Consider the following 72089-nt stretch of genomic DNA (forward strand, 5'->3'; position numbering starts at 1 on the left):
ACTTGAATTACATTTATAACATGAGAAAAAAATTAAATAGATGGGAATTTAGTTCTAAAGTCTGTTAGGCAGGCTTTTTAATTTGGCAAGAACGAGGCTTATGTGGGTTACGGCTAGGGATGACCTTTTTTTTTTTCCACAAAAAGAGGCACAGACATCCCATCAGGTTGTCTTATCAGCTGGGCTGTTATCTATCTGAACACAGAGTTTCGAAGACTGGGACACAGAGTCTGTCTCTCTGAGAATTAGTTCAGTTAAACAGTAAAATCCTCAGAGAGATTCAGCCCAGAAAAATGACTGATGCTATGACTCAGAATTTATCATTGATTTATAATTTTTGAACAGTGGGGGAATTCTTCCAGGTTTCATTCAGCCTTACAAGTTTCTGTCTGCTGGCCAATGAAGGAAGAAGTACCAAAACCTTTCATGTATCATGAAGTTCAGAGAGAATTAAAGCTCAGAGACAGAGAGATTGAGAAATTTTTGCAATTAACACAAAATTCCTGGGATTAAGGAAATGACCAATTTGAAATGGGCTGATATCTGACTGAAAATCCAAGCAGACTATCAGAAGACAGAGAATCAAGGTGACCATCCCTAAGAAAGAACAGGGACAGAGATATTTCACTTATTTCTTGGGAGAAAGGATTGGATTTTTACATCAGAACCTCACTGTGTATTTTATGTTGAATGGTCCATAACTGGTCCCCAAGCAAGGGCTTACGTTCTATACAAGCTAAAACTTCCAGGAGGCCTAGTGTGCAGACTTTAAGCAGCTGTTGATGTGGGGGACCAAGGAGCCCCACAACATGGAAAATCGGCCATTTTGAGGATGACCTCCAAACTCTGGATCTTAAAATCCCTAAGTCAGAAGACAACAAAGGCCAGCTTTCGACAGTCTCCTCTCAGCCGGCCTGGGCAGTTTTCAGGATGCGGCAGAGTTGCCTCCACGCAGATGCAGGAGCGTGACCAGAGGTCCTTCAGGCTGATGCCGGGCCAGCCCTGTCTGCACCGGTTCTGCAAGTTACAGGGAAACTGGGCTGTATAACAAAGAGCAAATAGTAATAAACTATAGTAATAAGAAAGACACCAACAAAAAAAATGTAACAGCCCATGACGGCACTGTTGTGAAACCAGGATCTTTCTTCCCTTTCACTTAGAGAAGTCTGGAGTGGAAAGGAGATAAGACAGTGATGAACCATTGCAGATCAAGAGAGCATTTGGCAGTAGAGGAAAATGGGACCCCACAGGCTCTCCCGGGGCTTCTGCAGCAGTGCAGTGAGGGACTTCTTCCTTTGGCCAGCAGTCTGGGCAGAACATCACCTGTGTCTGTCCTGGAGTGAAAGAGGAGATTAGAGAAGCATGAAGATCTGGGGACAAATCTGATATTTACTGGTTTTTTTTCTCTTAGAAAGACAAGATTGTGGTGTGACTTGGGCAAACACCCTCTCAGTCAGTGGCTTTCATATTCTCAAATGATACATTCTGTTGACAAGCATAAACTATATAATAAAATAACTCCTTGGTGAATTGGTAGACATCTTAGCTTGGTGTATCTAACTGAACACTTCTGTGAACTTCCTAATGTCCACTTTCAATTAAGGGTGTTGGGAATATAAAGCAGTATCACCTAGGAAAGCAGTTTAACAAGATACAACTCATGAATTTTACAGGTACTTTTACTCTTTGTCCAGTTATCCCATTTTTGGAAATACCCTAAAGAAATAATAATTAATGCAAAGATCCATGCACAAAGATGTTTATTATCACGTTACTTATAAAAGTCAAAAAACTTCTACCAGTCTAAATGCTCAAAAGTTAGAGATTGGTTAAGTAAATTATGAAAATCTGCACTATGTATGTAATAGAACTATTAAAATGATGGTTATAAGGAATTTTTTTATGCCATTTGGAACTGTCTATAATATTATTTTAAGAGGGACAAACAAGCTAGTAAACTTTAATATGCCATTTAAGCTCTCAGCTGTATAAGACATACTATGTATAGAAATAGGAAATACATTAAAAATTATCTGAGTGATAAGATCATGTTTGATTTTTATTCCTTTTCCTGTCCCTTTTTTAGATTTTATTTTCCAAGTTTTTACATAAGCAAGTAATTAATTATAATCTAAAAAAAAAAAAAAGAAGAGTGTGTGTGTGTGTGTGCCCACATTCACATATATATTCTTTTGTGCACACATACAGACACACAACTTTTGGTACCTTGACCGGAAAGCAGCTCGCTCTTGCACAATGGCCGTCACTTGTGTTGCGAACTCAATATTCTTATTCCTTTTCCATTTCCAGCTGGAATAATAGTTGCATATCTATTTGTTCTATACCTTTTACCCCCTCTCCTCATAAACACACATACACACCCCCCATATACACAACACACATGAACACAAACACACCCACACACATGACTAAAATCTTTGTGAACAGGGACCTGAGATCACATAGGGTGAAGTGCATGAGTCCCTCCATAAAAACAGACTTGGGTTAAGGGGGGGGGGGGCGGATGGAGGGATAAATTGGGAGTTTGGACTTAGCAGATACTAACTATATATAAAATAGATAAACAACAATGTCCTACTGTATAGCACAGGGAACTATATCCAATACCTTGTAATGGCCTATAATGAAAAAGAATATGAAACAATGTATATATATGCATGTATAAATGAATCACTATGCTGTACACCAGAAATTAACACCCTGCAAACTGACTATACTTCAATTAAAAAAAAAGTCCTCTATAAATGTCTTCTCTCTCTCCCTTTCTCTTCCTTCTTCCTTTTTTAAAAATTTTCCCCCTGCCTATCACTCTTCCCTCCCTGATGCCTGAGGAAAGAATGAGAAAGACAGGCATGGGGGAGGGGAGGGCGAGGCCGGCAGGTCGCCTTGGCAGGATTAAGGGGTAGTCCTGTCAAAACCCAGCAGAGATAGGGTCTAGGCTGTGCTGGAGAAGAGCCTGGGAGGCAGAGAGCTTGGACTCGATGACACGGGCCATTTGGAGCCCCAGTAGGCTCCCCAGCAGGGAGCACCCACATTCCAGAGAAGACAGACCTAAGGAAGGCCCTGGGCCAAGGTGCAGGCCCGGCAGCCAGCCCGTCTTCAGCTCCAGGGCCTCGGGACACGCAGGGTTGGTGCAGTGGGTCTCGGGGGTTATCTCCTCTCCCCTTTCCCGATATACTGGCTTCATGTAGAGCAGGGCTCACAGACCCAGGATTCAGCTGTGGTGCAAGTGAGGCAGGCCAAGTGTGATGAGACACAGAGCGAAAGGGACGGGGCCTGCGGGAAACGTTTGCTCTCTGAAGTAGCCCTGCGTACTTCATGCCAGCACTTCTGCTCAGTGGGCAGGAGGCCAAGAGTTGTTTTCCAATTTTCCAGAGGAAGCTGAAAATCCAAAGGAGCTTGGAATTCTAGGGGTGGGGTGGATGTGTATGTGGGTGTGTGTGTAAGAAATCTCTATTTTTTTTAATGTTGGCTCAATTAAAAAACAAAACAGTAACAGTTGTAGACCAGATATATATAACATATCTGCTGGGTGGATTTAATAGGTGGGCCATTGGTTGGGGAATCTCTGAAATAAGACTGTGTAAAGCTGCCTCCCCTCTTCCATTATGGCTGCAAAGAAATATGGTTTCTCCTATAAAGAGACAAATATTTAGTTCCTACAATGTGCACAACATATCCTACAAACAATAAGGGATCCATGAGAAATACTGAGTTGTTCTCTGGCTTCTAGGAACTTAAAAAACTGTTGAGGCAATAAGCTCCACACTCAGGAAAGTCAGGTAACAGTGCTATGCAGAATTCTGGCATCAACCCAAATGGATCAAATTAAATATCCCAAAGTCACCTTACAAAGAAAGGATGGCTTTTAGATCTATATCAAAACTTGACTGTAGTAAAACCAGTGGTGTGGAAGTATCCAGAGTATTGTTCACTTTTATATTCCTAGCACTTGTCCCATAGTAAATGATGTTCAACAAATATTTCTTGAATAAAAGGGTAAAATTCATGAGTCATAGAAGGGAAAAAATAAGTCTCATAAGCTTAGAAAAATGGGGGAAAAGAGAAGCACATATTTCCACTGTTGATAACAATATCCAATGGGGAGACCTTGAATTTGGGAGCTAGAGCATTTGATCAGTAGAGTCCCCATTCCTGTTAAGGAGCAGGGGAGTGTAACCAGTTCTCATTGTAGCCCGTATTAAATAGTTCACGGTGGTGGGGGAGGGTATAGCTCAAATGGTAGAGTGCATACTTAGCATGCATGAGGTCCTAGGTTCCATCTCCAGTACTTCTTCTAAGAATAAATAAATAAGTAAACCTAATTACCTTCCCCCACCAAAAAAAATTAAATTAAAAATAAAAAATAGTTCACAGGGGTATTTTCCTTCTCTGCTGAAATGTCTAGCCAACCTCCTAGTGACTAGCTAGCTTCCCTGACTTCTTGAGGGAGGGAGAAAGGTGCCCAGGGTAGGGAACCCATGCATTCTGCCCATGTGAATGGCCTGTATCCCTTTATAATGATCATTCTGATTTACACAGGTGGGCTTGGAGGGTCTGGTTCATGGTATTCTGTCTCCCCAGGGCCAAATGCTACTCTTTAGGAACTTATCTTGGTAACTTGCAACTGATTTTTCCTGCTGGTGCCTCTAATTCATCATCCCTTTACTCCTAGAACTGGCATCATGGAATAATGGCCTAAATGAGCAAAGCAGACAGAACACACCCTTGTAGATCAAAGACAGGAGCAGTTGTCATGTTTGAGTAGTCAGGAGAAAGCTCAGAACAGCAGAGGAGCCATGGATGGGTCTTAAAAGTGAATCAGTTTTAGTAAAAAGAGACTTACCATATGATCCAGCAATCCCACTTCTGGGCACATATCCAGAGGGAACTCTAATGCAAAAAGATACATGCACCCCAATGTTCATAGCAGCACTATATACAATAGCCAAGACATAGAACCAACCTAAATGTCCATTGACAGATCACTGGATAAAGAAGTTGTGGTATATTTATTTATACAATGGAATACTACTCAGCCATAAAAAAGAATAAAAGAATGCCATTTGCAGCAACATGGATGGACCTAGAAATCATCATTTTAAGTGAAGTAAACCAGAAAGAGAAAGAAAAATACCAGATGATATCACTTATACATGGAATCTAAAAGAAAAAGGACACTAATGAACTCATCTACAAAACAAAACAGAAACAGACTTGCAGACTTAGTAAGCAATCTTATGGTTACCGGGGAAAGGGGGTGGAAGGGGATAAATTTGGGAGTTTGAGATTTACAAATGTTAGCCACTATATGTAAAAATAGATTTTAAAAAAATTTCTTTTGTATAGCACAGGGAACTATATTCAATATCTTATAATAACGTTTAATGGAAAAAATATGAAAACGAATATATGAATGTATATGCATGATAGACATACTGTTTTGTATACCAGAAATTGACACATTGTAATTGACTGTGCTTTAATTTAAAAAAAAAGAAAAAAAATGAATATGTTTTAGAAAGGTGGTGGAGGGGGTGGAGGATCAGTAACATGGCGGGTGGTGATAAAACTTACTTGCTCTATCAGAAAGTTTGCTTCAGAAGGGTATGAGAGAAAGTGAGTTGGGTCAGCCCAAAAGCCAGGCTGAAGGGTTTGAACTTTATCCAACAGACTTATGGGGCAGAAACTAAAGTTTGAGGGAAGAAATGATGGGGTGAAATTGGTGTTTTACTCAGATCTTTTGGAATGAGTAGAAAGGACTTCACTGCCTTTTCATTATTGCTCAGGAATAATGAACCAATCCTAAAGGGATTTGTGGGAGTCAAACAGGGCCTTGCCCAAGGATGTGAATTTATTGCAAGTGCCTGATGCTTGGTCTCCAGGAGCCAGGTGGACAATCAGAACACAGTGGGCCTTGGGTTCCTGGAACAAGCTCAGCCATGAAGACAACGGGAGAAACACTGCAGTGAACTCAGGCCCTGTCGTTACTAACCGCCCAACTCTGCTGGTCCTGATGAAGCGAAAGCTCTAGGCTCTCTTGTCACAGACAACATTTCCAACACAGCCATTTACAAGCCCCTGGAAACACCCTTAGACTTTGGCAATACCAGGAATTCAAAGCTGCAGCCATGTGACTCCCCAAAAATTAAAAGTAAAAGAAAACTTCCGAGGGCATCGTGATCAGCTTTATGAATTTCGAGTGAGCGAGCAGCAGGGACAAGTGCTCACAGGGCCCCTTAGATGAGCTGGGAACTTGTCACAAGTATCTGGAGCTGCAGTTTTCAACCTGAGTCAGTTCAGTCCCGGATCCCACTATTTAAATGAAAACTTATCTAGGATTCCAATACACAGAATGGATGGAAGTGTCAAGGCTCTGGCTAAAGAACACAGGGAACCCTTTCTGATGGGCCTTTGCGCCATGCACGCTCCACAGCTAGCCCAGCTCCACCCATGGGGAGCCTGAGTCACCTCTGCTTAAGCCCAGTGCTCCCTAGATCACAGCATGAAAGCAACGGGGCTGGACTGCAGAATGAACACATGGTTTAACTGTGGGCCAAGGTAATAATAGCAGTTGTAATCATTATTTTAAGTAACATTGATTTAGCACTTGTTATGTGCCAAAGATTGTCATAAGCACTTTCCATGTGTTAATTCATTGCCCCCCCCAACAACCCTTTGAGGTTAGAATCTATCATTACTCCCATTTTACAGAGGAGGAAACTGAGGTCTAAGGAAATTCATTATCTTGCCTAAGCTAGCATAGTGAGCAGTAAAGCCAGGATGTGATTCCAGAAGTCTGATTACAGAATCAGCCCTTTGAATGCTTCAGTCTCATTGGTTCTGCCTCATTACCTTGGGAAAGTTATTAAACTGAGTGTTTAGTTTTAGGGCTTCCCCACACCCATCCCTAAAAAGAGAGGAACTGTCAGAGGAGCCAGTCAAGCAAGGTTCACAGGGGCCTGGACTCGAGGTCAGATTCATTCCATCCCTCTTTGCAATACTTTAAAACAAATGACTCCCCCAACAGCATCAGGGAAATCTGACATCCCTGCTCTGTGTTTCACAGGAGGAGGGATTGCAGCATCGAAGCCATGGCTATAAATATCCGAGTTAATGAGGGAGGACTCCTGGGGACCTAAATGAATCTATTTTATGAGTTTTTCATACATCAGGTTAATGTGATTCTGACAAATAATTATATTGAAAACTGGACGGGGACTGAGAACATTGTGATTCCTTTTGAATGTTACAGCAGAGCCTTCTGGCCAATTAAAGGGTGATGACGCCAGCACTGAAATGCACAGCAAAACTAGAACAATTTGTGGCATTTAGACAAAGGCGCTCACAGCTCTGCACTCCGGCTCGGGCAATGGGATTGTCATTGTCTGATCCCTTAATGAGCGGAGCAGCTCCTTTGTATAGATTACTGTACTGTTAGGTCTGGCGTGGATGCGGGAGGACGAGGTAGAGGCAGAATGGAATACTAATATGACTTTTTCTTTCTTTTCTTCTTTTTTCTTCTTCTTCTTCTTTTTTTTTTTTACATCAACTATAAGGATGTTCACATGGAAGGACATATACATTGGGTGAGCCCTGAAAACAGGTTTTCTGTTTGAATATGTCAACCGTGATGGCAGCTTCTTGTTTGACTAGGAGGACGGCTTATTCTCTCTTGGGTTAATGACAGTGGCCCCTGAGGGCAAAGGGCTTCTTACAGAAGATGGAGAAGAAAGACACTATGTGGCTGTGACATTTGCCAACATCTAATTGGGTTTCCACGAAGTCCTGGCTCTGTGTTCCAGGCTGGGACTCCCAGGAAGACAGACCTCAGAGAAGGCATTCAAGTTCATAGGCCTTTCGTCAGCCATAGGGAGCTTCTCTCCAGCCCTACAGGCTGTTCACTGCCCAAGGGCATCATCCCACCGGGGTGCAGAGAGGCTGAAGTTCAGCCCTTGCTCTGCTCACCCTGCCTCACTGCCTGGAGAAAGGGGGCATTTTCTAATTTGGACAAAGGCACTGTATGGGTTAGCAGTGGCCCTCGGCTCACTCAGTGCGGACAAGGCCCCACTGCCTGGGCTGTTAGAGCAACATAAAGGGACAGCTTTCTTTGTCTTTCTAGTGCTCCCAGACAACCTCCATTTGCTTCTGCATTTTCCTGCCTTACCGTGCTCAGTGTCCTCTCATGTGGCGTAAAGAGAGTGAGAAAGAAAGAAACTCATAGTTCCAGAGAACACATTGGTGGTTGCCAGAGGCAGGGTTTGGTGGGGGGAGGGTGGGGGGAATGGGGGAAAGGGGTCAAAGGTACAAACTTACAGTTATAAGGTAAACAAGTCCTGTGATGTAATAACGGGCAGCATGGTGACTGTAGTTAACAATGCTGTATCGCGTATTGGAAAGTTGCTAAGTGAGTAGATTAAAATTTCTTATCACAGGAAAAGAAAAGTAGTGACTCTGTGTGTTGATGGATGTTAACCAAACTTACTGGGACGAACATTTTGCAACACACAATCAGCCCTCCTTAACTGTGGGTTCCGCATCTCTGGATTCAACCAAACATCAAAAATAGTAAAAAAAAAAGAAAAAGAAAAAGAAAAAAATCCAGAAAGTTCCAAAAAACAAAACTTGAATTTGCCACACAACTACTTACATTGTATTACAACTAGGTACAGAGCATTTACATTGCATTAGGTACTATAAGTAACCTAAAGATGGTTCAAATGGTATGTGTAGGTTCTATGCAAATACTACACCATTTTGTGTAGTATTCGTGGATTTTGGCATCCAAAGGGGTCCTGGGGAACCAGACCCCACAGACACTGAGGGACAACTGTATACATATATCAAATCATGATGTTGCACACCTAAAACTGACGCAATGTTACATGTCAAATATATCAACAAAAATTTTTTAAATTAATTTATTAGTTAATTAATTTTGAAAAAGGGGGTGAGAAGTGAGACATACAGTTATAGCTACACTAAAAACAAAATCCCATTTGGCTCTGACTCTGTTGGCACTGCTTCTTTTCACCAGTAAGAAACTTTCCTCACTAATGCCCCTTCCCCCCTGCATCTCTCTCCTATCCAGTAGCTTGTCAGCCAGGAATTGCCAGTGAGATGTTTCTTCAAATGCCTACACCAAAGCCTTCCTCCCAAGACTAGGTCAACCTGGACTTTGTACTAACTGAAACTTAGGGAAACTGTTTCAGCAAGAGAGCAACCCAGAAACTGTCTCTCATCAATCAATCGAAGCTAAAAGGGGAGACTTCAACATGGTGTTTTTCTTCATAACATCCTCTAAAGCCGTTCTGTGTTAAATTGTTTAGCAAAATTCTCATTAAGATAACTGTGCCGACCTCCATAAAAATGCATGCCAGAATATCCCCACGAGGAAAAGTCTCAGTTTTGGGGGACAGCTGCTCCTTCCTGTTATCCAAAAAGTTGCCCAAAGTGTGGGATCCTCTCCAGGACACCGAGCACTGGCCCAAGGACCCTCTGTCAGAATCCCCTCAGCCGCGGTGTGACCCACCTTCCCTTCCAGCCCCACCATGTCTGAGCAAGCAGCCTTTGGCTTGAGTTGCACATCCCCGAAAGGCCTAACTCTGAGCTGCTCAGATCTTGAACCCAGTGTTTGGAGAACATGCCTCCTTTTTTCCTTTCCCAACCTCAATAAAAGGATAATGCCATGTATTTTTGAAAGACAAGACACACAGCATAAGATCAAATCATTTTTTCTCCAGCTAAGCCTCCCGCTGGATTCCCCAGCCAACTTTCCGCAGCTCATAAACACAATTCCCATTCATCCCCCCAGCTCCAAATCCATCATTACTTGGCTGGGCACACGTGGGCAGGTGGTGCTGCACAACAGGGCTTGGACGAGCTCTTTTTTCCTTCCTGGACGGAAGAAGGAGGATTAGCACAAGATCTTTTCTATGAGTGAGTGACAGGGCAGGCAACTGGGGGGGCAGAGGAGTGGGGCAGTTTATGTGAATTTCATCCTGGAGGAAAGTATGGAGGTGATTCTGAAAACAGTTTTGCTGTCTCCATAAAGGCAAGTCTGGAATCTGCCACACCGGCCGCCATCTCAGTGCGTGGTCCACACTGACTTCACCTGATGGAGACGAGCACCTCTGGGAGGGGGAGGTGGGCGGAGGAGGAGTAATGTGAGCGAGTGGAAAGCGGGTCCCTGATCAGAAACATAAAGCCCTCACGCAAAGCTTTACTTACTTTTAGCTTCATTTCCTTTCGAATATTGGAAATTGGAAGAACTTCCATGAAGTAGCCTCAGGAAAAGGAAGACACACAAACAGATGTAGATTTTTCTGTAAAGTTTAGAGCTTAACTGTCCTCTCTTGCTTGGACCTCAGTGAGTCCTGAGAGTTGCTGGGAGCTGTAGAAGGTTCTAGGTGGGGAGGGGAAGCCAGGTTGTCATTAGAAAGTACTTCTGAATACGCGCACGCTGATTTCAGAGCAGCTGAAGCACTTCTGTAGAAGCTGTAGAAACACACACACAAAGCCACCAGGGCTTTGGGCAGCTGAGAGGTGGCTATTAAGTGGTAGTGCCTGTGGCAATGTCCCCTCCTTTGACATCTGCAGGCCCTGAGGCCCATCTGGAAGCTGGAAGAGGAACAAGAGTTTCTGAAGGCTGCTCAGTGGTAGATGTCAGGCGTTAAGTCTCCTGGGGGCGTATGAGCTGTGTGGGGTCAGTGCTGCCATTAGGAAACAGGGTCTCCTGCGCAGTAAGATTCAGGACTTCCCGTCACTGATATTAACGATTGTCCTAAGGCCTTAACTACCTGTGAAAGTGTAAAGTATTTGATCCAATGATTACTTATTGGATGACTTTGAATAGTGAGAAGACAATTTATACTCGTAGAAGCAGTATTAACAGCCCTGGACTTGGAATGTCAAAATCTGTCCTGAACTATCCTAATAGTCCCTATTCCCACTATTTTCTGGGGGAAAGATGGGATGGATACCAGGCAGGGATAATCCTTCTAAACGGGGAACAGATTTCCATAAAGGAATCTACATATAAAACTATTAAGTCAGAATTTGTGAAGGATCTGAAATTTTATCTTACTTGCAAGCTAACAAGTTAGCCTGCCACACTTCTATTTTTGTGTAGCACAATATACATTTTTTAAATATATATAAAATATACACACAAATACATATAAATTTCATAGGTGTATATGCACATATGTGAGTATGCATACATACATACACATGCTCAGGAGGAAACAGTTCTGTGTCAGAGACAAAGACCATTTATTGTGCTCAGCTAAAGCAGCATGATGTTTGGACAACATTCCCCCCAGGGCTGTACAGGGAAGATTAAATGAGGGCTTCACATGCAGTGGGGTGCATTATTAGAGAGGACTCCCACAATTAGGAAACTCTGATTTTGCACAGGGCTGCTGGTGTCCTGCATATCCACTCTCTGGAAAGAGAAAAACCTTAACTTTAATAAGGAACTTAAGCTTCTTTTCTTTGGGTACAGGAAGAGGAGGCCTTTAACTTTCCTACCTTGAAGCAACTCCAGAAAGGGAGATGTTGCTAAGCTTTAGTATTTTGAAATGTCTCCTTATACAAATATTCTCTCTTTTTAATCATTTTAAGTGTTTTTTTTTCAACTGACATATAACATTATATTAGTTTCAGGTGTATAACATCATAGTTCAATATTTGTATATATTGCAAAACATTCAGCACAATAAGTCTAGTTAATATCTGTCACTATACATAGTTTAAAAATTTTTGTTTTTCTTGTGATAAGGACTTTTAAGATCTGCTCTTAAAGCAACTTTCAAATATGCAACACAGTATTGCTAACTATAGTCATCATGCTGTACATTATGTCCCCAGGACTTACTTATAATTGGAATTTTGTACCTTTTGACCCCCTACACTCATTTATCCCACCCACCCCCACCTCCTGCCTCTGGCAATCGCCAATCTGTTCTCTGTATCTATGAGCTTGAGGGGTTTGTTGTTGTTTTAAATTCTACATATAAGTAAGATGATATGGTATTTGTCTTTTTCTGTCTGACTTATTTTGCTTAACATAATGCCCTCAAGGTCCCTCCATGTTGCTGCAAATGACAAGATTTCATTTCTCTTTATGGCTGAACAGTATGCCATTCTGTGTGGTATACATATATATATACATAAATCACATCTTTATCCATTCATCCATTGATGGGCACTTAGGTTGCTTCCACATCTTGGCTATTGAAAATAATGCTGCCATGAACATGGAGAAACATACATCTTTACAAATTAATGTTTTCATTTTCTTCAGATAAACACCCAGAAGTGGAGTTGCTGGATAAAATATTCTTAATTTGGCTATAAATATCTTTGCTTACAGGACCCAGATAGTGCAGAAATGTGAGCGATTCATGGAGAATTGTCTCTCAACAAAAACATGTAGGTAAAATTAAAAAACCCCTCCCTCAGTAGAACTCCCTTTAGTTATCCACAGCCCTTCAAGAACATTTTGTGTAATTATACCACCCTATATAGTGGCATTTTGGAGAACTGAAGAAAGGGCAGTAAAGGTAAGTGTGGTTCACTTCCACATGCAGAAAGCAGCATTCTATTAAAGGACACTGGAGTCCAGGTGTTCCAGGCTGTGACCATCGGTTACATGAGCGGTGGTCAGAGGAATGGCAATAACATGTAACGTAAAAGAACATCTGCCCAGTGGACAGCTCAGTGGAAGACATGAGATAAACTCCTTTCTCCAGGTATGCTGGAGGAATGGGACTCGAAGCAGAAGGGACTTGGAGTACAAGGGCACCCTCATTTGCCCCAAGGTGTAGCTGGCTTGCTGCATGCTTCTCCTTGGCCTAGAGAGAGGCTGGACCATCCCTAGTCAGAGGAAGCCCAGCCCGATAATCTTGGCTCTTGACCCACCTTCTTCTGGCCAAAATGCTTTTGACTCCTCTGTGGACTGCTCTTTTGCTAACAACTATCTCCCTGGGTTTCACTGAGAGAAAGGTGGAGGGCTTGTTTCTCCAGAAGGTGTGTAGGAACTCTGCCCCAAGAATAAATCTCTTCCTGGCAGCGCAGTTGAGCGGCTCATCAGCACCCACCTGCCTCACTGTGGGCCGACCTTCTCCTGCCTGACCCTGGCTAGGCTCTCAGATATTCAAGCTGCAGCTTGAGTTTTCCAGTTTCCGCCCAACAGCACACCCACCTCTTCTATTCTTCCCTTTACTTGAGCAGGAGATCAATTATCTAACTCCTTATTGTAGGTGGTGAGAGCATTTTGGGTTCTGGATCCAATTTCCAATGTGTGTGGGGGAGGTTACCTCCCAAACCACCAAGCAATACTCAGAACACCAGCTGGATGTCCTACAAGTCAACTCAAAGCTAACACAGTGTACCTGGAGGTAGCATCAGATTCCACAAGACTGTCCTCCACTTCAGACAACAATTGCAAGCCCAGGTGATTACCTCTGCTTCTGACCCACCAGCTACATAAATCAGAGATTCATTCCCACAACCCCTTCCTTGGGTTTAATATATTTGCTAGAGTGGCTCACAGAACTCAGAAAACCCATTTACCCACTATATTACCAGTTTATTATAAAGGATATTAAAGGACACGAATCAACAGCCAGATGAAGAGATACATAGGGCAAGTTCCCCAACAAAGGATTTTCTGTCCTTGTGAAGTTGGAGCCCCACACAGTGGCAGGTGGAAGCATTCTGGTTCCCCAACCTGGAAGCTCTCCAAATCCTCTCCTTTTGGGTTTTTATGGATCCTTCATTACATAGGCAGGACTGATTAAATCATTGACCATTGGTGACTGACCTCAATCTTCAGCTTCTCTCCCCTCTCTGGAAATCAGGGGGTGAATTGAAAGTTCCTCTATTCATGGCTGGTTCCCCTGGCAACAAGCCCCAACCTGAGGTGCTTTTCCTAAAGTCAAATCATTAATATAAACCCAGTTGTAGTGGAAAGGAGCTTATTCTGAATAACAGGAAACCTATTTCAGCTTTATGGCTGTTAAGTAATTTCAGGAAATGGGAGCAAGAGACCAAATATTATGACAAAAGATGTTCCCGTTGATTATATTGCTCAGGAAATTCCAAGGGTTTGAAGATCTGTGAACCAGGAACTACGCATGGATGAAGGCCAAATACATATGAGGAATATATTTTGATCATCTGAATGACCAAATATATATTTCTTATAAATCACAATATTGCAGAGGGTGAAAATAATCTCATGAAGCATAAAGATGGGGTTGCTCTTCTTTTGAACCATATGAAATTCTTTTCTTGAAGGTCAAAAAACAGTTAAGTATTGGCAATTTCATATGATTCACCTAATGGTTCTTCTGCCTCAAGAGGCAATGGAGGGTACACATCAATTGCCCAAATCAGCTAGACTTACTCAGTCTCCATAATTTCAACTACAGCACACACATGAATAGCTCAAGCTTGTATCTCCAACTCCAGCTTCTCTCCTGGCCCACAGGACATCTCCATTTGGATGTGACAAATGCACCTCAAATCTGATATGTCCAAATTGAAATCATGGTACATGGCTCCAATGTTTACCCAAAGTCGCTAAGGTCTACCCAGGAGACTTCTTGGCTGCTCTCTCCTTAATCTTCACCTCCAGTTGGTAGATACATATGTTAATAATATCTCCTTAGTGGTTGTCAGTCTATTTCCTGCTTCCCCACTGCCCTCTTCCAAGCCCTCAGAATTTCTTGCTTGTATTCTATCAACAACCCCCTAATTGTTTTCCTAGCCTCCAATTTTCTCACACCACCAAGTCATATGGAATCCTTCTGGGAAATAGTACTGAAATGCAAATCTGATTGTTCTTCCTCTTCATGTCTCCTGTTGCCTTTATGATAAAGTCTTCACTTCTTATGACCCATAAGGGTTTGTATCTCATGGTTCTCAAAGGAGGATGGGATCTAGCAATATCATTCAGTTAGGGCTATTTGGGGTTTCTCAATGTCCAGGGTGTTACTGACATTTAGTGGGCAAGGACCAGGAATGCTGAATATCCCAAATGAGAGATACAGTTCTGCCCAAAGAAGAATTATACCATCCAAAGGCTTTGGTCCTCAGACTCCTCAGCGATCTCCTAAATTGCCTTGGGCTATTGGAGTAGAGACGCAAATGTCCTGGGGCCATCTTGTCTCTATCTTGACTTTTTTCAAAGCTTCTTACCAGGAAAGTTCTCCAGTCTCCATAGGCCTTATGGTCTTTGGGATCCATACAGCCTGAATTGTCACCAATTAATACTTAGAAATAGCTGATGACTACTGTTAAAAATGACCAAAGACAATGTAGGTGATATAAACAAACTTCATCTAATGCTTCTTGAAATGAACAGTCTCCATTCAAAGAATTTCAAAATGGGGTAGAAGGCAGGAAGCTTTTGTAGGATAAAGAATAAGGAAAAAGGAAGTAAGCATAGAGCCATGAGTTGGCTTCATGCTTGAGGTTTGGCTGACTGGATGTCCCATCTTTCTGGTCAAGAAGAGGGAGCATTTCCAGGGACAAAAGTTTAAGTTTTGGTTTACTGACATGGCACCCTGAGCAGAAGTGGCTTGATCTTGGCTCAGGAAATATATTTCAACACTACACAGGAAGAACAATGTGGAACTCTAAGCTCACAGACAGCTGCAGCTAGGCAGAAGGGGGAAATAGGCTCCTTCATCTTTCTAGAAGGGGAAATGATTTATAACCATCAGAAACATGATAAAATTTTTAGTACATAAAATCAGTTTCATAAATTATTAAACAATAAGTCATTGATTCTATTTGTTTTGTGGCAATTAAAAAAGTGACTAATTTTTCATCAAGATAGGAAATAAATACACATCACCTCGATATCCAAGTGGTTGTTCCCACTTCCTCCATCCCCTGCAAACACTATGTTCACCTTGTGCCTGTGGAAGGAATGCAGTGCAGGAAGTGCAGGGGAAGGAGGGAGTGGAGGGCAGGAAGAAAGGATCCAGATGGCAGAGGTGGGAAAATGTCAGAGAGAAATTTCCCTTGTGTCCCAGTTTTGCCTGGAGCTGCTTCTGCCTGGAGTTCTACAACAAAAACTGTTCAAAAAGGAAGCCAAAGAGGAAAAAAAAACTCTTTTGTGAAGCTTTCCAGGAGTAGACATTTCTGAAAAGCTGATGTGTTTCTTCCCAATTGTGAGTCCATAGTCACCCACGTCCAATCAGCTCAAAGACAGAGACGATAAATCTACTTCACAAAAGTTTCTGGAATCCAGGCTTCTTTTCGGAGACAAAAACCCCTTGAAATATACAGTTCCTCTCTGGAGGCTTTGTTCATCGTAGCCCCATGTTTTACTAACTGTCTCTGGGGAACCAAAGGCATAGTCAGCACCACATCAGGCGGATCTATCTTCCAGGGATCTCAGGAGACACCAGGGACTGCGGTGAGCTATGAAGAAACATCTGGCGTTTCCTGGGGGAGCGGTTCATAATGCTACTGTATTTTGTACAGAATCAACCATTTTTCAAATAGAGGTTTTCCTACTTTCATTTACCCTAGTGTTACAGCAAAGTGTGTTACAGCTCAGTGTGACAGCAACCTGGATCCTGGTGAGAGACCAAGCAGCACTCGGACGCCTGGAGAACTCAGTTTTATTACAGCAGGCCCAGAGGAGTTAACACTCCAAGTGTCTGTAGATTTACACGGGATTTTATACGCTGCCAGTCTAGACTTCGCAACATCATATGCAAATAAGGTGTAACAAAGTGGACAAATCAGGAATGAGCTTTATGCAAATGAGGTGTTAGAAGTGAACCAATCAGGAGTGATAGAAATGGACCAATTAGGAGTGAGCTAGGTTCACGCCATATGCAGAGTAGGTGTTACAAATGGACCAACCAGGAGTGAGCTTTGGGAACCAATAGAATCTTAGGGGTAAGTTCCACTTTCCTAGAAGCAAGCTGTTTTACAGAAGCAAAAAGCAAGATAATGCCACCAGGCCAGGGAACTGGATGGCTGGCAGGCAAGTAGTGGCCCTGCCTGTGGGTCCTGCCAGTCTTTTCATGGGGCTTCCCACCTCACTGGTCATATTGGCTGAGCAGAAGGACTAGCCTGTTCATCCCAGTGTCTGGAAATGCCAGATGTACTTCTTTAAAATCCTGGACTATTTCTCACTGAACAAGGCCAAGCCCCTATCCAGAAAGTTCTGCCTGATAAGTAAGCCAGGTATGCACCTGAGCTGCTGGTGAGTTGGGCTGCCAGTGGTCTGGACCTCATGTTGGGCTGTGAGGGCTGGAGTTTCCCCACTCACCTCTGCCATGCAGTGCACCAGTGTGGAGTGGCAGAAAGAGTGTGGGCTTAGTGAGAGTTTCTAGCAACATTCCTTACTAATGCTGTGACTTCTGTCTTGTAGTTAGCATTCAATGCATGTTTCCTCTTATTATTAACAATTATTAGCAGCTAAATGTCACCAGCACTAAAGCACCATTGTCCTCTAGTTCCTTGCTACTCACGATGCATTCCTAGATTATCTTCATCTTCATCACCTGGGAGCTTACTAGAAATGCAGACACTCAGGCTCCATCCCAGAACCACTGAATCAGAATCTGCATTTTCTCAAGATCCCAGGAGGTTCTCACATGCACAGCATGTTTAAGAGACCCTGCAGTCTAGTAGTCAACACCTCCTGCCTCCCTGAAAGGGCTAACCGATCCACTCAGTTCAGAAAGACAATCCCTCCCAGCCTTCTCCTTGTGGTGCACCATCTTCCTATAACCCAAATCCAGACATGTGATCAAATCAAGTAAGAGCTGACTTAATGGGAACATTGGGACGGAATATTTGACATTGAGGTTGACCATCACCATGTGTAACTCCCATTTCAGAACCATTTTGCTTTCCTTGTTCTGAAAAGGGTGGAGAATTATTTCAAAACAGTCCACCTCCCCAGTCGAGTCATGGATGAAGCTTATGGAGGCTTTTTTATAAACTTCTCTGCCAAAACATTTCTCTTAAGGAAAAAAGTGTCCCTACCAGACATACCACGGAAATCTTGCTTCTGGAGGTCAGTCATTGGGCTGATGGAGCTGGTCCGTGTGGCAACCAGGCCTCCCCTGTCAGTGAATGCTACAGGTCCTGCCTATTAAATGCTCCTTTCTTACATCTGCACAAGAAGGACAATCGGTCATTTGCAACAGCAGTTTTTGAACATGACCTGCAATGCATTCTTATAGCAACTCTTTGTCAGGGCCCACTGAATTTGAGGCAGAGGCAGCAGTTGCTCCTGAAGCCCCAGGTTCCTGGTCAGAGACCTCGGCTGAGCACCCGTGATGCTACAGAGACCCTGTTTAGAAACAGCAATGCCGCCTGGACTGTGAGTTGTGACTCTGAAGGTGTGTGCAGACAGAGCTCTCATTCATGTTTGGTTAAAATGTCCTATTTTTCCAATTTTCTATCCTAAAAAAATACTGTACATGTCCACTGTATGAAGCTTTCAGCAAGAGTGGTCTTGGTCACGTAACTTTGACCAAGAGCTGTGCGGTTCCTGGGCTGCGTGGGAATTGCTCTGAGACCACTGGAGTCAGGGGAGGGGCTGGCTGTGGGTTCTGGAGGTAGGAAGGTATGTTAGCGGGAGCACTGGTGGTTTGCAGGTAATAGAAACCTAATTCAGATCAGCTCAGGTTAGCTTAGTAACTGGGAGGAGTGCTGGGTGGCTCACAGGTAGAAGAGAGAGTTGAGAACCAAGGTGTTGGGGACTCTAATGGAGACATAATGCTTCCAGAAATTTCTCTCCTTGCTCTGTGTGTGTGTGTGTGTGTGTGTGTGTGTGTGTGTTGTGTATGTACACGCACTCATGCTGGCTTCCTCTATGCCACTAGAGATAATTGCTGCAAATAGCTCCTTGACTCATTTTTCCTGCACTATGACCCTAAGGGGTCAGCAAACTATTGGCCCGGTGGCCTGTTTTTGTAGGCCCCCACCTCCACACATGGCAAGCTAAGAATGGTTTTAAATGTTTAATGTGTTGTAAAACAGCAAACAAAGAAGGCTGTGAGACAGGACCCTGTGTAGGCTGCAAAGCCTAAAATATTTACTATCTGGTCCTTCACAGAAAAAAGTTCTGACATCTGAAAGGAAAGAGACTAATTTCAGCAGAAATGGCCCCGAGGGGACATGTGCATTCTGAGGCAGTCACTGTGGCAAGAGAGATGAGGGGACTCTGATTACCCATCCAGAATCATATGATCCCTGGGTACCTGGAGGCAGGACGGTTCTTCCAAGAAAAAGCAGGATGCAGTTTCCAAAAGAAAAAGGGAGAGTTGGGCAAGCCAACTAACAGGCAGCCTGTAGGAAATGGAGGACACCCTTAGAAGAGGGCGATTCCTACACGTGTGGAGAGTGGCGAGGGATGGTGGAGAACGCTGGGACAAGCAAGAGGAAACTGCGGCCTGAAGGGGCAGGGAGGAGACAATTAGCCAAATCTGCAGGAGCTGTGGCCAGGAGATGGGTCACCTTCACCGGGCTGGAGAGAGAGGGGGAACACAGTAATGTCTCCTGGCGGGGAGGAAACTCACACTGTCCCATCCTCCCGCCTCCTGCCTGTACCTCCCATTGGCCACACCAACCGGCAGCCAGAAGGCACATCCTAGAGGCCAGCCTCCTGGGTACGGAGCACCTGGAGAGGTGTCTGGAGGGGGTTGGCAGGGGCAATGGAGACAATGCAGACAGCACACAGAGAGCAGCTTTGTATTCTGATCCTCCGCAGGCCTGGCCTCACGTGCTCCTGGCCGGTGCAGTCAGGGGCCTGAGCTTGGACGGTCCCCTCACTCGGTTCAATGCTCTGCTGTCACCCTCTTGAAATTCTTAATAATTTTTGAACAAGGGGCCCCACACTTTTATTTTGCACTCGGCCCCACAAATTGCATAGCCAGGCCTCACACTATCCTCATGGTTGTATGATCTCAAGTCCTTTGAGTGCCTCTGCCCTTCAGTTGCCTGACCTGTAAAATGATCTGAACGAGATTTTCCTCCCAGGGTTGAAGAGCAAATGAGATTTGTGTGTGAAGGGCCTGTGAGAGAGAGTGAGGCCGCAGCCGGGACAAGCCCTCCTCCCACAGGTGTTCCTCCTCCGCTCTCCTCAGAGGCGGGCCTTAGCAGCTCTGGGCAGCCAGCTCGGGGAAGAGGACTGTGCCCTTAAAAGCACCTGACAGGAAAGAATCCTGGTCTGATCAGGAGAGAAGAAGCGACAGAGGAGAGGAGGGCTGACTGGTCGTTTGGCCACTAGCCATTCAGAGACCATAAGAAATAAACTTAACAATCCCCCAGCTCCCTTGTTTGACGTATAAGGAACGAGGCCCATAAATATCTAAACCTTTGCTGAGAGCACAGACATAGTGACTAGCAGAGCTTGACCCCAACTCACGTCTGCGGGGACCAAGTCCAGGGAGCTTTTGACTCCCTGCTGCTAACAGGGAGGCCATTAGACTGAGGGGGGCTCTAATGCCTGGAACCAGGTAAGTAAACCAAACTCTAAGCCTGTCAATGTCACAGTCAAGGAGCTTTGAGCTACTGCCAATCAGATCATTTCCTTTCTTTGCTTCCTCCCTTTCTCTGTATAGGTCCTTCCCTTGACCACTTCAGATCTGGCCTTGCCCCACCGGAATAGACAAATGTTCAAATAAACTTGTAAAATGTTTAATCTGCCTCAGTTTATCTTTTAACACAATGTATTCATACTCACACCAGAAGCTGGACATGGTTTGACTTAGATATCAGGCTTGGGAATTATCATCAGTTTGCCGTGGTACAAGTTATCCTTTTGCAATCTGCCTTTTCTCTTCTCCTACCTCCTCAAGAAATCCCCTCCAACTTCCAATTCAAAGGATCTCAGGTTTTTATCTCCTTGGGGGTGCACTCTATCACTATGGGTGCTGTGGGTCTTGAACTGAAGGCCCTCAGGATTCTGATGGAGCCCTCAGCACCAGGCCCTGAATGTATTGTAGTGTTGGATGGAATCTGAATACAAATTCATTTTTGCCACATAGTGACTGGGCTTCAAATAGTCAAAGCTTTGTGAGTCTCATTAAGGTGAAATAATTCTACTTGTACTGACTCACAGATTTTCTACCTGCATATATACCTAAATGCTTTTTCCAAGTCTCATCAGAGTATTTTTTTAGTGCAAAATTGTCTTGTATCCCACGGCAAGCTTTAATCTGGTGAGGACAGTCTGTTTCTCCTGGCAACATCCAGGAGACTGGATGAATGGGGGTCAGCTGAGTAGTTTGAAGAGCAGCCTTGGTAATCTATTAAACAAAGCTAGGAATTTTCCGAAGAATGTTTAGCAAAGATACTACAGTTTGAAGTGAATAGGAAGGGTTTTGTTCGCAAGCTCTGCCTCACTGTTGGATTCAAAGAGTGTTCAGCCCCAGAAAAGAACATCAATGTCTTACTTGGAAATTAAACACGCACACACACAAACACACACACAAACACACACACACACACACACACACACACACACACACACACACACACACACACGAGGCTTCTTTTCTGCCCACATTGAGATTTGCTTAACTGTAGGAAAGTTTGTCATGCCTGAAAATATGTATCTTTGCCTTTGATCCAAAGCAAATGCTATAGAGGAGAAAAGATACCATATCTTTTGTTTTTGGGAAAATGAATTGTCAAGGACTGTGCTTCAGAAGGACGGACAAAAGACTCAAATGATTCTGCAGGATGAGATCTCAGAGTCTGGGCTGTGGATTGGGAGTCAGGGTCCTGTGCCCCCTCGGTTCTCACTTTATTGCTAGGCCCGTGGTCCTTACCTCAGGAGAGGCACTTAAGCTCTTTGCACCTTTATTCTTCCATTTGAAAATCAGGGATAATACCTCCAGCCTACTTAACCTCAGAGGGATGTGCGAGGATTAGCCAATTAAAGTTTGCCAAATGCTTGGGAGCCAACGGAGGGGAAAATCTGTATGAACGTAAAGTGTTATTATCATTCCACCCGTCCTCCTTTTCTCTCTCTCTCTTTCTGAGGATTGCTGACCTGGGAGACTCAGCGTACATTACTCGCGGTTTTGTTTCTCGTCGCTATTGTGTAAAAGGGCCTTCTCCTATTATTAAACGATTTGTTTGCAATTGGTCCTTTCTATACCATCAAAGGGAGGTTTTCAAACCAAGGCCTCCTAGACTGATGGTCAGTGGGTCACACTGGGCAAGGTTTCTTTTGAGTATATCTTTAGAATCCTGTAGAGAGGCAAAAACATCCACTTTAAAGTAAAATAGTAAGTATAATTTGGAAAACTTTGCCTGTGAGTGTTTCAAAGCTAATGAAGTATAAAAACAAAGTCAATTTAGACCCCTTGTTACAATCCTTAAAGAAATTCCCCTTTTAACCAAAACAATAATAACGCTTTGCGTTTCACGAACATTGCCCGGCTGGTTCCTGCAGCCGCCTGTGAAGTGAGTGTGACACAGCTTGGTCACACTATACTCATTTAACAGTTGAAAAAATTGAAATGCAGAGAGGTTAAATAATTTTTCCCAAAATACTTTAGCTAATGAGGAGCAAAGCCAGGACTAGACTCTAAATTTCTTTATCTTCTGGTTCTAAGGGCAGTAGGTTTTCCCTTGCTACTATCTTTTGACTGTGGCTCTAATGATGTTAAAAGTCCAAACCTTGTTGCTTTGGTATTTGTTTTTAATACTGAGGATTGAACCCAGGACCTCAAGCATGCTAGGTATGCATTCTACCACTGAGCTATAAACCTCCTCTGTTGCTTTGGTTTTTGATATGCTTTTTTCTGCACCACCAAACAACTCAGTTGACACTATCTACCTAGAGACAATGTCAGATCCCACACGTCAAGGGTTGTCCTACAAGACTGCCCCTTCCCCCACTTCAGAGGCCAATTGCAAGTCCAGGCTGTCACCTGTGTTTCTGACCAACTATCACTCGGAGGTTCCAATAAGTCCCCTCCTTGAATTCAATTAATTTGCTAGAGCGACTCACAGAATTCAAAGAAATACTTTACTTACTAAATTGCTGGTTTATTATAAAAGGATGTAACTCAGAAACAGCCCAATGAAAGAGATGCAAAGAGCAAGGTACGGAGAAGGGGCACAGAGCTTCCCTGCCCTCTCCAAGAGTGCCAGTCTCCCCAAATCTCCATGTGTTTCCCAACCTGGAAGCTCTCTGAATCCCATCTTTCTATGCTGATATGGAGGCTTCATTACATAGCACGGCTGATTAAATCATTTGGCCATTGGTGATGGAACTCAATCTCCATCCCCCTACCTATCCCTCGACTGGGGAATGGGACTGAAACTTCTAACCCTCTAGTCACTAGTTTGGTTCTCTTGGCAACCAGCCCCCATCTTCTGGTTACCTAGGGACTTTCCAAAAGTCACCTCATTAACATAACAAACGCCAACTTTATTGCTTTTATTACTTGGGAACTTCCAAGAGTTCCGGGAGTTTTGTGCCAGGAACAGTGGATGAAAATCAAATGTAAATTTCTTATTATAAATTACAGCATCACAGTTACCCTTTCTTTTACTTCTCAGACTATTCGGACTTGTGCAACATCTAATCTGATGTGAGAACCTTGGAACAGAATGTCTTTTCCAAGACCATTTCCTGTGTGCTAAGGGATCATGCCGGGCCCAATACCCAGAATCACCTGTGGGAAACTGGAAAGTCAGCGCTGGGAATTCTTATTGGAACAGCATTTATCTCTCAGTATCTCACTCTCTAATTCCACCCCTCCTGTCGCTCTGCTATGTCTAGCATTGGGTAAATAGTCAATCAGTTAGAAATATTTGGTAGGTCCTAGTGCAGAGATGGAAAGTCGTTATCATTGCTAAAATACAGAATTCAACTAAGTAAATTTTAAAGATCCTATTGGCTTTATTCAGTGATTCATGAATGGGACAGCATCCAATCCAGCAGAGAGAAAGGAGTTTCAAGGAACTGTGCAAAATGAAAGACTTTTATAGGCAGAAGGGAGTAGGTACAAGAAAGTTATACTTGGCAAAAAGCAGGTTGGTTATTGTAAGGATACTTTCCCTTAGGGGATGGCAGGAGTCCATCGGGCAGATGACCTAAGTAGTGCTGGTTAGGTGATTTCTGATTGACAAGTTTAAGTAAGATTCCATGTCTGGGAGAGCCAAAGTTAATTCTTGGTTTGGTGATGTGGAGCTTAGCATAAGCAATTCCATTTGGGGCCTGTTGTCTTATTTTTAATATCATCTAGTGGAAAATAATGGATTTTGTGATGTACCAACCAGATCCTTTTTCCAAGACCAACACTGTCATTCCCCCAGATTCTGGGAGTTCTCAGTGGAGCTCCTCTCCAAGAATTAGCAACAGCCAAAGAGAGTTGCACCCACCAAGGTCACCCTCCCTACCTGGTGGCAAGATGTTTGGTGGGTGGGTATGGTTTTTGAAGGTCCAGCACTTTGCCTCAGGACAGGACAAGTCTGAAGAACCATCTGATGGTTCTTCTTAAAGTTGGTTGGGGCTTTATTGTAATTACATGGCAGTTCAATTTCTTCCTAGGCCCAATTCTTTTCTCCCCCTCACCTCTTATGGTTATCGCTCCTGAGAGCACTCTCCCAATAAGGCAGCACAAAGTTCTAAGAATTTCAGAGTCTGTGTCCTAGGGAAACTGACCCACCACATAGTACCAGAAGAGGCCCAGGAAAACGGACCTCAGCCAGCTGACAATGATGACTCCTTCACTGGTGGGAGATGAAGCATTAATAGCCCTTGGCATGTACTTGCAGTACAATCCTTAGAACTTTTACAAGTGGTGAACTGGGATGGAATACTGGTGGAAGTACAATATATCTGGCATTGGAGAATTTTGTGGTGAATGGTAATGGTAAGGACTTTGGAACTGAATGAGCCGTCCATGCGTTAGAGAACGTCAGTGAAAGCCTGAAGGCAACTAACCCATCAATATGAGAAAAGTATGAAAGCCAGAGGGGGCCTCTTTGGCAGTATTTAAAGGGACTCTCATCTCCTGCAGCAGGAAGGCAGAAGAATCAGGATCAGGGCCAGGACTTAAGTATAAAAGTAGCAGAGCTCCATGGTGGTTGAAATTTCACCTTGACAGTCCTACACCAAGATCATAGCTCTATTTAGGAAGGAGTAAGATTGAGAGTTAAGAAGAAAAATCTAAATCCTTATATTCTGCTAGACTCTGTAGGCCAAAAAAGGTCCATTTCTTCTTGTTAAAGTCTATTTCTTCTTCCTTATTTGAACATAAGGCAGAAGCTTCTGCTGTATCCACTTCACACACACAGCTCAAGAAAGTATAATCAAGGAGAATGAGGAGGGGAGGAGAGGCAGGAGCTGGAGGAAGGCAATGTGCACCCCACCTCCAACCTGTAATCTACCACACCTCTCTTTATAATCACTAGAAAAATAACTTGGAGTCAAGTCATAACATAATCCAGCTAGGGAAGTGCTGGGATTGCAAAGCAAGAAAACAGGTTATACACCCAGGGAGCTGAAAGATGTAGCCAACATTTGTTAGCAAGAGCCAGCAGAATAGAAATGGACTGGATTCTTGGAGGTACTGGGTTGAGGGGGGATGGAATAGAAAGTTGGATGAAGGATGTTTTTAGATAGATATTTGTGCACTAACCCTTGATGCAGGGTTTAAGATCAAGGCAAGAACCTTGGGAGACAAGCCAACACCACTGGGGTAAATGATGGTGGAGGGGATTGAAAGGCTAGGAAAGTGGGCGTATTGAAGTGGCTGCATCATGCAATGTCAGAAAACCTGTTAGCTTATTATGTTCTGTGAGAAAGTTCAGAGGACATTCCATTTACCAAAGAAAATGGGATGTGCAGGGGACATGAGCATTGTTAAAAATCTCAGTGGTGGTTGACCTCTGTAGAACAGGACTGATTTTGGATGGTGTAGTTGCAAAACTGGCTCTCAAATAGCACAATGCTGGTAGACTCTTGAAAAAATAGAGGCCCAGTGGTAACACTTAACTATCAAAAGCAAAGTGAGCCCAATTACTGTGAAGAGTGGCAAGGTCGAGGGGTGGGGGTGGCATGACTCATGTAGTGCTGTGGAGATAGTTAATGGAACACAGCATTTCCAAGGTCAAGACTGAGCAGGCAACAAGGTTATTTCTCAATCTGGAAAACAAAAAGAAACAAAGCCTAAGGGCTACTGCCACAATAAAATGTCACAATCCCTTGCTAGGTTTCTGGACCTGATTCAGTTTTCAATCCAGAAACCACCCAGTGAAAGCAAGGCTGGGTTTCATGAGCAAAGGACACTACAAGATCACAGCAAGTACTATTGTATCGATTCTCCCAGTCCTCCAGACAGAGCTACAATCAACTACTTAGGGAACCATGTACTGGGGAAAGGGGAATACTTAAACATTCAAGACCGTGTGTTGACATTGGTAGCTGGCTCACAGTAGGTCAACTGAGTGTATGGACCCAACCAATGGTTATTACCCCAGTCCCTGAGTGCATAATTGGAACATGAGGTCAACAAAATCTCTCTGTTCCTTCCTTGGCCTGTGGGATAAGAAGTCTCATAATGGGAAAGGCCAAGTAGAAGCCTCTCATATCATCCCTCCCACCATGGACAAGATATTAAATCAAACCCAACACTGCATCCTTGGGGAATAGATTAGTGTCAGTCTTGAAGACTTAAAAGGTGCAAAATTGGCAGTTACTGCCCTATCCACATTCAATTCACCAGTCTGACACCTTCAAAAGCCGCATGGACTCTGTGGTATGACAGTGGACTACTACAAACTCAACTAAGTATAACCCCAATTGTAACCATTGTTCCAAAAATGGTATCTTTGCTACAGCAAATTAGCATGGTATCTAATACATTGGATGCAATCATTGCATATGGGCTAAACAACAATACAGTTCTTACCCCAGGGCCATGTTAACTCTCTCCCTCTCACAATGTAGTGACCTGATTAGGTGTTCCAGAGAACCATAAATTTCTTCACTTTATTGGTGACATCATGTTAATCAGGTCAGACACTCAAGAAGTGGCAAGTATTTTGGAGGTCTTGGTAAGACACATGGACTCCAAAAGGTGGAAGATACCTCTAAGGAAGATTCAGGGACTACCATGTCAATGACATTTTCCCAAGTCCAGTGGTTTGGGGCATGCCAAGACATCCCCCTTAAGGTAAAGAGCGAAGTATCATAAACTGCCCCTTCCACCACAACAGAGGAAACACAGTGCCTGCCAGGCCTCTTTAACCCTTTGTAGCCTATTACACATTTGACAGTAATGCTCTAACCACATGTTCATTGCTATGTTCAAAACTCAATTATTTATTTATAAAATCAGTAATTATTTTACTCATGCTTTTGTGGGGCAGGAATCCAGAAAGTTCACAGCTGGGTGGGTCTCTCTTCTACTGCAGTCAAACAGTGGTTGATGTTAGAATAGCTGGGGGTGGGGGTGAGGGAGGCCAAGAGCAGTGAGAAAGAGGAAAGCTGGAACAGTTGAGAGATGGAAAGACATTTCTCTCTCTTAGTCTTTCTCTTTCTCTCTCTCCCCTTCTCTATCTGAGGATCTTTCCAGAGAGGCTCTCCATGGAGACTAGACGGGGCTTCCTCACAGCATGGTGGTTGGGTTCCAAAAGCATTCTCAGAAAACCAAGCAGAAGTTGTATAATCTTTTCTAAACTAGCCTCAAAAATCATGCATATTACTTCTGCTACCCTTCATTAGTTGGACTGTCAGTAGCTCCCACCCAGATTCAAGGGCAGCGGACATAGACACTGTCTCTTGATGGAAGGAGTGTTAAAGGATTTCAGGGTCATGTTTTCAGAATGCCAGAGTGTGATAAACTGAAATCAGCACCAGTTTTAGAAAAGTCTGGGCATGTGCGCTGGCTCCACCACTTTCTGCTTGCGTGCTTATGAACTACAGTACAATCCATCTTTTCAGGAAAAGATGTTTGCTTCCTCTTTTTGCTTTGGAGGATAATAATGCTTTCTAGTCAAACTCCTTTGGATGTAAGGGACAGAGACTCACTCACGTTACCAAAGGTTTCCAGGAAAAAAACAAACCAAGAGCAGGAACAGCAGCCTCCCTGGAACTAGAGGAGGATCCTGGTGACCTCAGTGATGGATGTCATGGAGGCTCACTTTACCACTCTCGTATTTCATCTCATTTGGCTATTCTCCACCTTTCAGTCTCTCCCTTCTTTTCCCTACTCACCTTCTGTTGTCTCTATGTTCTTTCCTTATCGCTTCTACTGACCCATCATTTTCAATCATTTAGAACTTGAGTTAGCATCATGCCCTCTCCAGCTTCTCTCTACATCAAGGCATTTCAGCATCAGCTGTCACCACTGACTTATTCTTTAGGAATTTCCTAGTTCAAGTTCCCAAGAAAGGGATAATTTGCTGGTATCAAAGTGGATTGTCTGTGTTTGAATAACGTCATTTTCTTGTTCACTTAGTGACCACTTATATAATGAAAAGCTCAGCTCTTAGCAAGTCAGGCTGGGAGGAAAAGGCAGCCATGACTGGCATGGTTGTATATTCATCAGCAGAGTCCAATGTAGATGTCAACCTCCAAAGGACTGTGGTATGGATCAACTAAAGTAAGAAAAGAAAGGGGGGAGGGTATAGCTCAGTGGTAGAGTGCGTGCTAAGCATTCATGTGGTTCTGGGTACCTCATGAGCACCTCCATTAAATCCCCAGTACTTCTATTAAAATAAATAAATAAATAAATAAATAAATAAATAAATATATAAATAAATAAATAAACCTAATTACCTTCCCCTGCCAAAGGAAAAGTAAAAGGCATTGTAAAATATAAAGCTATCTAAGGAGATGTGATATGATGTTTTAGACATACATTCAAATGCATCCAGATTCCTTTTTTAAGAATCAATATATCAAGTTAACAAACATCCTTGCTAATTAATCTAGCAAACGGATATTTGCAGATTACTGTTCTGTTTCCATGAACAATTATTGCAGCTGTCCTCCCTAATATCCAGCTACATGCCAGCTATGTCAGAACCTTTAAGAGTTGAGGCTGACTCTTTCAAGTTTCAAGCATCCAAATAAATGCCATATTAACATATGGATTTTAGCATTATATTTTCTTGAATTCTTTTTTAAAAGGGGAAGGGAACTCAGGAATTATTCTTTGTTCAATAAGAAAGGCTAGAAAATGCATCTGTTTCTAACTGCATGTGGTATCCACTCAAATCTGTATTGGAAAATTGCACTGTAAACATTGTGTAGGCTTTTATTTTTCACTTATTTTCAGCCTCTCACTTCTTAATCAATTCCTCTTTTCTCAACATAGATTGTATTGCCATCAAGCTATCAACTAATAATTTTTTCAGAACTCAAAATGGAAAGAAATACCTAACAAAACAAATAAACAAGAGTAAAGCTTCAGGAACCTTTGTACCTGTACCGCTACGCAGAGGCATCATCCCTCTGCACCTGGTGGGTTAAATTTGGATAGGCACCTCATAGGGTGGCTGCAATTTCCTAATTTAAGAATTTTTTTTAATCTAAAATGAATTTCCTTTCCTTTGTCTTCAGGAAAGCCTGCAAATACCAAATCCAATATGAGAGAGATTTAATTTCCCTTTTGGTCTATGACACAGCACAACAATTATCTGAGGATGTTTAAAGAAAATTCATAGAGTAGAATGCTCTCAGTTCACACCAGATAAACCCCCCACAAAATGATGCCATGGCTGGCGTCATCCATCGGCTGACATTCATGCATGATTCAGCACCTCTAGATAACAATTTGGAGGAAATCTGCTTTTCCATTACAAGCCAGACGCTGTCTTTTTGCTACAAACTGAAAAGATCAGAATTGACAGCTTTTAAGGCTGGCTCCTCCTGTGACACCCAGCACCAAGAAGCAATCCAGAGACTCTTTCTGGTGTTTCTGTGCACACTGTTCAGTGTATCACAGACATGAGGCATCCAGGTGATTGATGGATTTCTCGCTTGTCCTCTGTCTGCTTTTGCATCTGTTGATATAGCCTCTGTGTTTATATGTGTGATTAGGCTGAGACTTTCTGGGTCAACCACCCACAGATTGTATCAAAAATAATCAATCTTATTTGACTGTCTTAACATTTTGGCTATTTTAGTTGTTAAGGCAACCAGATCTGATGAAGTGTTCACTCATCAATATGATGCTCAGCAATTGTCTATCATGGTTCCGAAGTTGGAGGGAAAAAAATAATAAAAATAAACTGTCAAAACAGTCAATCCAAAACAGTCAATCCAGTCATGAATTTCTCCCCGACACCAAGAGACCATTGTTTCTCCTTTTCCTTTTCTTCCCCCCTCCTCCTCCTCCCACCTTCTCCACCTCCCTCCTCCTCCACCTCCCTCCTCCTCCCTTCTCCTCCCTCTTCCCTCCTCCTCCTCCTCTCCTCAGATCTGTCCCTCCCACAGTTTCTTTCCTCCAGTGATGTTGATGAACAGCAGAGAAGGCAGATATTTTAGGTTCACAAAGGCTTACATTTTCCTAAAAGGTTTCCCTTTACTTTGTTTTGATGTTTGATAATTTTTTGCTGTTGAGTGGTCCTAAAATGATGGATACATTGAATGCATAGAGAACATTACTCTTAATGGACAATTTAGGCAGAAATGTCCTTTGTTTTCTCTTTCAAGATGAATTTCCCTTTTTGGGGAGCATGGCTCCAAAAGTCAGTGACAGGCGGCTGGCTTGCACAGTCCCTTCCTGTCCCCTGAGCCCGCTCCAACCTCCTTGGAACAGAAGAGCTTTGAGTCTGGCCCTGGTGTGGGATGTGGCTGGCTTTCCAACTTGGAAAATGTGTTAGTAATTACTTTTTACTGCTGTCTCCATTTGAATTTCCAGACTTCTCCCCCCTCTCCCAGCCTGTGTTTCTCCACCCAGCTTCCTACCTCATTCTGACTGCTAATTTAACCCTGGCTCCCTTCCTCCAGAAACATTCGACCTTGTGCAAGAACTTGGCATCAATTTCTCTGCTCCTACTTCCCCAGAAGGGAAGCGCTGGACTAGGGTAATTAGCATCAGCAGGCAGCCTTGCCAGACCGCCTGCCTGTTGTCCTCTGGGCTCCGCCTGGTACAACAGCAGCCCCCTTTTTCTGGGCAAAAGGGCAATGGCCACGAGTTGCCAGTTGCCAGGAGACCTTTTCCAACATTTTGCTTCAAGATGGTGTTACCAGGGATGTGGACTGAGCCCAATTAGCTTGTTTAACAAAGTAACCTATAGGGAAAAAAAAAATGTAGAAGCACTGAAACCGCCTTAGTTCACATATCCCTCCTTTAGATTTGAAAGAATTTTATCAGTTTTTCTTATCAAGAAAGGTTATTCAGTGTCAAATGATCATCTGGAAAGAGTTACAAGGAAACTAAGAGTTGTTTTACCTGCTTAAGAGAACAGACTTTGCAATCACTTAAGACATGACCATTTCTTCCTTCTGTTGATAAGCTGATTACATACCACTTTTATCTCCCTATTAATTAAGTCCCCAAAGACAATTACAGGATATAATTTTATAACTGAAAGACTAGCATGTAAGTACTTAAAAATAATGCTACTTCAGTTTTTTAAAAATAGACCACATTGCCATATTTTTACTAATTCAGTCCCACCTTCCCTGATTACACTGAATGAGTGGGGTTTCATGTTATATATTTGTGAATGTATGTTCTTGAAGTTTATAGGCTAGAACTCTCTTTGAAAAATGCCTTGGGTTATAGGGATTCAGTATAGAGCTAGAAATTGGTTGAGTGGAGACGGGGGTAGAAATTACACATAGGGATACTGGCTCTACGCATTACCATACACATTCTCTACCACTCAGACTCTGATGTACAAAGTGCACAGTACAAGTATACTCGCACATACGTACAGAGGTACCCGGATAACATATATACATACAAAACACACAGTGCAAAACTGTGCATAAGCCATCCTACCCCTCTGTTTATTGGGCAGGGGGAAGTAGCAACTGTATGGGTCCAAGTGATGAGGTCTCTGCATATTAGGAGACGCACATCCAGAGAAGGGATTCCTCCATATTGTTTCCACCTCTCAGATAAACGAAAAGTGGTACTGTTTTTCCAGCAGTGTAAGTTTCCCTGCCCCTACATTGCAGGACTAGTTCCTTAATTAAGCATAGGTTTTCAGTAATGAAGTACGATTCATCTGTCCGAAAAAAGTGGACGTGAGAGCAAAAACATGGGTTCTGGATCTAAAGCTTTAGCTGTGGGACAGTCAAAGCGTAATTTTTAATACGGCAAAAACTTGACTCTCTTATGAACATACAAAGAACACATTTCATCTATTAATGAGGGGAGCATTAGGATTGTAATACTGGTTCAAGATTTAGACAGAATAAATATCTATAGCTAAAAAGATGGAAGGAAGGAAGGAAGGAAGGAAGGAAGGAAGGAAGGAAGGAAGGAAGGAAGGAAGGGAGGAAGGGAGAAAGAGAGAGAGAAAGAAAGAAAGAAAGAAAGAAAGAAAGAAAGAAAGAAAGAAAGAAAGAAAGAAAGAAAGAAAGAAAGAAAGAAAGAAAGAGAGAGAGAAAGAGAGAAAGAGAGAAAGAAAGAAAGAAAGAAAGAAAGAAAGAAAGAAAGAGAGAAAGAAAGAGAGAAAGAGAGAAAGAAAGAGAGAAAGAAAGAGAGAAAGAAAGAAAAAAGAGAGAGAGGGAGGGAGGGAGGAAGGAAGGAAGGAAGGAAAAGAAAGAAATGTATCTTTGGAATTATATTTTCTACTGTACAAAAGTCATCTGCATTTTTATTAGACAAAAATCTACAAGTTAACCTACAGCTTCACAGAGTCTAGTACTAATCAGTAGTAAATAATAAGTCAAACAAAGGTACATTCCCTTAGAGAATTAACAATCTATGCGCCCCAATTACATAAAGCTCCAGTACAATGTTGAAAGGGCACATAGGCTTCTTTTTGCCTTATTGTCACGTTTGGGTTAATTTTTCTTAACAGGACTTAGGGCAGATTACCTCAAATCCCTCTGAACCTCAATGCCTTTATTTGAAAAGTGAGAAGAACAATATCTGCCTTAACAGGGTTTCTCCAGGATTTAAATGAAATTGTGTATCTAACACACCTCCCACAACACTTCAATAAATGGTAATCTCCTTGTCTCCACATATTCCTCTTATTCCACACTATCTGACATTTTGCCAATCAGATCTCTTTCAATGGCACTTCCCACATACTACCAAAATAATGGTAAATGGTGGTTAGGTTGATGACCTTGATCTCTATCATCACAGGTAAAATTATGTGTTCAGTATAGTATTGTTGTTAAGTATAATTTATTATGTTTTACTTTTTAGAGTCATTATCCATAGAACTTGACTCAGTTAAAAAAAAGTATCTAGTTAATCAAAACTATATTTTCCAGATTATTAAGCATAAAAGAAAGTTCTACTGAGTGTTTTTACTTGGAGCAAAAGTTTGAATCCAGAAGTGCCTGTGTTAAGTGGTAGATCTGAACAAACGCCCTCTAAATTTTCTTCCAACTCTTAAGATTTTAGAATAAGTAGGAAAGGATGCCTAAGAAAAAAATAATATGCAGAAAGGATAAAGTTTGTGTATTTTAGCCCTCAGGAAAAAAATACAATTGTATACTAAAAATAATGACTGTGGGAATAGCATTTTTATTTCTTTAAAAACATGTCATTATGGGCAATTTCAAATATATAGAAAATTATAAAACTCTCAGGTACTCAGTATTTAACACATCTTAATATTTATTCATGTCTCCTTGAGATTTTTTTTTTTAATGTAAGATGGAGCTAAATTTCTCTTCTGATCCTCCGCTCTCTCCCTTTCCCCAACTCCCACCCGCCAAAGGTAATCATTATCCTGAAGATGATTTATATCCTTGTGGCAATGTTACACACTCACCATTATTTTGTGAGATTTTAGAGTTTACTCAAATGATATATGCTATAAGTCATTTTTCAACATCTTTTGTTCATACAACATCAGGTTTTTAACTATATCTGTGTAGATATGTCTAGGCCTACTTTACTTCGTATTCCAAAATACAACTTTCCTGCAATTTGTTGAACCATTTCTTTACTGAGTTATTATCTCCAATTTTTCACTGAAACAACTCTGCAAAAACTTTGTGTTCACAAAGAATTTCCTGGATTACAGGAAAGGTGCACCTTTCACTTTCCTAGATGTTGCCAAATTGCCTTCCAAGGCGGTTATACTGATTTATATGCCAACCAGCATGAAATTTTCATATGATTACGGCCATTTGACTTTCCTTGTCAATGAAGTACCTGTTCATAAGCTGTGCACATTTTCTAATAGAGTGCTTCTTTTTCACATTGATTTGTGAGTGTGCACTGCGTTTGTGCGTGTGTGTGTGTATAATCCTTTAGTGGTCATATGCATTAAAAATATTTTCTCCTGGTATTGGTTTGTATTTTTAATTAATTTATGTAATATATATATTCTTTTCAGTTGAATGTAGTCCATTTTCCTCTCCTGAAAGGCAGTGTAGAGCAGTGGATCTGGAGCGAGAATACCTGGGATCAACTCACACCTTTGCCACTTACCACCCAGGTTAGGAAAGTTAATAGCCCCTCCAGGCCTCAGTCTTTTATGAAGATCATAGTAATAACAGCCTCATAGGGTTTTCATGAGTATTATATGAGTCAGAATATATAAGGTACTCAGAATACTGTGTATAGATAGGTGAGCTCAGTAAATATTGGCTTGTTATTGTTTTACTTTATGGTTTGTGCCTTTTGTCTCATTTAAGAAATATTTATCAACCCTGAAATAAAAAATATTATCTTAAAATTTTCATTAAAAGTTTTTAAATGGTGCTTCTACATTGATCCATCTGGAATTTATTTTTAAGTATGATATGAGTAGGAAGTCTATTTTTTCTCCCATGGCTAGCCATTTTGTAGCAGTATTTATTGATAGCTTATCTTTTCCTCACAGTGCTACCTCTGTTGTGGACATCTCAAATATTTAAGGTCTGACAGTGGGTCCTTGATTTGTTCCAGTGGTCTCTTTGTCAATGCCATGCGGCTTTAATCACTATAGTTTTTTAAAACGCCTCCACATATGGAGGTATGGGTCTTCCCTCCTCCTTCTTTTTCAAAATTGCTTTGACTCCTCCTAGACTTTTGCAGGTTGTCAAATTCTATGAGAAATCCCACTAGCTCACTCTGGTTTGGGGAAAGTTTCAATTTCAAGGCTAGATTTCATCCTAAGAAAGTTCATTTGTACTACATGTCAGGCAGGATGTTATGTGGAAAGAGCCCTGGACTTAGTAAGATTTGAAGATTTGGGTTCCAATACCTAACTATAGGGGCTCCTTTGGACAAGCCCCTTCATAACTCTAGGCTTCACCTTCCTCGTCTGTAGAAGAGGCTGGACCGTGATCAAACAGTAGCATGCCTAGAATAATTGTACTCAAAAAGGAATCCTTAAAAGAGCTGCATCAGCATCACCTGACAAAGGGATAGCCAATTAGAACCAGAATCCGAGGACAGAAACCAGGAATCTATGTTTAACAAGCTCCTCAGGTGGTTCATACATATGATGTGATGGTTAATTGTATGTGACAGCTTGGTATTTGGTCAAACAATATTCTAAATGTTTCTGCAGATTTTTTAAGATGAGATTAACAGTTAAATCAGTAAACTGAACAAAGCAGATTCCCCACCATAATCTGGGTGGGCATCACCCAACCAGGTCTTCATTAAAAAAAGACTGGCCTTTCCCAGGGAGGAGAGAATTCTACCCTTAAACCACCTTTGGACTCATCTTTAGACTTCTTCATGGGTCTCCAACCTGCTGGCCTACCCTGCAGATTTCAGACCTGCCATAATCATATAAGCCAATTCCAATAGATAAATGAATAAATGAATGAATCAAATTAATATATAACATTAATTTGTGAATTTACTTCTTTTTTATTTATTTATCTAGCTCGTCCTCCTCTTGGCCTGTTTCTCTGGAAAACCCAGACTAATGCAATATACATATTGAAGTCTGAGAAGCTCTTCCTCCAGTGCACCTGGCATAACTCCATCTTTTATGTATGACTTGCCCAGATCCATTCATTTGTGGAAGAGCTACGGCAAGGATCCAGGTCACAGGACACCCAGTTTGATACGTTTTTCTGCTGTGCTGTGCTTGTTAGGGAAAATACATTGTAAGGAAAATAAAGTGTTTACATTGAGTGAGTGGGTTAAAGAGAACAGACATTTTATTTCCACCGTGAATTAATCTGAGTTCCATTTAAATAAGAAGCTCACCTGGTAATTCGTTTATAAATTTCTATATGCTTGACAGAAAAAGCAGCAGCAGGGGACTGAAATATTAGGGCTAAATATCTATTTAAGCTGAATCATAATGAAAAATTAAGTATCTCTGAAATAAAAATGTAAGAAAATACAAGCTTATTTCAGCAAAAGCTTGTATTTCCCTATACAATGTGAAATTGTGTGTGTGTGTGTATGTGAAGTGGGGCCATAGACACGAGTGCAGACATAAACACTATGTGCTAATTCACTTAGGTCTAGAAAGGATTTAGTGGGAGAAAGTACCCACTCGGTCCCCGGCGATGTCAGAGACCCCATATCCCAATAAAGGAGAATGAGGAAATGCAGCTCTAGACTTCACCCACCTCCTAGTAACACACCAGACATATCCGAGTGGGGAGAACAGTTAACACAAAACGGTCTAGGGTTAGATCATTAGATTGTAGGAAAAATGTCCACAGTGTGTGCCTTTTGACATAGTGGGATGCACTCCACACCAGCTGGATCTAAACTCCTACCCAGCAAGCCAATGACCTTGTGCTTCCCACCACGTCTCACACTTTGTTTCTAAATGTACAAACTTATCACTACCAGAGAGATGGTACTGACTTGCACTCCCCGGTGGATCGAGCTTTAGTGAGTAATCAGTGGATTTAGAAAAAGGGAAATAAAAAAGAGCCTCTTCCAATCAGGCAGATCTGTCTTCTCACCGTGTGAAACACAAAACACACAACACCATGACTACTTATATAACAACCCAGAAAATCTGTAGAGAGTGGAAGCTAATCCTCTCATGTGGAATGTTAGCTTGGACACACAGACATTTATAATGCTTTATCTTGACTGAAAAGTCTTTGGTGTTTTCAAATGGCTCTGGGTTGTCTGAGGCTGATCCTGGGCCTTGTTAGAAATTTAGCATCTCCTCAGGCACCACTCTCTTGCCGGGGTAGGGAGCCTGCACTGAGTCAGTCGGGGAGGCACCGGTAACACTGCATGAATATTTATAAGTGAAAATGTATTAATAGAGCTTAGAGAACCTCTATCCCCAAATCTCCAAGAGACAAAAGAAATGTCCAAGGGAGATAGCTGACTAGAATTTTTTAAGCTACTGATATTTTAAAATCTATTATTTTTAAATGGCACCTCTCCTCCCCGCATCTGAATGGGGAATTTCAAATACATACTGCCCATTCCCTGCCTTTATCAGTTGTCCTCTTAGGGACCCTATTGGGAAACTTTCTTTTGACTTTATCAGACCTGACTCTCCAAAGAGAAACCAACAAAGCCGGTGTGTTTCACAAATGCATATGCTCTCGTTAAAATAGCTGTCCGTTCTCCCAGAGAGCCTCCCATGAAAGCATTTTAATTCTCTAAATAAAATGTAGTTCAGCCTTTATTCCACAAAGCCAATTTGTTTATGTTTCCAAGTTCAATCACAATCTATTTGTAAAACCTATTTAGAATCAGAGTCACATAGCCAGAAATGATCATGCTCTAATTTCCTTATTAGAGAGATTCTTGTTGCAGCTGGCAGCCTGATGTGACTGCTCCCAGGGTTTGGAGCGACCCGTTCTTACCCTCGTTTCTGATTCTGTTCTTCATTCCTTTTGGTTCCCCCCAACCCCCAACATACAAATACCAAGCTAGAGAGGAACAATTCTCCACATTGTTGCTCAGATGGAGGTGAAATGAGAGACTGCTGCATTCTTACCTATCAAGAAATGAACAAAATTGGGTTACTCACAATATCTGCAGGAGAGAAAGGAAGGAAATGTTCACAAAACACATCATGAAAAAAAGGATGCTTTAGGGTTCAGGTAAAAGGTTGATTATTTCAAAGGACTTGGGGGAATGATGTTTGCTGGATAATTGAATGAGAATTAAAGCAGAAAGCCAATGCCTCCTGCAAGAAAACTTATTTCATTGACTTTTTCTTACAATTTTTTCTTTATAAAATAGGTGAGTCAATCTTTCTGACACTACAAGATGTCTTTTCAAGGTAACTTAACAGTTCTCTAACCATGCAGGGTCTTGAAGTGTCTCTGCGTCTGCATCAGTTAGTGAAATGTTATCCATCCTGTAAAGTCTAGTTCAATTGTTATTCTGTAAACCTTTCACCAACTTCTCACTATTTTCCTGATGTAATATAGTCATTTGTTTTATATAGTATTATAGATTCTACTAGTCCAGGCAGAGGATGCTATGAAAACTGTAAAGACGCTCCCATTTTGCATGTAATGGTGGTTAAAGTAATGTCATAGGTTCCTCCTGTAATAGATTATCAATTGCCCAGAGACCCCACCTGCTGTGTCTGTCAAATTAAACCAGACTGAGGAGAAACATGGTCTACTAATAAGTAAGTGTCAAATAAATATGTAATATCTGTCACTCAGCACTAAGCTTGTTTTCCAAGAGTCTAGGGTACAGAGAATGAGGCAAAATAGCATGTTCCAGATCTTAAAAATGGAGACTTACTTTGAATTGGGTGACCTGACCCTACTTGAGGGCATACATTCGTTTGCATGAACAGCTGACTAATACAACCTCTTCATGCATGCTTCCAAATCTCTTTAGGATTCCTCCATCATTCACTCATCCTTTCTCTTTTTCTTTCATCCACTACTGAAATACCACCTCCTCTGTAAATGCCTCAAGACACACATTACTTATTGCCCATCCAATATGCATTGATTCTTACCTTTTATCCTTAACCTTGGATTTATCCAAGGTGTATATGTTCAATTTTCCATACTCCCAGCAATCAGGAATCCCCAGATGATCAAGTTTTGACCTAGGAGATGAAAAAGTAGCTCACTGGGTACAATTTGCAGGAACTTTTCTTAGAGACAGTTTCAGCTGGCACACTCCTGGGCCCTTTAACCTTCACCTTGCCTTTCCCTTCTTGCCTGCCACCTAGACTTAGTGTCTGGAAGTACAGCCATTTTACAACGTTAAGGATGACGAATCAGCAAGATTAAAGGGACCTGGACTCTTGATGAATTGCTGACTCACGCTAACCTTGGACAGCCTAACTCTGATCGTTTGTGGCGTGAGACCAGTCAACTCCTTTCCTGCCTAAGCTGCCTTTTGCTGGGTTTCCTTACTGGGAGCTGGAAACCATCCTGACAGACATAACGTTCTTAACCAAATGAGAGGCCCGGAGCAAATTTGCCTTGGACTTACCCTATCCAAGCACACACCTCCGACAGCTCCTGTTTCAGTCATCACCCTACGACCTCCCCTTACAATAATGCTTGACGGGCATTTCAGAGAAACCGGCAACTCACATCAGTGAAATTCCCAGAGATTATCAAGCCCTCTCCTGTCTAACCATTTTTTAGAATTTCCAGATAAAATATTTTACTTGCTAGATCTAGCAACCCTACTGTTTTGGGGGGGAACCTGTCTCAAATGTTTTACATGCTTTCCAGATAGCTTGAACATTTTGTAGTTTTATTATTTTCTGCATGTTCTGTGATGACTACATTCTGCTTTCTGTACAATGCTCTTTTATTGATGTTTTACCCATGTGTTTCCCCTGTATTAAATGGTTCCACTCTGCTAAGTTTTATATATACGTATGTGTATACACACACACACACACACACATTTTCCCCTCTTGTCAGTTGGCACTGCTTTACTGTCAAAATGCCTGTCTGTAGCATCCTGACCTGGCCTATCAAATTTACTCTTTTAAATCTGTTTTTAAAGTGACTATGTAAGAATTTTGTCTAAAATAAAAGTAAATAATCCCAGGTACTGATTTGAAGGACTAATCTAACAATAAAAATGATGGACTTGGTGATACTTATTTTGACTACTCAGAGAAATGGTCTTTTGATTATGGTCTGGTTCTTGATGTTTGGTTGTAATATTTGTATTTTTAAATGAGCTCTTGATAAGAGAGGTGCTGCTATGTAAGACTGTCTCTTTAAATATTTGCCCACTCTCTTTTGTGTAGGTGTGCAGATGTCTCCTTGCATGCACACACACCATTCACTAGTTAGTTGATGGCTTTTATGCCCTGGAAGTCTGTCTATCTGCATATTGTCTGTGCTAGTGTTCAAGCTCCTAGATGACAGGGAATTATTTTATTGAATTCACTTGACACCCCAGCACTGCTCCTCAGCTGGGCTTAACCAGTGCTCCTGCTCGTGCGACTTCTCTACATATTCTAGCTCCTGAAGCAAAGACCAGCAGCATAAACATAGCAAGGGAGCTTGTTAGAAACGCAGCATCAAAAACTCCTTCCAAACATCCTGAATCAAAAATCTACGTTTTTAATAAGATTCCCAGGTGATTACTATGCACATGGGTATTTGAGAAGCATTGATCTAGAGAAACGGTTTTAAAACTTCAGTGTGCATCAGAATCACTTAGAGGGCTTTTCAAAATACAGATTTCTGGACCCCAATTCCAGAATTTCAGAGGCAGTAGGTCTGGAGCAGAGACTGAGAATTTGCATTCCTAACAAGCTCTCAGATGGTACTAATACTGCTGGTCTTTGGGCCATGCTTCTGAGAACCACTCCTCTAAAGGAAACCGAGTGGCAGAACTGGCAAAAATTCAGTGCCTTTATAACCAGAAGGTCTGCATTTTAGCTTTTACTCCTCAAGTCACTAGCTGTGTGACCTTGAGAAGGTTTTTTTGCTTTGTCTGTCTCTTTTTCTCGTTGGTAAATAAGACAATCTGAGGACCAGCTCAAGCACAGCGCCTGTCTTCTCCGTTTCATTTCCGTGTCAGCTCCTTGAAACCAGGAACTGTATTTTAATTATTGTTTTGCCCCCAGTGAGACCCTGGAAGTCTCCTGGCTCAATGAGTGAATAAATGAGCAAATAAAGAAATGGATCCAAGACACAAGATCCTGAGAGTGAAAGCATTTTTAAAATGAAAGATATTTTTATTACTGTCATACACGGTACCTAGTTCTTTAAAACTGTTGAAGGAATGACTATAGTTTCAAGGATACAGATGATTATACTAATAATAATAACAGCAGCAGCAGCAGCAACTAATACTCATACGGTGATAATATTAGATACAAATAACTAGATACAAAAAATAATAATGATTGGTGAAGAAGACATACCCCAGATGTTGAATCCAGTAGGCATGAAAACTGTAAGATGCCAGGAGGCATGATCTGTTGTGTCAAGGGAGAGAAGGACTGGAGCAATTAAGCCAGGCTCAAGGCCAGCCAAAAATTCTAGCAAACTGGCAGCCAACTCCTGCTTTTAGGGTGGCACTGCTACTTTAAGGGTGAGTCAGAGGATTTCTGGGAAAAGCACTCTCTGTTCCAAGTTTAGCAATTCAGCGTTCTCTTGTGGGGACTGGAGCAGCAATGCGGAAATGGGAGTAGGGGGTGGGGCACACGTCTGTCTGAGAGCTGGGCCCCGACCTGTGCCCGGACCCTCTAGGCTCCTTGCATGACCTCAAGGTGCAGTTCAAAGCTCCAAGCTAGCCCTAGGCTCTAACTCTCATTTTACGGGTCCTGCTACTTACAAGGGGTTTAGCTTGGCTTAGAATCTTTCTGCTCCCCGTGGACCAGGTGCACGGGGTGTGACACTAGGAAAGTGTCCAACTTCCTTGTTACTTTAGAAACTGTTAACATTTCCCTGTGGGCCACAGCCTTACCACATCTGATGGCAATAAAACCAAGAAGCAAATGTTTCTGCTTGTGCTAAGAGACTATCGCTTGTAGAAGGGAAATTGGAGCAACAGCTCTGTACGTAAGAAGAGGAGCAGCGACTGTGATCAGGGACTAGAATATCATTTTATTAAGGGGTGAGTAGATGCCTTCTTGGTACCGGAGAACTCAAATTTGTTTCCTCAAGAAGTTTTCATTTTCCTCTGACATGTACATCTGTCGCTCGCTTGCACTGATTTTTTTTTTTAAGAGAAAAATGCAGCATACAACTAGGTTACAATGTGGTGGGGTTTAATTAATGTTTGGGAAGTATTTTGAGTTTCTTTGATGAAAGATGTTGACTACCACTCAGGGTCTTACAGAACAATTTTCCTGGTGATGGTTAAGATTTTAAAGTAAAATAAATATTCAACTGGATCGGAAATACTATTGATGGATGAGTTTTTATTTAATAAGTTAAAGAAAATAGCACATTAGAATCACCTAAGTACGTGAGTTTCTCTGTACCATTGCTAAGCTATAACTCAGTATATCTGCAGAAGGAGAAAAAAGAGGTAACAAAGCTCAGAAAAGTAGGTATCAACTTCCTACCAATAGATAATTGTAATGCCCATGTGGGTTCCTGAAAGAAATGCCAATAAAATTACCAGGAGTCAGTACCTGGTGTTTTAGGCAATTTATGTGGGAAAGTTGAGCATGGCTACTATTTGAGTCTGTATTTGAGATCAGCAAGGAACGGAACATTTAAGCAGAGCCAATTGTGGGTGTAGCAGACATAAACATCTATGTATTTATGTATGCAAATTAGTATAAACATTTGATAGGCTTCAAATTATTTTGAACGGCTTTTCCTTCTCTCCGATGACACCAAAATGTCACAACCTCCAAGCTCTAACACTTCTTCTAGTGAGGATTAGGGACTTCTGCAGAGAACACGTACTCATTCAAAGCACAATTTTAACACGTTTGGTTAGCTGGTTTCTGAACTCGTGGCATGTTAGAGGCAAGAAACTAGATAAGGGAGTAGGAATGCCAAGGACGCCCTGATATCACCAAAGAGTGACCCAGACATACTTGCCAAGTATTTCATCCAGTAGTCAACTCAGTCTGTACAAACTCACTTGTACACAGTGTCTGCCCAGGTTGGTAAGGTGGCTGCAAAGCCATCTACCAAATTGGTCAGCAGTCCAGGAACTCCTTGTCATCTACTCATGAGCTGTGTGAGGCATTGTCATTCCAGTGAAATCCCTAGCTCTCTGGATTTGTGCCCTGTTAGTAAATCTACTGAGCAGGACACATCCCACCTGTCATGGAGTAGGTGGTACATGGTCAAGGGCATTGAGAGTAACTGCTGAAAAGCCATTGTACAAGGATCTGTGATGTGTGGCTTGAGCCCTGCAGTTCAGTGCACTGACTCAGTGCATAGGCTCTGGCTTCAAATCCTCATTCCCCAGCTGAATACTAGTTAAGTAACCCTGACCAGTTACTCATACTTCCTGAATCTCAGTTTTCTCATCTGTAACATGTGAACTATAGCAGGACCTAACTCAAAGGGTTGTGATGAGGATCACATGAGATAACATAAGGAAAGCACTTAGCACATTTCCCAAGACTGATACAGGAGACAGTAGAGCTGGAAGAGGCCTCAGTGGTCTAATACTTTCCTAATACTTCATTTTTAAAATGAGGAAATTGAGTTCCAAAGAGATTGAGTTTTACAGCCAAATATTGGCAGAACAGGAAATTCGATGAGAGGGAAAAAAAATTGCATACCTAGTCTATACCAGGAACATCACATCTATTATCATTTCTGATCCTCAAAAAGTTGTATAAGGTATTGTTATCTCTGTTTCATGGAAGAAGAAAGCGCAGGGAGGTTCAGTGAGTGGCCAAAAGCTAGAGCTGGGAAGCAAACTAATGTTTGCTTGACTCCACAGTTCATGACCATTCCTTTTAAAAGAATGGAGATGTCATTTGCAGCAACATGGATGGATTATCATATTAAGTGAAGTAAATCAGACAGAGAAAGACAAATATCACATCATATCACTCATATGTGAAACCTTAAAAAAAGGATACAAATTCTATTTACAAACCAAAAACAGACTCATTGATATAGAAAACAAACCATGGTTACCAAAGGGGAAAGGGGTGGGGAGGGATAAATTAGGAGTTTGAGATTAACAGATACGTATTACTATACATAAAAATAGATAAACAACAAGGATCTACTGTATAGCACAGGGAACTATATTCAATTTCTTATAATAAGCTATAATGAAAAAGAATCTGAAAAGAAAAAATGTATGTGTATGTCTATGTATAACTGAATTACTTTGCTGTACACCTGAAAGTAACATTGTAAATCAACTACACTTCAATAAAAAATAAAATTTAAAAAAAAGTTATGTCCATTCCTTTTTACTCTGTCTCAATGTAGAAGGCAGGACTCCTATTTTTTTGGTGACCTACTTGACACTGGATATGAAATGCTTAAAACAAATCAGGACACTCCTGAGCTATTATGACTAAGGGAGAGTTAATTGTACCTCTAGGTGCTCAATGAAACATTTACTTTTTATCTGAAATCCCAATATCAAAATGTTTCTTCCTAGCAAACACAGAGAAATATGGCTCTTTTCACAGCCTTGATGCGGCAGAGAATGCTAATAAAGGAGAGGAACCCAGACGGGGCTCAGAGGGCATGTCTGAACAGACAGAGCCATGGTTCCACGTAAACAAGCCTGGAGAGAAGCATTTCTTGGCAGTTAGAGACAGGCATATTGCAAAAGGTACTGGGGGAGCCAATCTCCATAGAAATCAATGGGCAAAGACTGTATCTACAGGGAATGTAAGGAATTATGTTAGCAGAGATGAATAAAAATCTCTGTCTGGGTAGGAACAAGACCCCACCAGAGGCCACCCCCACTGCAGCACAGGCTGCCTGAGGCAGAGACAGTGCTGGGGCCAGAGCAAGGATCAGCAGAATCGTAGAGCAGAGAAATTCTGACCATACGTAAGCAGCAATTATTCCCTTAGCCACAGAAGGAACCAGACATTTTCACTGGTCCATCATGTATCTTTTGCAGAGATAGTTGTAGTTTATTGTATGGGATTTGAAATCAGACTGCTGGGTTTGAATGCCAGCTTCACCATTTGTCAGCTGTGTGACCTTGGACAAGTTACCTAACCTCTCTGTGCAGTTCAACTTCCTCATTTATAAAATGGGTCCAAAAACTGTATCCACACCAAGTGGCTATTAGGAGGATTAGGTAAGTAAGTTAGTACACATGTGGCACTTGGGTTAATTCTTGGCACCTAGAGAAACCTCGATAAATCTTAGCTGTTATTATTACCTCATGGGGTTGTTTAGAGAACAAGATAGCTTAATGCCTGGGATATAGTAAATACTCAGTGTTCACTTTCATTTTGTATTTGTGTATATTTATCATTCACAGGCTTGATGAACATTTATTGTTGAATTCATAAAGTCCCAGGTTAACCCACTTGGTATCTAGAGTTGTAGATAGGTATCTGGTCTGGGGAGACTGTGCCACCAAGATTCTAGGATGCAGAGATGGCCACTGGGCAACTCCCCTCTGCCACCCATCACGGGGAAGGCTATTTTAAACAGAGATTTCTGAGTGGTGCCTACAATGTAATCCACCAACAGGAGATTATGATGTGATTCCTTTTTCTGATGATGTTGGTAATTAAAGGACAGCAACCACAACTTCAGCATTCTCTTCTGAGAAATCACACGGATTAAAGGTCGTCACAGTTCCGCTCCCATAAGCCTCTCCCAGAAAGAGAGTAAGCCCTGAGCTGCTGCTTTGTTGGGGAGAGAGGAGAACCCTTAATGATCCCAACAAACAGCCCTTTATTTTAAAGTATCATAACTGACCTTAATGGGGAAACACTGAGAAAATTGAGATGCGTAAAAGTAGCAGGCAAATACACTGACTGTCTCTGCACAGTCAATTGAGATTCAGAACGAGGTTTACCCAAAAGCCACCCTCGGACTGGTGATTTACATGCTCTGAGTTAAATAATAAAGCAGCCACGGGGAAGCGCACTGAAAAAAATACTGCTTCCTCTGCTGCCTGACTGGGGGTGTGGAAAGCCAAGTTCTGTGACCCACCCCCACCCCGAGAAAGTAGGAGAATGTAGGGGTGCATGCAGAGGGCGTCGGGGAGGAGAATCGGGTTAAAATGGCTTTGCCTTAATCTGAGAGGTATTGAAATTATCAAGAAACCAAGGACACCTTGACACCCTGAGGTCCATGAGAAATAAAGGAAAATGCAACCCTGTGGAGAATAAGACACCAGCAGAAAGCGGGCTGTTTCCGATCAGCTCTTCAGACCTCCTGAATCGCCGGCCCAAAGGCAATGCGTCTGTGATAGTGAATCACCCAGACTTTAAATGGTCAGCGTGGAGTTTATTTTTAAAAGATGCCGCTTTGTATTGTTAGGCTGTGTATATGCTTTTGCAGTTGCTTTGGCCGTTGTGAGTGACACGACCAGTTAATGCAATTGAACAGACCAAATAAGACGTCTCTGGTGAAAGTACTCGTTGGAGTTGAGCTACACGCTTCTTTCAGAACCTTCACACAGGTAGAGGCAGCCACGTGGCCAGCCAGCCAGTCCGCTTACTCCGTCAGGCTATCTACGAATCCCTCTGGAAGATTCTGCAGGGGATGGTCTGGCTTCAGTGGACACTTAATTTAAAATGGTTCCCAGATGACCGGCCCGGAGCCATTCTGTCCCGAATATAGAGAACCCGGGGGCTATGCGCATCTTTAGTCTGACACGACTATAGGCCACTTTGATTCCTCCTGGCAGGAAGGTAAAAATCCCCCCTTTTGACATAATGAAGTATTCCGTAAACTGAAAATCTCAGGACTCAATTATAAAGGCCAAATTGCCATTTTACTCACTAATATAAATAGCTATGGTTTCATCCATCTTGCCCTTTGTAATTTACCTTATCTCGTGGATTCCCCACAATAACTCTGCAAGAAAAGGATTTGTTCTAGTCAGGGACCTGTGGGTCACAGGTTACGGAAACTCAATTCAGCCCAGGAAAACAGGGATAAATAGGAGTTGGGGGAACTTTGTAAGGTTGTAGCACAGTCGTCCTAGAATCCAGGAGAAACTGAACAATCGGGCCTCAGGACAGACAAAATTGAGTGTCCAGGACCTGTCACTCTCCACTTCCACCCCTCCCTTGAGTCAGGTGCCCACTCGGTCTGAGCGGACCTTTTTGGAGACAGGATCATGTGGTTAGAGGGCAATGATGCCCAATTATCAGGGGTTAAGGTGAGGGGCAGATTGCCAGAGAGACGGGGGCAGGCAAAGCATTATCCCAAATAATTCTAGTACAGAGTTATCATCTCCATTCATCACAGAGGGAAACTGAGGCACAGGAAAGTTAGGAGGGCTTAGTCACATAGCTAGCAAGGGGCTCTAGGCTTTCTGAGAGCCTGGGTGATGTATTCAGACAGATCTAAACTGAAATCCTATAGTTCGCTTGCTGTTGGATCCTGGATGGGTTATTTAATCTCTTTGTGCTTCAATTTCCTCACTATCAAAATGGGCTCATGTCAAAGGTTTATTTTTAGAATTAAATTAAATGAGATAATTGATTTAACCCATATAATTTAGTGCCTGGAATACAGCAGCAGGCAAAAAATGCTAATAGCCTTTCTGTCCCCTATAGAGCCATGTCCTAAGCTGTACCACAGTTTAACCACTGCCTGGTTTGAGTCTTTGGCTGTTCTTCCTCCAAGTTCCTGTGCTGCCACTCCCAGACTTGCAGCTCCATGAGGATCATGTCTCATTTCTCTTGCATCCCACCCTGCGCTGGCTGAGCACAATGGCTCTTCAAATTCTTGGAATTAAATTGGCTGAATCAGTTCACATGTTACTCTCTTCCCCACAAATCCCTTAAGGACCACTCACCATCTTTGCGTTTCTTTCTCAGGCCACCTGCATCTCTAGATGCCAACCTGGTTTTTGCTCTTTTCCCTTCTCTCTGTCTTTCACACAGCTCCACCTGGAGGCCAATGGCTTGAGCTTGTCATGAAGACAAATTTATCACAGCAGCAAAATGCCCCTCCATTCAAGGAGGGTTCTTTCACTTCAGACGACTCCAGACGAAGAAAAGGAATCCTGAATTCTACTTCTTTAGTATATTTTCAGGGCATTTCTTTGTTGAGAGAGTGCAGGAAATATTTACGCCAAATGGGGAAATTGGGTAATATTTACAGTGGAGGACTTTTCCCAAAGCAAATACAGTTGACCCTTGAACATCGCACATTTGAACTATGCAGTCTGCTTACATACAAATGTTTTTCAATAAATATATTGGAAAAATTTTTGGAGATTTGTGGCAATTTGAACAAACTCACAGACAAACCCCATAGCCTAGAAATACTGAATAAATTAAGAAAAAGTCAAGTATGACATGAATGCATAAAATATATATAGATGTACATATAACATACAAAATATGTGTTAATCAACTATGTTATCAGTAAGGTTTTTGGTCAACAATAGGCTATTAATAGTTAAGTTTGAGAGAAGTCAAAGTTATACGTAGATTTTCCATTGCGTGGGGATTAGTGCCTCTAACCCCTTTGTTGTTCAAGGGTCAACCGTATTAGAATTATGAAGACAAATAAAATAGGAAGTGAAGAATTGCTTGCCTAGAGGTGGCCTCACGTTAGTCATCTTACAATCCTCCCCCAGTTATACACAAAGTTGATACCAAAAATGTGCTCAAAGATCTCCTAGACAAGGTGCTAACTTTGAAAGGAGATATCCCACAAGGATGCCTCAATGACAGGAACAGGAAGAGGAATATTTGACTAATACTGTCCTGTGTCTGCACTGACCTCGGTACTTTGCTTACAGTGTTTCATTTCCACCCCTTCCCAACCTTGCGGCACTGGCAGTGTTCCAATTTTACAGAGAAGGAACACCACAGGTAATGCCCTCAGGCTATGCAATTAGTAAGGGAGGCTGCTGCAGAGAAGACACCAGGTCCCTCTTCTTCCCTGTATTGCTTCTTTTCCTTTTTCATGCTTCAGGCAATTCATCTTGACCCCCATCACCTGTGACAGAAGACGGGTTGCCAACACAACCAGCTGAGTGAGAAGAAAGAAGAGATGGAATTGTCATTTAGGAGCCAACCACGGACTGACCATCATTCGTAAGGAAAGATTTGTACCACTAGTTTGGAGCCATTCAAAGATCATTCTGATAAGTACAAAATTAATTAGCACATGGGTTTTGGGGTCAAACTGAACTGGGCTCCCCCCTTTACTGTATGTCCTTGGGCAAGTTACTTAACCTTGCTAAGTCTCATATTCTTCAGTTTAGAAGGAGGGTAATAGTGGTAACTACCTCACGGAACAAAGATGAAATGCAATGGCTTGCAGAAAGTGTTCCTTGCTTAGGAAAATGCCTGGTGTGTAGCAAGTACTCAGGAAATGTTAGCTATCATCAATAGTGGATAATTTTAAAGAAACGGGGATTTCTTTGCACAGAAATTGCTACAAGAATGATAAGTAAGATGTCCTTCCTTAATGAAGGGTTGTGGATCATTTACAAATAGCCCACATTTGCATGTAGACAATAATGAGATAATATCCGTAAATACAGTTTGTTTCTCTAAAAAGTTTGAACATACTACTTTCCATTGATCCTGAACCCCACCCTGGTACTTATTTGCATCGTTAAATTGCTTAGCAACAGGCTGTTCTAGGCTTGAGTAGAGATAGAAAATTTCAATCAAGAATAAGACAAAATACCACAAATGTTAAATATACGACTACTATATTAAAATTAAACATAAAAAGCCACATTTGCTTTCAAGTGTCTTCTCACGATTTTGATTTTCTGCAAATTCAGATGGTTCTTCGTACCCCACGTGTAGCTTGGTGTGTTGGTGCAAGTGCGAAGGGCATCTCAGGAAGGGATGGGTTTCACACTTCGGCTTTTTAAGCAAGTAAGGGATTTAATTGTCTCCCACAACAGGTTAAGGAGTCTGGGGAAGCCAGTCCAGGGCTGGAATGGCTGCTGACCCTGACTTCCAGCTCTACCATCCTTATCACGGAGCTTTTGGGCCCAGGGCACCTATAGGCACTGCTTCAGGAAGAAGGAAGGAACCCAAGGCCAAAGTGGTGTACAAGTCCAATTTCCCTGGAAGCTACGCCCAAGAAGCCTTTTCAGAAGCTCTTTAGTCAGAATTGGATTCAAGGGAATCTGTCACCCTCTGAATCTTGGCACTGGGTGGTATGTGTGTGTGCATCCTGGGAAAGGATGGGTCTCTCTGCTCCCTGTTCCAGAATCCACCTCATTAATCCTGCACTTTCTCTTTCCTTCCTTTCAAACCTTGACTGGCTCGACAATGATAGAGGGGAGAGAGGTGACAGTGATAAACTCTCCTTACAGAAAGAGATAGAAACATTTACTTTTTATATTCTTGGAGGACATGAATCCAGTCCTCATCTCAGTTACCCTGTTGAGCAGAATAATTCATATTCCTCCAACACCTACCACACCCTGAAATTTCATCAGCTACCAATACCCCTTGCCAAGGATAATGTTCTTGGCTTTCTGATAGCAGCCTTTCCTACTCTCCACATTTCCATCCTAGTTGCCTCGTCTGTAACCCTCCCTGGAGGAGCTCTTATTGTTGGCACTCCATTTTAAATCTTGTTTTCAAACAAGGTAGAAAAAAGAAGTAAGCAAGTGTTGGGTTTTATGATTGACTCAAATGACCTTAGCTAGGTTTTCCAACATGAAGTGTTTTTGAGGGCTGATCACTTAGACTGCTATTTCAAGGACTCCAAAATTGCTCTCTGTTTCAGTGGAGTTCTGTCCATGGTACATTTTTTTAAATTTCTCTTTTTCTCCTTCTTGCCCTCTTAAAAACTGAACTTAGAAATCAGAAGACTCACCTTAAAGAACCTTAGGTCTAATTTCCAGCAATGATTAGTTGTGAGTCTTGAATAAATCACTTTACCGTTCTGAGCATCTGTTTTTCTGTATGTCCAATGAGGTCTCTGTATTAGGTAAATGCCAAAGTCCTTTCCAGTTGGAAAATTTCTAACCCTTTATGCATCTGAGAGGGACTTTCACTTCTGGATGGAATGTAGAAGTTCACAGCAGGCTAGCATTCACACTGTAGCAAGAAGGAAAAATAGGTGCATTTCAAATATCATTAAAGACACTGAAGAGCTGTGGATGCAAAGAGAACTAGATAAACTAAAATTCCTAAGTGAGCTTACAATCACCAGCTGTTTGCTTCCCAAGGAGCATTTGCCTATTTTGGGTACAAGCTGAAAACTGGATTTAAGCCAAGCAGAAGGACCCTACTGGGGAAAAGAGAATCCAGCAGGACTTTTGGTGGATGTGGGGGACTGAAATAATGGATTAGAAAACAAAGGAATGCAAAATGTATGGCTCATTTCCTTATGTTCCGGGGTGGTAGGGAAGGCTTATGTGAGCTGAGCCTGAAAGAGAAAGTAAAATTCCTTATAGTCTGCAGTGCCTAGGAGACAAAACCCCACTAGAAATATGGGTTTGCTATGAATGCACAACAGTTCCTCCCCTTAAACCATTTTCCAGATTTTGAACCTGTGTGAAATGGAAGTCTGAGCTATAAGCTCAAAATCTTTGAAAAGCAGAACTTCTAGAGCTGAGGAGACAGGTAGTGATTAGGCTCCCCATCAAAAGTTCAAAAGCACCCTCCTCAAAGAACAGGGACAAACCAGAGGTGAACTGAGACTTATGAAAAACTGCAATCCAGCCTCACACCCAACTCAGTTTCTACCTGTCTGCCTATCAGTGAAAAGGTGGAACTCTTGCTGGTAGATGATTTCATATGAACATCCTCTGGGGTTTTTTGTTTTGTTTGGGGTTGTTTTTAATACCCAATGTCTAGACTACAATTCAAAATTACTAACATGAGAAGAGAATGGAAGATGTGATTGATAATCAAAAGGGAAAAAATAAAACAATAGAAGCATATCCACAGATAATTCAAATATGGTAATTAGCATAAAAGTGGTTTTAAATAATTAAGATTATCATATTAAAAAAAAGAGGAGAAATTGATTAAAAGACTAAAAATGTCAACAGAGAATTGACATTGCTAACACAAATCAAATGGGTATTCTAGAACTGAAAATTTTTAAATCTAAACTGTTGAATTCATTATATGAGTTTAATGGCATGTGGAACACAGTATATTTAATTCAAAGACACAATCAGGTTTTCAAAAACGGAAAAGAAAGAAAATCCAAACTGAAACACAAAAGTAGAGGGAAATGAGTGGGAAGAAGAGAATAAAAACATAAAAGACATGTGTACATAGTCAAAAGACCTAATGTGTGTATAATTGAAGTCCCAGAGGGAGAGGAGAAAGGGACTAGAAAAGAACAACTGTCGTAGAGATAACAACTGAGAATTTCTCAATATTGGTCAAAGATATCAACCCACAGATCCAAGAACAGAGAACATTCAGAGGAATAAAAGTAATGAAAACCACATCTAGGGGCATCGTATCCAAAGTGAAGAAAGTTAAAGACACATTAAAAAGAGCCAACGGGGGGAGAAAAACAAAACACACTGCTTTCAAAGCAACAAGAAGACAGAGCACTGACTTTTCAATAGAAGCTATAGAAGCCAGAAGATGATGCTTTAACATCCTTAAAGAGCTGAGAGAAAAATATTATACCCAGTGAAAGTACACTTCAAAAGTTAAGCCAAAATAAAGATACTTTCCAGCAAACTAACCTTGACAGAACTTGTCTCCAGAGAACGGCACTGTAAGATTTATTAAAGGAGAATTGTCAGGCCAAAGGAAAATAATCCCAGGTGGAAATGTTAAACTTTGGGGAGGAATAAAGAACACTACAGAGGAGAAAGAGATACGTCAATATTTGAAAATACTGACTTTCTGAAACAAAGGTAAGGAAAGCTTTGTGATAACGTTACTGCATGGAGGTAAAATTATAAATAACATCACAGAAAACTTGAGGATCTAAGTGAAGTTAAGCTGTTTTAAGGCTCTTGCATTACTTGTGAAGTGGCGAAAATACTAACTTAAGATATATATTGAGAAGCTAGAAAGGCATATTGATTCCCTACGGTAAATGCTAAAAGAAAATCAAGATGTAAAATAAAAAGCTACTAAAGGAGAAAATGAAATACACATACTTAATATAAAAGCAGGTAGGAAAGGAGGAATAAAGGAACAGAGAATAGATGGGATAAACAGAAAAAAAAATAGCAAGTACAAAGAATTAAACCAACCATTTCAGTAATTATATAATTAAACTGGATAAACATTCCAATCAAAAAAATAGTGGATTTTTTTAAACAGATGATTCAGTTATAGGCTCTTTATAATGGATATATTTCAAATGTTGACTTATTTAACTGGCAGTCAGCAAGGCATGGGCTTTGGAGACGAAATGCCCTGGGTTTGAATTTTAATTCTTAAGTATAAACTATTTGGACATATAGGTAAGTTGCATGACTTTCCTGAATCTCGGTTTCCTTATCTATAATAAAAAGGCAATAATGCATATCTGATAGGGTTTGTGTGGGAATGAAATGAAATTAATGGGAAAAGCAAGGGCAGAAAACCCTCAACTAATGATGAATATTTCTGTTCCTCTCATCACCACCACCTGCCATCCCAGTCTCTCTAATATTGTGGTTAATGGCTTGGGTGCTGGAATCACAGCACTTAGCTTTTCATTCCAGCTCTGTTAGTTATTAACCCACCATGTGATCTTGAGTAAGTACTTAAACTCCCTACACCTTGGTTTCCTCACCTGTAAAATGGGTACCTCTCAGGATTGTGAAGATAATCTCTTTAGACACTTAACACATTGCCTGGAACATACTGAGTGCTCTCTACACAGCAGCCAGAGTGACTATTAAAAGATAAGTCAAGTAATGCCAATCATTTGCTCAAAAGCTTTCAATGTCTTCCCACTGGACTTAGAATACAAGCCAAAGTCTTTAAAATCATCTACAAGATCCCTTAAGATCCATGATCCCTCTGAACTCATCTACTGGTTACCCTCTTGCTTACTCTGCTTACTTTAGACACACCAGTCTCCTTGTATTTCCTCAAACAAGTCAGTTATGCTGTTGTCTCAGGGTCCTTGTACTCACAGAGGCTTCCTCCTGGAGAGTTCTTCCTTCTGCAGTCACCCACACAACCTCTCAGATCGGCATCACTTGCTCCTTTACCACTGTTGGATCTTGTTCAAAAGTATCAGTCAGTGAAGCCATATGGGACCACACTATGTACCTCCCTACCCAGTGCACCCCACTTCCCAATCTTACTTCTTTGGTTTATATTTCTCTTCTGCAGAAATAGCCATTTTACATTCCTTTCTATTATAATTCTTTATTTGTTTATTAGGTGCCTTCCCCCATTACAACGTAATCCCATGAGGGCAGGGCTTTTTGTCCTTGACCACTGCTATAACCCCCAACCCCTAGACAACCACCTGGCACATAGTAGGCACTCAAGAAATAAGTATCAAATGAAAGAATTTTAAAGTTAGTCACACAACATTGTAAACCGACTGTATTTCAATTTTTAAAAAAAGAAAAAGAAATTTTTTAAGTTAGTCACTATTCTCATTATTTACTTACTTATCATTTCTTCCTCTTCCTCCTTCTCTAGTAACCACTGGAGGCATTGAGCCATACCTGAACTGAAGACAGAGCTCAGCTTAGTTATCGCTGCCTCCAGGAATTCCCCTGGGACTTCCCTACATCATTTCCTCCTGTTTTGCCCTCTCACTGCATTGATCTCTGTTGTGTGATTCTTTGGTTTAAGTCTATCTTTTCTACTAGACCCGTATCCCAAGAGACCTCATCAATTTTTGCTTGCCTCTGTATTCCCAACACTGAGTACAGAGCCTGACACATAAAATACACCCAATAAATAATGAATGGATGATCAGACTAGGCTCTTGATTTATTTTGCCCATTGTAAAACTAATTTTGCACATTATTTAACCACTCTGTCCGTGCTATTTTTAGTGTTTGTTTATGATTGATAAGCTTTGGCCTTTTGTGTACCATTTCCTCACTGACACTGAACGGAATAACTTAAGCTGGGCTGTGTTCTGGTAGGTCTTTGCAAATGTTTCTTATTGGTTTGTATTCAGAGTAGAAGTTAGCAAAAATCCATTTGCTACTGCTCAGATCTGTGAAAGTATCCAATTAATATTATGCATTAGTTTTCACAATAAGAAGGATTCTGGGAGTCAGTCGAGTAATACAAAGAACAAGTGAAGATAGAGACATTCTTCTTTATTGGGATGGAGAGATTATGGCAACCAGTGTCGGTGAGAGGAAGGAATGGTCATTTATTGGGAGCCTGTCATATGCCAGACTCCATTCCAGATACTTTGCATTTATGATCCTGTTTGATATAAACCAGAAACATGGTTGAGGAGGGAAGATACTGGCAAATGTGGACATGTCTGTGTGTACATATTTGTGGGTGTTTAAAATGAGCCCTGTCTCTGCTTCCTATTAGCTGTACAAGCTTAAGCAAGTCAGTTAATGCCCCTGAGCTTCAGTTTCTACATTTGTAAACTGTGGATCATAAGGCCCATCTCACAGAGCTCATATTAAGATCAAATAAAATAATGAATATGAATGTTCTTTGAAAATATCGAAAATAAGTGGAGAGGTGCATAGGGTGTTACGAGGATCAAAGCAACAATCTACCCCTTTGGAATAACATAATATTTTTGCATTTTTTTCTGGTGAAAGCTAGAGCTGGGCTAAAGTCATATTGTATCAGCTTATTACCTATTCATTTATTGCAATTCAATCCAATAAACATATTAAATACCTCCTATGTGTCAGACTCCAGAAGGCCATGGAGAGTAAAATGAACTAAACTAAAATGATCCTGCCTCAGAGAGTTCACACTTGAAAGGAGAAAGCATATGGGTATAAAAATAACTGTAAAATTCAAGCAGAGTATGTATGATGCTATAAAAGCACCCCTAGTGATTTATATAATAACTATACATTGAAGACCCACCATGGACCAGGCACTGTTCTAGGACCCAGAGACAGGAGTGAACAAGAAAGATAAGGGGTCTGTTTTCATGTGGCTTACATTCTAACACGTGAAAAAGGATAAATAACTCAATTCAGTTAACTGCTGTGTTGAAAAGAAAACAGGGTGATGTGTCGGCGAGTTCCGGAGGAGCACAGGCGGTCAGCCGAGGTCGCTGCTGTCTGAGCTGAGACTGGAGGGGTGAGAACAGGGCAGTTCTGAGATCTTCAGAAAGAGAGTTCCACACAGAGAGAATGGCAAGCGCTGGAAGCTTGTGGGTTTGAAGCTGTGACACAAAATGAGACAGTGCGGCCACATGAGGAGAGGCTAGCAGGGGTGGACAGGGGCCAGCTCACTCACCACGTTTTGGCTGGGATGAAGAATTTGGGGTCTAATGGAGGTACAACAGGAAGCCAGGAAAGGTTTTAGAAAGAGCAGAGATATGATCTGATTTACATTTTAAAAGAGCACACTTTGGTTGCTATGTGGAGCAGGTCGACGGCGGTGGGGAGAAAGCGAACCCAGAAAGCCCAGACGCGATGCTATTTTTGTAACCCAGGTGACGGATAATGAATGATGACTAGGAGCTAACCTAGAAGCGGTCTGGATGGAGAGAAAGGGACAGATGTAGGATATATTTTGGAGGTGAGCCAACAAGAATTTGAGGAGGAGGAAAAAGGTTGCTTCAAAATGAAGAATGATTCAGTTTCTATCTTTACTTCAAAATCCTTGAATGTCAAACAATAAGTATGTCTAACGTATACTGAAGCTAATATTAAAATACTTTGGCTCTTTAAAGTTTTTCTATGGTAAATATGATAAAGAAAGTTGTGAAAAAGTAAAAATTTAAACAAATACATAGATCATATAAAATATGCTAGATATATATCTAAAACTAGAATGCTTAATTTTTCCCCCAGAACTATGATTTGATCTCGTGTTTCTGAGGAGGTGGTGCTGTATCAGATTTTGCCTCTTTTTCTGTAGCATCTTTCAAAAACCTGAAAACAGTTTGACAGCTGTAACACAAATGCTAGGGGTGGGCATTTCTTTATATATCGGAGGTGACTTCCATCCACTGGGGAAAATGGGAATGCCCAGTGTCCCAGTATGTCAGGGGCGAGGTGGAGCACGCAGCCACCTAACCAAGGCTTTAAATGTAATGCAGTCAGACAGATTACTGTTAATCCATTCCCACCGCACTGGCGCTTTGACAGGGGAGGAGAGAGACCGCAGCTATTTACAGCAGCAGTTGTCTGAAGCAGGCCTGAGGAGTGCAGTCCCTTGGGGAAGCTGGGTTGGAAACCTCTGTCCACAGGCAGTCAAGCAGTGGCTGGTTAGAAGCAGCCAGTGCGGACTCTGCATCTACAGGAGGACCCCTCATGACTGTTACGCCTTTTTGGTCCTTTCTGTTTAAAGACCTTGCCGTTAAAGTCTGTTTAAAGTCCTTTCTGTTAAAGGATTCCATCCAGGTAAGGAATGGGCGGGAGTGACTTCTTGGGGGGGTCCTCCGGGGGAAAGAGTCCGGAAGAGAGCAGTAGGGCCACTGACAGCAGGAATGTATCCTCCCACTGCCCACCCCGCGCGGATCGGGTGCTGGATGAAGTCCTGACAAGCCAGCGAGGCTGTAGCGTGTGGTGCATCAGCTCCTCGCAGCACCCTCGCAGCATCCTCTCCCCTGCCGCGGCTGTAATGGATCTTTGCGTCCTAAAAGAGGAAGATAATGCCAGGTTTAGCTTATAAATAGATGGTTGTACACTCTCCCTGCGAAGCATTGATTGAGAGAGCCAAGCTGACTATTGATCTAATTTTAACCTACATTTTAGCACGCAGCCTCTCCGCCTCCCTGTCGCTGTTCCGCGGAGCTCAGGGCACAACTCTCTCCAGCGACCGCCAGAGGGCGGGCCGCCGGTGTTCCTGCCACCCTTCCCGTCCGGCCTCTGTTTACGCAGGCATACAATGCCGGCCTTTATTGGGTTTGAAAAATAGGAGTTTGATTTTTCTGCGCCGGGATGACCTCATCACTCATGAAAGTCAGAGGAAAGCGGGGAATTGGATGACAGGCAGTCGGGAAAATAAAGCTTGCGTTTCACCTCCTCCCACTGCACCACCTACGCAGAGCAATCGGGATGTGCTTCTCATTTAAAAATCACGTTGCTGAAGCCGGGAAGTGGGGGAGGGCGGTAGGAGTGGAATGTTAAATTCTTCTTGGTACCCCGGCACTGGGTGTTCTGTTTAGAAGGTTAATGTCACCTACTCTCTGCCTCCAAGGGTTCTCTACTGAGCTGCCACCAAATGCCAGGGCACCAGCTCTCTCTAGGAAGGAGTGACTTGACTTTAAAATATTAGTTATTCCTAAACATGATTCATCTTGCCACAGTTTAAATAATGGTTACCAGCAATTTTAGGCTACTAGCTTGTAAATTTCAGATCTGCTTAGGGCTTCAGACGAACAGGGTCAGTAATTAAAGCCTATCACATTTTTGTTGCCACCTTTTGGGACCACAAAGTATAGGGTAGAGTATAATGTGATGGAAAGGGAGACAGAAGACAGGGAAAGAAGACTCCTCAGAAATTCCCCAGCCCAGGAACTCAGTATTTGGACTCCTTCTGGGGTTGAGTGAAAAAGATTAATAGAAGCTAGTGTTTATTCAAGCACTGGCTATTTGTAGGGTACTGTACCAACCATTTTACATTTGTTATCTTCTTATACCCTCAAGGCAACCTGTCAGTTGAGTTCTATCATTATCCCATTTTAGGGTTGAAGAAAATACTTGCCCAAAGTCAGGTGAGCAACAAAGGGGCAGAGGCAAATTCAAGGCTCAGGAGTGACCCCAGAGCTCTTGCTCTCCATGTTACATGTCTTGAAAATATGCCTACCCTTGGCAAACTTGTAAACTCTGCATCCCGAAGCAAAAGAGGATATATGCGAAGATAGGATGGCAACTTTCAGACAGGGCCTGCCGAGGTCTGTGATCAGGCCACCCAAGGCAGCTGTTCTTCTGCTCTCTGTACAACCCCTGCTCCAGCGCCTGCTTCACTACACCTACTCACATGGCTGATCTTCCTTTCCCCAGGCCCCAGCTAATGATTGTACTAGCTTTAGATCAGAACAGCTTCCACTATGATAGCTTATCAAATGGGCAATGAGGGGTGTGCACCTCTGCTGGATTCCCTGATAACCAATGAGCCAACCTGAGGTCAATCTCCCCTGTAACTGGTAACCTCCCCTTCCCCACCGCTTCCCATCCCACCTCACTTCTGCCTCCAGGAGGGAAGACTGCCCACCATGTCCTGCCCGCCATCTGCCATACACAGTGGGGTGCTCCAGGACCTTGCTTCAGACATGTTCGACCCCCTGTCTATTAAGCCATTGATGTCTCTGTCCGACTCCAGGCCTTTTCTTCAGTCTAGAAGCTGGGCACATACAGGCCTTGTAAGCCTGCAGGGTGCAGCCCAACACAAGGCCGAAACCAAAATATTGTTCATAGAGAGAGTGCTTGAAAAGTGAAACATGTATAAAGAAATTATCATCTGTAGCACTGCTCCTGAAAATAGCTTATAAGATGGAAATAAAGGGACCAGAGGAAGGGAACTTTCACCAAAGGGTCCTCACTTAGCCAATCATTCAACAAATATTTGCTCACAGTGTTCTGGCCATTGTGATGAGCACTGGGATACTGTGATGAAGATGACAGACATGGTCCACCCTTTCATGGAACCTCATGAGGGTGGGGGTCATAAATAGGTGAACAGTGAAACACATAATCATAATTGGTGATGACTGTAAAAAGGACATGATTTATCTGGTGAGAGGGAGACAAGACAGGCCTGTCTGGGGAAATGACATTCCAGCTACAAGGTGAGTAGGGACTAGCAGGTGAAGGAGGGGAACAAGAGTGTCATGGGCAGACGTGGGAAGGCTCTGAGGAGGAAGTGGTGATGGGAGTGTCGTGATCGGCAGGGGAGAGGGCTGTGGGAGGAGACCGGAGAGCTCTCATAAGGTCTCGTAAACCAGAGTGTGGATTTTGAATGGGGAGAACCCTTGAAGAGTTTTAAGCATGAAATTGAAGTGATTTAATTTATATTTTAGAACGATTACTTGGTGAAGGGGAGATTGGGTGGGAGCTGGGACAAGGGGGAGGGGGTGGGCCTGGGGAGAGCATTAGGAAGTAGTGCAATAGCCCTGGAGAGAGACATGTTGGGAGCTTGGACAAGGCGTGTTGGAGGTGGAGAGAGGTGAATGAACTGTTGGGGGTTTGGTGATGGATTGGACAGGGGAGTTGAGGGGTAGAGAGGGGTCATGGATCTCTCCCAGTTTCTGGCTTGAAGCACAGGATTGAATGAGGCATCATTTATAAATCCAATGGACGTGGAAAGAGAAGACAGCTGGGGCAGCTATTGGTTTGGGTCTTTCTCATTTTTGAAGAGCAAACCTGCTGACCAGCCAGACAGAAAGGAGACTTCAAAAGGAAGCCTTGAGTGACTTGTCATTTCTTTATGGAAATGACCTTGCAGTTGTTGCCTCCAGAGTCAAAAAAAGTAAGCATTAATATTGTTGTGAGTAAAATGGTATAAGGAAGCAAGGAGGTGATGGCATATGCATTTGCCCTTATTATGAAACTTGGAGACTGTGAGGTCCAAAGGAACCTGAAGAAACCAACAAGCAGCAAGTCTCGACTTGTATAGGATTCGCAAGACCTATGCAGCCCTGTGGCTTACAGTCCTCATGCGAGGAACATTGCCAGTCTCAGAGTTGGAAAAAATCCCACTACCTCCATTAGAAAACTAAAGACCCAGAGAGATAGAGTGATTTGTCCAAGATCATGCAGCAGATCTGTAAGTGAACAGGAAAAGAAAAAAACCGGGAGGTCTTCTGGTTTTTCCCATGCCACTCTGCCTCTCAGGGGTAAAGGTTTTCTCTCTTGGGCATACAAGTCTTCTTCTTCATGAGGGGAGGTTGCTGGACTGCTGTAATACTGGTAATACACTTTAGTCCAAACTCCAAAGCATAGTTTGGCACTTGGCCAGGCAGTACTGCCCCAGGTACCTGGCTCCTGGCAACAGATCATTCTTTCCTGAGTCAGAAGGGGTGCATGGATTATTTCCTTCCCCCAGGGCCAGGAGGATGCACTCTTGCACTTGTGGGAGGCTCCCAATTATAAAGGAAGAGTTGATCACCTGCTATGAACCAGACCCATTACCTGTGGCGCTCCTCTAAGTTAATGAAGTAAACACTAGCTGCTCCTCTCCTTCCTCCCCGTTTCTGTTTCCCTGCTTCTTCTTCTTCGGAAGTTTTTGAGCTGGACTGGAACTGAAAATCATTATCCTATTCTTTCTTATCCTATTTTGCTTTAGAGTCATGGAAATGTCTGTTTCTTTTTCCTAATGTATGTGAAAACAGGAGATGCAATCAATTGTGCAACCAATTTGACTTGTTAAGGGCAGAAATATGATTAAAATTTACTGCTACCAACGTAAAGCCAGAAAGATGAAAAAATGGTTTAACTCCATTTCTCTATCACACCATTTTGGAATAGTTTTTCACAACTATGATTAGTGGGGGTATTTAATGATTATGGATCTTAGACATTAGGTATAAACAGTCCTGTCTGCTCGTATTCACTAATTTCTCCTAATTTCTTCAAGTGGTAAATACTTGTGTGTGTGCCTGTGTGTGTAAATCTTTTCTTCTAGTCTTACTGAGATGTAATTGGCATGCAGCACTGCGTAAGTTTAAGGTAGACAGCATAATGGTTTTAAGTGGTAAATATTATTGTCCTTCTTTACACAAGTTTCTTTTGAACTATTTAATTTCCAGAATTATCACAGTCTCTTCTGTTACAAGGACAGTAATATTTAATGGCCATAATTTTCTGAAGAAAGAGATATTCTAAACCATGATTTATAGTTATTTATAGAAAAGCAGCTGATCGCATTTCTCAGCCGAGATGGACATTTATGCAAGAGAAAACAGCCATAATGATGTTTTAAATAAACAACTAGATAAAAACAATGGCATGAGGAGATAGGAGAGAATCATTCCTATAGCATAGAGTTTAATCAGAGGACTGGCCATAATTTAGTCAAGTCACTTAGATGCTGAAAGCTACTTTATCATTCAGCCTTAGTTCCTTTAAAAAAATTCTTCCTACATTGACTAAAGGAGGTTGAATTTTTTTAATTTATACTTTTCTGCATTTTTGTCATTTCTACAATGCATATGTGTGACTTCTACTAAGAGAAAAAAGCAAAAACGTTAAAGAAAATCCATCTTGTGCAAAAGAAAAAAGTCTCAAAACCAGAGGATTGTTGCATACCGGGAGGATGCACCTTTGATATTAATCTCCAACAAATGTCATCTGAGGCAAGACACCTGTCAAAGCAGAGAGGCCATATGAACAAGAGGAAGATGAGATGAGAGATGAGAATACTACAGATCAGGCTGTCCTCAAATAGGAAAATATTTGTTCTTTGATACCAGAGAATAATTACAGTGATTTGCAATTCAGACACCGAGACGTACACTGAAATGACACTACTTCAAGTTGTTTCTCCAGTAGAGGCTGGGCTCGTGCCGGCCCTGAACGTAGGCATTAAGCAGAAGGATGTCTGCTGGGGGTTGGGCATCCAGTTTGTGACTATGAAACACAAGGAGTTAACAGCCTCCCTTAATTAGGTTAATAGTTCATGGCCTTGTCCTCGTTAGCAGTCAGTGACCCTAACTGCTCACCACCAAGCAAAAGCACTGATAGCCTCAGCTGCACAGACTAAGGAAGGGAAAGGCCCACTCAGCACAGAGAGCAGACCCTTCTCAGCCAGTCAGTGGGTGAGGGATGGCCATCTCCTTCTGGAAGTTATAAGCAAATGAATAATTAAGAACAACTCTCTGAATAAACAAATAGAAAGCACTTTTGTCCTGCTTTTCATGCTGCTTAGTGACCTTGGCAAGGTGTTCGTTGATGAGAAAACATTTCTGTAACAACGCAGTTTTCAGGAGACCCTATTGTTTTCATGGCTGTCTTGTAGCCTTTGACACGCTTAAGCGCAAACATGCTTTAACTGCCTCTCCCCACTGTGCACACATAGCTTGTCTTTTTTTTCTTTTTTTGGTAGGGAATTGAATTTTACTTCTTGATGCTAATTAAGGAAAGAAGATTACAAATGAAAATGTCTTAAAAATTCTTTTCGGTTGTGTTCAGGCAAAAACACCTTTTCCCTCTCTTCAGTCATTTTAACTACCCCCCCCCCCATTCCTTCAGTTTGGAGCTGTGGTTCCCAATGCTTTTCCTGCAGAATCCCACATCGGCACCTGCCACCCCTCCCAGGGTGCAGAGATGGGCCACAGGTTGTTCGCCTTCCTCTTCCTCACCTGCTCTGTCCCCTCTGTGTATGGGAGTAAGAGTGACCTTAGCGCAAGGATAACCTTACATCCATTCCAATTTACGTGAAAAGTACCCTATTTGCAAACTTCAGAACTTTATTACTTATAACAAATTGCCTGTGGCAAACTCCACAACTGACTGGACGGTATGTCACAACACTGTGCTTGGGAATTAGAGTTGTGATATATTTCCTTTTGCAAGATGAAGGGAGGGACAGAGTCTGTAGGATTTTGCCACAGAGGCCCCAAGACACACAAAGATCAGTATTTCCTATTCAGAGCAGAAGTTTCTCTATGAGTTAGTGTTTAATCTGTAAGAGAGAAACAGCCCTGATCTGATGCAAGTGAAAAAAAATACAATGTGCAGAAATATGAAACAATCCAGGTTATGATGATACATAATTATACAGAGAAATTACTTTGATCCAGACTCTTATCCGTTTTATGACCGTGATTTCCTCTCTACAATAGAGACAATCGTAGTACTTACCTCATAGGAGCATTAATACCTGTAAAGCAGTGTAAATACTGCCTGTCATATAATAATGTCTCAGTAAAAGTTAACTCCATCAATACTTTCATCAGAACATGAGCACAGACATTTTTGTGGTTAAACCAAGGATAACGCCAACACTGCTAGTATTGCTAATTTAAGTAGCACTAAATTCACCCTGTGACATAACACTGAAAGGGAGATGGGTTTATGGCCATCCCTTTAGCTGGTTTAAATAATTTTTAAGCCAGAATAGAGGTATAGCTAAATAGAAAACTGCCCTTTAAAAATTGTTGATTTCTAGTGGAAGTGTAATTTGGTGCAAACCTTCTAAAGAGTCTTAAAAACCTTAAAATTCACTCTATGTCTCTACAAATGGCAAAAAAATGCTCACTATCACTAATTATCAGAGAAATGCAAGTCAAAACTACAATGAGGTATCACTTCACACCGATTAGAATGTCCATCATTAAAACGTTCACAAACACTAAATGCTGGAGAGGTTATGGAGAAAAGGGAACCCTCCAACACTGTTGGTGGGAATGTAGTTTGGTGCAGCCATTGTGGAAAACAGTATGGAGATTCCTTAAAAAGCTAAAAATAGATTACCATATGATCCAGGAATCCTACCCCTGGGCATATATCTGGAGGAAACTCTAAGTCAAAAAGATACATGCACCCCAATGTTCATAGCAGCACTATTTACAATAGCCAAGACATGAAAGAAACTTAAACGTCCATCAACAGATGACTGGATAAAGAAGTTGTGGTGTATATATGTACAATGGAATATTATTCAATCATAAAAAAAGAGTAAAATAATGCCATTTGCAGCAACATGGATGGACCTGGAGAATGTCATTCTAAGTGAAGTAAGCCAGAAAGAGAAAGGAAAATATCATATGATACCAATTAAATGTAGAATCTAAAAAAAAAAGAGACAAATGAATTTGTGTACAAAACAAAAACAAAAACAAACTCACAGACATAGAAAACAAACTTGTGGTTACCAGAGGGGGAATGAAGGGACGTGCAGAGAAAAATTGGGAGTTCAGGATTTGCAGATACTAACTACTATATGTAAAATAAACAGCAAGGTCCTACTGTACAGCACAGGGAACTATTTTCAATACCTTGCAATTGTCTATAATGGAAAAGAATATGAAAAGTAATACATATATATCTGAATCACTATGCTGTACACTAGAAATTAACACAACATTATAAACTGACTACACTTCAATTAAAAAAGAAAAAAAAAACAAATATTCTATGTCTCAGCCATCTCTTAACTGTGAATTTATCTTACGGGAATAATGAGAGATGTGTGAAAAGATACATGTCTAAGATTCTTTATCACATTTATTTATAACACTAAAAAATTGAAAGAGCCTTAATGTCCAACAATGTTATTAATTAAGTAAAAGATGTACATTTAAGTGATGGAAAGCTGCATAGACTTTAAAAATTATGTCATAGAAAACTATGTATTGACATGGACAAATGTTCTAACATGTAGCTCAGTGAAAACAGCAAGTTACAAAACCATATATTATAAAAATACTATTCATACATAAATGTAACAATTATACTGAGGTGTACAATGCAAATACTTTTCTAAATGAAGCTTGCTATATTCTCAAAACTTTGATTTTCTAATCTATCCAGAGCATACATATTCTTTGGCTTATTCTTGCTTAAATCTTAGTCAAGTTCCCTGATTTTTACCACCTCATCTGGTTATTAGTCTTGGGCTCTCTGTGTTGACTATTTTGTCAGAATTCAGTATTGTTAGCTGTCACTATTCATAGTTTCAAGCTTTCTCTCTCTGAACTAACACTGTCGACTCCACCCTCACCAACTCCAAGCACAGCAGAGAAGAGAGAACTCCCCTTTTTGTGCTCACCTGCCTGAGAGTGTCAGTAGTGGGAGGGAGACCTACCTGGTCCTGATCCGGGGCCTCTATTTCCACGGCATTTGCTGTGGAGTCTCTGTGTAAGCCAGGTGTGTGAATTCCTGAGACCATATTTTGTTCCACACTAACTCCTTCACAGAGCACTCCCACCCCATAGAGGGCCCCTGTTGGCCCCCATGCAGGAGCCTCTCCACCTCCTATCTGTTTGCTAATTAATGTCTCATTAGACCTTGGGATCTCCTTCTGTAGTCCCAGAGAGTCACAGCGGACTGAGAAAGTGTGTGCCCTTCCCCCTCTCTCTTGCAGGCACACTCCAAGGTCTCTTTGAGTTCTGCAAGCATTGATTATTCTGTTGACCTTTCTGCTTTCGGAAATCATCAGATTTGCTGAGCAGGAGCCTTCCATCTTTAAGGGTCACGTGTCAGACAGCTCCCGTGCTCCCTGTGGGGATGGAGTGGCGGGAGGGCCATGGAGCCGGGAAACACAATTTGTCATCTTTGAAGGATCTCAAAGGGCCATCCTCAGAATCCCTGCTAGGACTTTCTCAATTTAAAAAAGAAAAAGTTGAGAGTATCTTTACATAAGATAAAAGGCTCCATTGTAAACGTACAGTCTGAAGAGTATTAACAAGCGCAGACACATGTGTAATCCCCGCAATCAAGGCAGAGAACATCTCATCTGTCCAAAAAGCCCCTCTTGCCTCTTCAGCGTCAATTCCAGCTCCCTGTGCTAGGCAGCTGCTGATTTGCTTTCTGTGTCTTCTGACATTTGCTAGAACTTCATGTAAGTGCTATAATACAGCACGTACCTTCTTGTGTCTGGCAAAGCGTGATGTCTCTGAGATTCATCCATGGTGTTGCTGTGGTTCCTTTCCTCTGGTAGGTGACAGTCCATTATGTGGATATACCACAATGTGCTCGCCCACTTACTTGTGGATGGATGTTTGGGTTGTTTCCAGTGTAGGGTTACTACCAGTAAAGCTGCGATAAGTATCCATGTACAAGTCTTTATGTGGATGTATGTTCTAATTTCTCTTGGGTAGATACTTAGGAGTGGAATGACTGGGTCGTGTGACAGTGTACAAACAAATTTATAAAACTGCTAAACTGTTTTCCAAAGTAGTTGTACTATTTTTTCACTCCCATTGGAAGTGTATAAAAATTCCAGTTCCTCCACATCCTTGCCAACACTTGGTTTCGTCAGTCTTTATAATGTTAGCCTTTCTCGTGGATGTAGAGTGGTATCCCTCTGTGGTGTTAATTTGCAGTTCCTGATGATTAATATGGGGAAAGACCCCAGGGGGGTGCGTCATTCTCATCACATCACATCAAGGGCACTTGCTATCAGTATGACTGATCCCTGTGGACGTTAACCTTGATCACAGGACCAAGGTGAGGATTGTCAGCTTCTCCATTGTACAGTTACTCTTTTTATCCTGTCTCCCCATAAAATACTTGTTGGAAGGACGGAGGTCACTATACATAGCCCACACTATGCATAGCCCTGAGGTGGAATATCTGAATAAATGATCTGGAATACTTCTGCATGGGAGATTTGTCTGTTTGCCCCATTTATTTACTCATTCAATCTTTTATTTATATCAGTATAAGCTCATTAGCATTTATTTTAAACTTTGGATTATATCCCAACACTACATTATTCATTTTGCTGCTCAGATTGTTTTTATTGTTAGCCCCCATATCCATTATCCCTTTTGTTGTGTGTTTTCAAGCATTTCTTTTTTGGAAGCTCAAGATATATCTGGGAGAAAAGGTTCAGTGAGTTAATTCATTTGTCTTTTCTCCTACCCAAGTGCTTGCAACACTCAGATCCTCCCACACTCTGTGGCTGCTGTGTTCCTTACACACACCCTCCTGCCCCCATTCACCCCTGCACCTCTTGTTTAGAGGACGTAGGACAAAACGTTTCTCTACGTGTTTGAATGGTGCTTGAATAGTGTTCCTAGGAAGAGGCTACAGTATTTGGCAGCCCTGTGACAACACCGAGTTTAAGAGTCTGCATGTCGAAGCATCGGTGTATCCTGTGGGAATGGCATAGTGTGTGTGGTGTGCAGTGCTCTCAAAAGCAGAGTTCGACAGTGGTACCAAGTGGAGGAATTAACCCAAACAAGCGACTGCCTATGCTGTTTTTTAAAAGCCTCCTGCAATGAAGCACCTCAGCCAACCATTCCAGTGTCTAGGTAACTTTTTCCTCTGGTTGCTCTGTATTAGTGGTCAGGCCAAACCCAAGCCATTGACTGTTTCTGTAAATAAAATTTTATTGGAACACAGCCACTCATTCATTTGTGCATTGCTCACGCCCACCTTCACTTTCAAATGGTGGAGCTGAGTAACTGCATAGCCTAAAGAAATATTTCTCTGGCCCTTCACGGGAAAAGTTTCCTAACCACCGTTCTATTTCATGACTAGCCTAAATCTTACACAACAATAGAGGGTCATTTTCATGAGTTACAGCCTTTAGGGAGACAGAGACCCGCCCATCAGCACCATCTCTGCAAGTAACCTTCATGTGGGAAGCCTTAAGCACCCACTTATAAAATTGAATAACCTTGTTTATCTAATCCCCTTGCTCTGTCCTTCTCTATCACAACGGAAAGCAAAATTTACAATTATGCTTAATTGCTAAATAGGCTCACAAGTTAGGAATACCAATATGCAAAAGCCTGAAATGTTGATCAAATATTTTTCAGAAATTTAGGAGCAAGACAAATTTTCTCTTTAACTGGAGGCTGTCAAGCATTTAAAGAAGTGAAGAGCACCTAGATACCTTGTGGGGTTGGATCGTTTCCACTTTTCTGCTTTTCTAAATTCAAGACATTGTATTGATCAGTGGAAAGGCTTTGGGCAATCTGTGTGGAGAGGTGTAGCACAGGATAACGCAGGGGTGACAAGGGCTTTCCAAATAAAATGCAAATTGGGTTTTAACGAAGTGCAACTATCACAGAACCATAAAGCGGTCAGGGAACTTTTTTGTTCTTTCTGCTTGACCTGGGAGAGTTTTGTTTACTTTATTGTCATCAGTGTACACATTTCTTTAAAAAAAAAAAAAAAGAAAAAAGAAAGCAGGAACTGCCAAGGATGGTTATGAGCGCTATAAAGAAGGGGCCAAGCTACCTGGTAACGCTCCTAACTCAAGGACTAAGCAACAGCCCAAGGACCCCTTGGCCCCAGGCTGGCCGAAGGGGTGTCTGTCTTTGCAGACAGGTGGTGCCGTCTAGCGGGAAGACAGTCCTGTCTGGCCTGGGTTGCTGGTCCAGCCACCCTCAGCTCTTTGAACTTGAACAAACTCTGTCGTCTCTCTGAGCCTAACCTGTAAAACAGGGATTGTGTGTTTCTGGCAGAGTTTCGGGGGCGGGGGGATATGAAATAATAGACGTACAGTGTACGGCCCTTGATAAATGACAGTTTTCATGACTGTTATTTTTTCCAGGACACTACATAGCTACAGACACTAAGAGTAAGGGTGTCGGAGAGTAAAGTGAGATGAGACAGACCACAGGCGTTCTGGAATAATCACCGCGTGATCGTCTTGTCTCCGAGAACCCCCTTTAATGTTTACAGTTTGCTTGGACCTGGGGAAGGTTGAAGGGAGCCCTGCTGTAGTCTCTGTTCTACTCCCTTTTCATTTCCCCGCTGCCTGCGCAGAAAGGCAGGGGCCTCTGTGACAAACTGCAGACACCCTCAGAGGAAATGCAGACTCCAACGCAGCAAAGACTCAGACCACGGGGATTCCACCTGGCCGGACCCCACCTCTGGTCAGACAGCCCGTTTTCTCTAGCTCCAGAGAAACAACTCAGGACTGAAGTCGGAGCTTTACTTGGTTTCTCTTCTGATTCCCTTCACAGCTGATGGGCCTTTGATTTAATCCTGAAGGTGCCCACGTAGGTTCCCATTCTGTGTATTTTTCTCTGAAAGATCAGGAGGCAAGCCAAGGTCATGGACTCCATGCTCTGTGAGAGGCCAAACCAGGGAATACAGCAGCGATGAAGACGAGCTCAGTGCTGCATCACCAGCAAGGCTGGCGTCAGGCAGGAGTGAAGAGGAGGCTGGCTGTGCCCTTTGACTGCGGGTGGGGTTTGTCTGGAGACAGTAAGTTTCTTGGCTAGGGCTGCCATATTAAAGGCCCACAAACGGGGTGGCTTAAAACAACAGACGTTTATTGTCTTACAGTTCTGGGGACTGGAAGTCCCAAATCAAAATGTTGTCAGGGTCCTGCTCCCTCTGCAGCCGGTATAGGAGGATCCTTCCTCGCCGCTGCCAGGTTCTGGCATTTGTCAGACATCCTTGGCGTTCTTTGGATTATAGATGTGGCACGCCATTCTCTGCCTCCTCAGTCACATGGGACCTCCCAGTGCACCTCCACTATCTTCCTTCTGTGCTTGTCTCTGCATGTCTCCTCTTTTTATAAGGGCAAGTCTCATTGGGCCAGGGCTCACCCTACTCCACTACGACCTCACCTTAACTTGATTACCTCTGCAAAGACCCAGCTCCCCAGTAAAGTCACATTCACAGGTTCAGGGCACTGGGACTTTGACTTATCTTTTGAAGGAACGTAATTTAACCTACAACACGGGGCGAGGTGGGGGAGGCAGCAGACCAATTCCTTCCAATGCTTACTTGCCCCACAGCGGGACCCTCCGTACTTCCTACCTTTCGCCTTCAGCCAGTTATCTCCAAGTGTGAGAAACAGCACTGCCACCCCCGTGGGCTCTCGTCCACAGTGCAGGCTCCTGGGGAAGTGACGTGGCGTCAGAAGCTGTGCAGCCTCAGAACTGGCGTTTTTCCGCCAGCCTCAGGATCACAGCCCTCAATTAAAACGATTTGTTTATTATCAGCCACTTTCACTATACGGTGAATAGATTTCAGATTCCTTGGAGTTAGAATATGGATAAAGTAAAGGAAAAAGAGAAAGTTTGGAGAACTTAGTATGGGATAAAGAGAAAAAAGATTAGAAGAGGAATGCTGAGTATTTTAGGAGAGGAAACAACTTCCCTCTATCTGTTTTCCCAACAATTGGCGCTGGACTCTAGCCTTCACATGTACAAGCCGAGAGAAACATCATTCAGCTGTGTCATTTCAGCCAGTCTGCAGTGGTACCTCTCCCCTCACGCCTGCTAGCAAGTTGCGGTGGTCGACCCTCCAGGCCAGGGCCCCGGGTGCCCCATTCCTCCAAGACTCACAGGAAACTAACTAGTCCCCAGTCAGAACACCATCACCTGAATGGACCTGTCTATTTCTTGCTGACATGGAAATGTGAACGTGGTTCAGTGTGAGTAACAGGGCCTGTCCAGCCCTACCTTTAACAGGCAGAGTAAGCAGTGGATGCTCGGGGCATCTGACCGGATATAAGCCTCATTCAGGCACCACTCCAGGGGAGGAGGTGCTGCAGCCTCTGCTCTCTGCACGCTCTGGGCACCAGAATTTTATTGCAAATCACAATTGGTAGGGGCAGCTGTAGGGGAAAGGTGGTCAGTCCAGTTCAATAACTTTCCTCTGTAATAACTGAAGGCGCTATTTCCCCTGGAACTTGATGAAAACAATAAAGAGGAAAACTGAGAGTTATTGAACCAGAACAATGACATGAATTATTAACCATTCACTAAATGCACAAGCTATAAAAACCATATCCCTCTGATGCTTCCTGTCAGCAAGGTCCTGGCCTCCCAAATATCTGAAGGAGACCCCAGGTCCCTCTTCTCTGAATTGCTTAAGAATTCAGCTTCCTGGAAGGCTAGTGGCTCTTTGTAGAAGAGAAATATATAGTAATGTTTTCAAGAAGTGAGTCATTGGTCTTGAGCAAAATAGAGAAGGGAGGATGTCCCAAGAGATAATGAAAGGACCAAATAGATTTTGCATTCCCAGGAGGAACAGTAATAGTAAAATTCCATGTGAATGAACAAAGGAAAACGGGAAAAGGAAGGGAATTCCATGACTGCTCCCAGGGAGGAGTTCGGCTGTGTCCATCAGGGAAGGGAGGAGACTTAGAGAGGAGGGGAAAGAGTAGATAAGCAGCTTTGTGTTTCTACGTTTTAGGCCTAGAATGCTGGATATGGTTCTGTTCTCCAGAGTTGACAGATTGGTGTCTGGAATATGAGTGGAACTTGAGCAAGTGGAGTTATGAAACTCTGCACTGCCTTTGCCTCCAAGCTGGCCCGTGGTGGTGGGATTTTT

General features: G+C 42.2%; 1 long non-coding RNA gene across 1 annotated transcript; it reads right to left on the reverse strand.

Moving 5' to 3' along the window:
- Positions 1–37487: 37487 nt before the first annotated feature.
- On the reverse strand, positions 37488–41697 carry LOC116154375 (uncharacterized). Its single transcript, XR_004138261.2, has 3 exons — positions 41434–41697; positions 39043–39135; positions 37488–38055 (listed from the first exon to the last, which is right to left on the reverse strand). It is a non-coding gene; the product is annotated as an uncharacterized LOC116154375 (long non-coding RNA).
- Positions 41698–72089: the final 30392 nt, after the last annotated feature.

Source organism: Camelus dromedarius, chromosome 2, assembly GCF_036321535.1.
Source record: "Camelus dromedarius isolate mCamDro1 chromosome 2, mCamDro1.pat, whole genome shotgun sequence".
Lineage (NCBI taxonomy): Eukaryota > Metazoa > Chordata > Mammalia > Artiodactyla > Camelidae > Camelus > Camelus dromedarius.